The sequence below is a fragment of the Nicotiana tabacum genome, chromosome 16 (genome assembly GCF_000715075.1).
Source record: "Nicotiana tabacum cultivar K326 chromosome 16, ASM71507v2, whole genome shotgun sequence".
Taxonomy (NCBI): Eukaryota; Viridiplantae; Streptophyta; class Magnoliopsida; order Solanales; family Solanaceae; genus Nicotiana; species Nicotiana tabacum.
Window position 1 is genome coordinate 135,096,831 of NC_134095.1, and position 72,089 is coordinate 135,168,919.

The 72,089-nt window shown below is 39.1% G+C and overlaps 1 protein-coding gene across 1 annotated transcript; it reads right to left on the bottom strand.

The window, feature by feature from the left end:
• Positions 1–15,822: 15,822 nt before the first annotated feature.
• On the bottom strand, positions 15,823–18,097 carry LOC107818831 (WAT1-related protein At3g30340-like). Its single transcript, XM_016644885.2, has 6 exons — positions 17,667–18,097; positions 17,507–17,569; positions 17,151–17,267; positions 16,678–17,062; positions 16,294–16,445; positions 15,823–16,205 (listed from the first exon to the last, which is right to left on the bottom strand). Exons 1-6 carry the CDS (start codon positions 17,846–17,848, stop codon positions 16,058–16,060), a joined length of 1,047 nt encoding a protein of 348 aa, XP_016500371.1. The 5' UTR covers positions 17,849–18,097; the 3' UTR covers positions 15,823–16,057.
• Between the last annotated feature and the right edge of the window lie 53,992 nt (positions 18,098–72,089).

Sequence of the window (72,089 nt, forward strand, 5' to 3'; positions counted from 1 at the left end):
TTTACAAATAACCAATGTGATGTTGACTTTGCTAGAGCAACGTGGGTATTTCACGGGCGCTGCAAATCAAAATGCTTACAAACACCTCAAGGGGTTCGTGGATACATGTTGGGGGAGCAAGCAAACAAATGTGTCCGATGATGCACTTCGGTTGAGACTCTTCCCATTCTCACTTAGAGGGAAGGCATTGGATTGGCTCGAGCAACTTCCCAACCATTCCATCACAACTTGGGATGAGTTGGCGAATAAGTTCATTGCAAAAATTTTCTCACCAGGGCATATGGCAGCATTGAGAGATGAGATCTTGGCTTTCAAACAGGAGCTAACCGAACCTTTACATGAGATTTGGGAGCGTTATAGAATAATGGTGAAGGAATGCCCCAACAATGATATGACCGAGGCGATGATCCAACAGACTTTCTACTGGGGTATTAACATAACAAACCAATGCATAGTGAACTAACTTGTTGGGGGCAACTTTATGAAGTTGTCTTACGATGAGGCTTGTGACATACTTGACGAGATTGCTGACACTTCTTCAAGACGAAGAAGATCTCGAAGAGTGGAGGTGGAGTACGATGATACCTTTGTACAAGAACAAGGGTGATATCCAAAATTACAATAATTATAGGGGTATCAAGTTGTTGAGTTATACTATGAAAATTTGGGAGAGGATGGTGGAAGTCAGGGTGAGGAAGAGTGTGTCTATTTCCAAGAATCGGTTTGGGTTTATGCCGGGGCGACTACGGAAGCCATTCATCTGGTGAGGAGATTGGTAGAGCAGTATAGGGAGAGAAAGAAAGACCTACACATGGTGTTTATAGACCTAGAAAAATCATGCGATAAAATTCTGAGGGAGGTTTTGTGGAGTTGTATTAAGGTTAGTAGCGTTATGGTAGCTTACACTAAGGTAATCAAGGACATGTATGATGGTGCTAAGACTCGGGTGACAATGGGAGGTGATTTAGATCACTTCCCATAAGTGATGGGGTTGCACCAGGGATCGGCTCTTAGCCTGTTCTTATTTGCTCTGGCAATGGATGTGCAGATGTGGCACATTCAAGGGGAGGTGCCATGGTGCATGTTATTTGCCAATGACATAGTACTGATTGCTGAGATGAGGAGCGAGTTCAATGCGAGGATGGAGGTCTAAAGACCTAGAGTCTAAAGGTTTCAAGTTGAGCAGGACCAAAACGGAATACTTAAAGTGTAAGTTTAGTGATGAGACTCGTGAAGTGGACGTGGATGTGAAGCTTGATACCCAAGTCATCTCGAGGAGGGGTAGTTTCAAGTATCTTAAATCGTATGTTCCAGGGTAACGGGGAGATTGATGATGAGGTCTCCCATTGTATCGGTGTGGGGTGGATAAAATGGAGGCTTGCATCCGGTGTTTTGTATGATAAGAAGGTGCCACCAAGACTTAAGGGTAAGTTCTACAGAGTGGTGGTTAGACCTACTATTGTATGGAGTTGAGTGTTCGCCAGTCAAGAACTCCCATGTTTAGAGGATAAACGTAGCAGAAATGAGGATGCTGAGATGGATGTATGGGCATACCAAGAGATATAATATTAGGAACGATGTTTTTCAAGACAAAGTGGGAGTAGCCCCCGTGAGAGGACAAGATGCGAGAGTTGAGGCTGAGATGGTTCGGGCACGTGCAGATGAGGAGTACGGATGCTCTTGTTAGGAGGTGTAAGAGGTTGGCCGTGGGGGAAATGAGAAGGGATAGAGGAAGGCCTAAGAAGTATTGGGGAGAGGTGATTAGGCAGGATATGGCACTACTTCATCTCACTGAGGACATGATCCAGGATAGAAGGGTGTGGAGGCCAAAGATTAGGGTAGTTGGCTAGTAGGTAGTCGAGAGTTCCCCGTTCTTTTTTAGTAGTATTAGTAGCTTCCTTGTTTTTTCATTGTGCTCTATGTATCGTATGTTCTAGTTTGTTACTATTTGATGTTATTTTCTATTAATGGTTTCGTTGTTGTTGTTATTGTTGTTACTATAGTTATCTTTCTCCCCTTTTCCTTATCGTCCGTTGTCCCCCTATTCTTTCTTTCTTCTTCTTCTTCTTCTTCTTCTTCTTCTTCCGTTCTCTCTTTTCACCTTTTCTTGAGCCAAAGGCCTATTGGAAATAGCCTCTCTACCTCGCCAGGTAGGGGTAAGGTCTGCGTACATACTACCCTCCCCAAACCCCACTTGTGAGATTATACTAGGTATGTTGTTGTTGTTGTTGTTAGTCAATTCACTAATGTAGATATAAAATTGAGAGATCTATTAATAGAAAGGTGACTGATTAGAACTATATACACAAATTTTTGGAATGATAATTTTTCAAGATACTTTTTTACTACATATTATAGTCAAAATTTGGCGAATGGTGAAGGATAAAAGATGGTTAATTTATTATAGACTTAGATAAAGTATTTTACTTTTGTTGTAAAGTTCACTTTAAACCAAACTTAAGAAATTCTAAAACCTTCAAAATGTCAACTTCCACCATATGCACAGAAATGCTCTCGGACCACCCGATACTCAACCCGAATATACGCCCAACTCTGAGATCATCATACGAACCTTTTGGAACCTTCAAATCCCTATTCCTGGGTCGATAACTCAAAAGTCAAACCTTGCTCAACTCTTCCAACTTAAAGCTTCCGAATTGAGAATTACCCTTCTAAATCAACTCTGAACTTCCTAAACTTCAATTTCGACCATACCTACAAGTCATAAAACATGAAATGAAGCTACTCAAGGCTTCAAACCATCGAACGACGTGCTAGAGCTCAAAACAACCAGTCGGATTGTTACATTTTCCTCCAATTAAACATACGTTTGTCCTCGAACATGCCAAGAACTACTACGGAGTTGCCCAAAATTGCTGTTTAACACCTCGTGCACTTGTTTGTGCCACCACAACCCATGTGAGCATATTTGCTCGAGCCAGATTGATGATCATTCCTGCTACATTAGCCCACAAACCTTAGAACCCAAATTCCAACATCTGGAATTCTCCACGAGACCTGATTTTAACATACGAACACCGTATCAATCTCAACCCACTGTACCAAATATGATCATGCACCAATACAGACACCACACAATGCAACACATAATTTTTATGCCCATAATAACATCCTCTACCCGTAGAAGCTGCAAATTCACTATCCTAATGCCCGTAGTATACCTCATAATGCGCATAAGCCTTGGCCTAACCCTCGTGATACTGCAACGATGAAAACGACTCGTAGAAGCTCGTAACCACCTGCCAAATGAATAAATCATGGATTCACTCCACTTGACAAGAACCCTTACCTCACTGAATAGTGACATTTTCTCTTTAATATACCCTACATAATTATGATCACACTGATCTCAGGTCCAATAACCTCGTCTCACCCAGTACAAGCTGCTCGGGTAAAAATCCACATCAAACACCGTCTAAATCTCATATGATGCCATCAATGCCTAATAAGCTACAACTCGAATATGACCCATAAGGAAGAACGAACTCTGGCAAGGAACTACCTAGCCCGGGTTGCAAATAAAACGGCTGAACAGATGCTATGAACTTATCTCAGAGATGAGAAACAAGACACACAAAATAAGCATAAGGAACCGTACTAAACATCTCACTGTTGTGGCATGCAACCCGATCCAAACATGATACTCGTGGTGGCGTGCCACCCACCCATACATAACCATCAATAAGGAAGTATCTACCAAGCCAAACTGCTCCTACCCGGGAAATGCTAGAATATTAACCACAAACATGCCAAGTGCATAAACACAACCCTGGGGAGACGGATAGTGACATGCGCTACAAGAGCCAATCTCGATTAAGGTGCATCAAATAACCGACATCTCAAAATCCATCTCGCTCATATAATACCACAAGCTACGCCGGATTACCACACACGCGGGAACAACCAAGCCTCCTCATAACACATATGTCATAAAAAGAGTAGCACTTGAAATATAATACGCTAGGAATATCATCAACTACGCCCGAAGAATCATCCATAAGCAATGCTATGTTGCACGATCACCTATGACCTGATGTAGAGCATACATTCATATTAGATCTACAACAAACCTCAAGCTGATTACGACATCCCATATTGGGCCAATACAATTACCCCATTCATGACACATATGAGCACCCGTCTAGCCCGGAACAAACTTCTACCATCCACAACCAAAGGAATAGAGCATCCCTCAGACATAAAGTTTCCAATCAGCGACAATATCGAAATCTTTATACCCGATTTCAGTCTACAACAACAAAAATAAATAACATACCAGTATTATCTCATATTGTGGGGTCTGGGAAGGGTAGTGTGTATGCAGACCTTACCCCTACCTTATGAGGATAGAGAGGAAGTTTTCAATAGACCTGATTTCAGTCTCTAACAATCAAATGACTAACATGTCACACTTATATGATCTTTCCGTGGATACTCCCACAACCTTCCACACCAAGTAGCAAAATTTGAATATCAATGCCCATCAGTTATGCTATTTCTATAGTGCCAATCAAGCATCCGCATTTCAATACCCAACATTTCTTCCACAAAACAGACCACCCCCAGGCTGCCCAAAAATAGTGCTAGCATACTCTAAACATCTGGAATCCTCCCCCGCTCCTCCGAGCTCGTGACATTCTTATCAAAACCAAACCACAACCTTGATCCTCAACTTTCTATTCCCATATTGCTCACTGCACCTATCATGCCGCTATTGAGAGTCCAATAATTTCATCATAACCCCTGAACCACCAGTAGAATAAACACTTCATCGGCTAGAATCCCTTTCACTTAACTCATTTCAGAAGAACAATAGCAACACGCAACCAAATTCCCACAACCACAGAAAATGCAAACCTCCAGTCGTAAGCTAAACCGCTATAACGCTTCCAGGATCCATTTACACATAACAAGACCATCAGAAGCAATTATCTCTAACTCAATCAAATTACGGTAGTTGTCAAGCCCACACGTACAACCACGAATCAACTGTTTAGCCTTAACACATCGAAGGAACTAATCATTTCTATAACCATGTTGATTCAAACCATTACGAACTAACTTGACTTCTTCCAATTTACTCTTGACTTGCCATTGAAATAATAGTTCTACATCGCCTCAACATCCATCAGCCATCTCATACCCTCCTCATGCACTCACTAGTATCTCCAACTCGTACACCCATTTTGAAAGACCTTCTACAAATCTAAAGCTGTCTCCCTAACACTGCACCGTAGACCCAATGATAACATAGAAATTCTCCAAGTATTCTTCACACTCTGCTGCAAAACCCAGTCCTCAACCACATAACAAACCCAAAATCCTTAGACACCGCGTTTTAATTCTTCAACCCACTAGAACCATTGTTGAGAGTCACCCACTCCGACCTGGTCCCAATTACATAACTAACCACTGGTGCTTTGCTAGCACATGAACACTTCCAAGGGAGCAACCGGATGAATTCTTTTCCTTTCACATCACATCCACAAAAAGCATATATTTCGAGTCATCCCTAACATTTGCACATGAATCGATAAGGTTAAATGTAGCACATATACATCAAATTTCTTGCCCAAGATAGCGTATCAATGTTTGTTTTTTCTTGGTTATAACTGATCCACCAATGTACCGATAACAAAAAATTGCACCGTCACACAACCGCATGACCTAATCGTAAACGGCGGGCTACCCCGCTTAGCTTTAAGCTACAATCACCTAAATCTAGAACCCAAAATGACTCTTCTTTCTTAATTACTATGATCTCGCACCATTACCCGCCAATTTCTCGCAAATCTCTTGTTAACTTTGCATAACGTAACTCGAATTATCACTCCAAACACACACTCGACCTTTTAGCCACTACACCATCTTATTTAAGCAATTCCAGTTCACATTATTGTACATACTTCATGTTGGATAGAAAATAAGGTTCCTCGGAGGACCTTACTAGGAATCACGCAACTCCTAACACCTCACACGAGATACCCCACCTATGTAATCCCATATCGACATCTTCCAATGATATTTCCCTAATTACATCTAACACAAAATCAATTAATCCTCCTGAGCTCACGCTTGCCCACCAGTCGAAAACCTCCGTTCATTCCTATCAACATCAAATGAAGGTCCAACGATGTATCCAAAACTCGAAGTCGTATTACATCCCAAGTAAAATCTTTCTGTCATATTCAAACATCTGAAACAAGCCACCATCTCAAATGAAATACACAGACTTAGTCCCATATTCACCATGCCCACAAGCACGCCAAGATTTCTAGAAGCATGTGGCCATCCTACCACGAAATCCATATGATACGCTAATATTCCCACTCTGAGTTAACTAAGTTCCAAAGCGAACCACTCAACTTATAGCAATTCCACCTCCACGAGACACCTCCCACCATGTCCTTTCTCATCCCTTGCTACCCAAATATTGCCTACTATCATAATTCATCTCTGTAGAACCCGAACAAATAAATTTATACCAATTCTAAACCTCCTCAAAGATCATCTCTCTTGAGCCATCAACATTAGAAACACCGATTTGACTCTGAAGCCGCCATACACCGCCACCTTTGAAGCCTCCTAATGATCTTAAGCACGAATTATGCTGAGGTCATTCGACCCGACCCATGAATGCATCCCATATATGTATTTATATATATATATGTATATATATATATATATATATATATATATATATATATATATATATATATATATATATATATATATATATATATATATATAGATATATATATATATAGCCGAGGCGTTCGGCCCGATCCACATGAATAGGGAAACTCTTTGGATTGGCGAATTATGTATTTACAACTTCAAGGTAAGCCCATAAAAGAATGTAAATTCTCATCAATGATTAATAGTCGGCCAAATCTCTAGATAATGAAGCACGATTTACTATAATCTTTAATCAAATTCTTACTTATTAATTCAAGCAATTTAAACTAGCAAATTGAGTTCAAATAGTGCAAGTAATAGCATAATAAAGGCCTACGTCTACCCGGACATAACATGAATCTAGCCACGTATGGACTCTCATCACCTTGTGTGCATGTAGCCCCCACAACAAGTAGCACATATCAAATACATTACCTAGGGGTAGTTTCCCCCTCATAGGGTTATATAGGAGACTTACCTCGTTCCGAAATTTCAATAACTGGCTCCAATACCTCTGTAACTCCTCAATTCAAAGTCAAACGATCTGAAACTAACCAATAAAAGTATACTCTAACACTCATACTTAATTAATTTATAATAATTCCCAACTCCGCTCGAAAAATTAACAAATAAAACCTCGGACCCACGTTTCCGGATTTCAAATATTTTCGAAGATAAACTTTACCCATAATTCCACAAACTCAAATATATTATTTATTCCAAATTTCATGTTTAATTTCGTGGTCAAAATTCAAAAATACAATTTCGAAGTTTTTCTTCAAAAATCCCACAATTTCCGCAAAATTTCGTGCTTAAATCCATATATAATTCATGTATTCAACGTACAACAAGTGGGAATAACTTACCTCACAATAGATGAAGAAAATATCCTCTTCAAGAGCTCAAAAAATCGCCCAACCAAGTGAAAATGTGAGAGGAATAGGCTAAGTTCCGAAATAAAACTCACTTATTCCCAGCGATCGTTGCACTTGTGGTCACTTGACGCATCTACTGTCGTCCAAAGATCGCATATGCAATTTCCCTCTGCCTCCAGCATTTCGCTACTGCGGAAAAAGATATGCTTCTGTGAGTTTGCTTCTGCGGATAACACCTCGCTTCTGCGCTTCTTCATCTCATGGCCCCTTTCTGCTTCTGCGAAAATCACCTCACACCTGCAGAAGTACACCTGCGCTTGAGCCTTCGCATCTGCGGAAGACCATGCCTCCTCACCTTTCGCTTTGGCGCTCCACTGCTCGTATCTGCGAGCTCGTAGGTGCGACAAATTCCTCGCACCTGCAAATCTACCTAGCCTTAGCCCCAACTGCGTTTGCGACCCCTGGGCTGCATCTGCGGTCTCGCAAATACGGACCAAACCTCGCAACTGCGACCATACCAGAAACCTTAAGCTTCATCAATTCTTTAAATCCAAAACTCGATCTAATTCCAATCTGGCTCACACCCGGGACCCTCGAGGCTCAATCTGACCATACCCAAACATCCTAAAACATGATACGAACTTAGTCGAAGCCTCAAATCATGTCAAACAAGATCAAAACTACAAAACGACTATAAAATTATTCTTTCAACTTTCAAACTTCCAAACTTTGCCGAACTTGTCCAATCCCACTTAGACATTCTGGAACGATGCCAAATTTTATGTACAAGATACATATCACAATACGAACCTATTTCAAGGCTTGTAATCCCAAATGGACTTCGATAACACCATATTCCACTTCAAACCAAACTTAAGAAATTCTAAAACCTTCAAAATGCCAACTTCCACCATATGTGTCGAAATGCTCCCGGGCCACCCGATACTCAACCCGAACATACGCTCAAGTCCGAAATCATCATACGAACCTATTGGAACCTTCAAATTTTGATTCTGAGGTTGATTACTCAAAAGTCAAACCTTGGTCAACTCTTCCAACTTAAAGCTTTAGAATTGAGAATTTTCCTTCCGAATCAACTCTGAACTTCCCGAACATTAATTCCGACCACATGTACAACTGATAAAACATGAAATGAAGCTACTCAAGGCTTCAAACCACCGAATGACGCGTTATAGCTCAAAACGATAAATCGGGTCGTTACAAGTCCTTTAGAGTTGATTACTTTTTATTTTTTTTGATAGTTAAAGATTTTATTTACCAAGAAAAAAGATATGTACAAGTAAAACCAATAAAACTCCTAAAGTCGGACATACTCCAACTTTAATAAACTACCTAGCATCTAATCCCCACCTCCCTTATTACAAATGATCAAGTTATATCACTTAAGGGTAATAGTTCATCTTGCTCAGTTGTCCAGCAATCTTCTTGTTGCAGCTCCCTCAGCAATGCAGATCTTGGACTATTAGCTTGCTAATTACTTTTTATACATAGTAGATAAAGCTATTTTCTTTTACTTCAAAATAGATTTGAACAATTCGAAATATATGAGTATTTTTTATTTTCTATTTAGCGGTAAAAAAGTGAGATCACTAGATGATGGAAATTTGAAAAAATAAATATTGCCTTAAAGCATAATAATCAATAGGATATTGTTGTTTTGGATGTATTTTCCGAATTGAAAGTGTTAAGAGAAATATTACAAGTAGAAGATCATAGTTTAATCGATATACTCAATCAAATAAGAAGACTTGATTATTTTCCAAATGCTTATATTGATTATAAAATAATATTAACAACTCTTATTACCGTTGCTTCAGCGAAAAGAAGTGTTTTAAAAGTAAAATTGATAAAATCTTACTTAAGATCGACAATGTCTAAAAAGAGATTAAATGGATTAGCTATATTTATTAATTGAGAAAGACTTATTAAGAGAAATTCTTTTTAAGAAAATTATTAATAACTTTGCATCTAAAAAAACCTAGAATAGTAGACTTCAAATTAAAAAATAATAATTTTAAAAAAAAAACTTCATTAAAGTTTGGCCGCCCCCGGTAAAGGAGAGGAATTGCAGAGAAGAACTACTACATATTATTGATATCAATTATCAAGAGTTATATAGGAGAGGAATTACATAGTAATAAGAGTGTGTTACATCAGATAAAAGATGTATTTGGAGTGGAGTTCAAAATTAGATACTCTACGAATGGTTATCCTTATCAATTGTACTTACTAATGCATGGTCAAGATATATGCATATATGATATGATTAAATTTCCCCTAAAAAGTTGATGTTCTCATCGAAGATAAACTCTCCAAGAAATATGATGATTGTTATCACACGTTATCAGCACAAGACTCTATCGTCTCAAGAAGCTCTTTGAGAAGATTAAGGTGTAACTTTTCTACTCTTTTTAATTATGACTGACATTATGAAAAGAAAGTTCGCTACCCTTGAAATTTCGGGCAAGAACTATATGACATGAGTGTTGGATGCTGAAATCCATTTAGATGCAATGGGTCTTGGAGACGCCATTAAAGACAAAATTAAAGCATCCACCCAAGACTGTGCTAAGGCCTTGATTTTCTTGCGCCATCACCTTGATAAAGGATTGAAAATAGAATACCTCACAGTCAAAGATCCACTTATTTTGTGGAATGACTTAAAGGAAAGATATGACAACTTAAAGTTGGTCACTCTTCCACAAGCACGATATGATTGGGCTCATCTGAGGCTCCAAGACTTTAAATCTGTTTCTGAATATAATTCTGCAATGTTCAGTATTACTTCTAAATTGAAACTTTGTGGAGATACTATCACTGATTATGATATGCTTGAAAAAACGTTCACAACGTTTCATGCCTCCAATATGGTCTTGCAACAGCAATACAGAGAGAAAGGTTTCAAGAAGTACTCTGAGTTGATTTCTCTTCTCCTTGTGGCTAAGCGAAATAACGACTTGCTCATGAGAAATCACGAAAATCGGCCCACTGGGTCTACACCATTGCCTGAAGTGGATTAGGTGTATTCCCATTATGCTAAGCGTGGAAAAGGTCGTGACTCTATTCGTGGTCATGGTCGTGGTCGTGGTCGTAGACAAGGAAGAAATTTTCCTGGTGTTAATCTTAATCACCCCCCAAAGAAAAATAATCACCAAAAGTGGAAAGGAAAAGATGAGAAGCCAAAGGCAAATGGTTCAGAAACTGAATGTTATCGTTACGGTGGAAAAGGGCATTGGGCAAATATTTATCGTGTACAAAGACATTTGGTTGAGCTTTATCAAGCATCTCTAAAAAATAAAGGCCCTGAAGCTAATTTTGTCTCTGACAATGATTTTGACATCACCCACTTGGATATGGCAGACTTCTTTGAGCGCCTTGATGGGAAAATAGACCACTTGATCGGTGATGGATCCGTGGTTAAAGATGATTGAGTAGTTTAATTTTTATTTTTCCTATTCGTAGTAGCTAGTGAATAAATATCATGTAATCATAATTTGTTTTATATGAGTAGTAGTCATTAGTATTATTTATTTTATAAAATAGTGTTAGTTCATTTTGATTAAATATAATTTTATGGGATAGTATCAGTTCGCTTTAAAATAATATTTCGGCTTGCTTAGTCTTCTCAAAACAAAGTATCCAAATTGATCAGTTTGCTTAATATCCGTTTTAAAACGATGTGTGTTACATCTCGTTACATGTAAAACTTACATTATTCATACTTCATTACATAATCTGTTATGATCCCTTGTTACTTTATCCTTACGTGTTCGTACTTCCGAGAACATACAGTTATGGTTTGCGAATGTTTATATTTTATACATTTATTATAACAACAAAATGATACTTCAAGTTACTAGTTTCGTACAAACAAATAAAGAAAAAACGTGTTGTTATTTGTACTAATGTTTATCGTATATTTTTTTTTGTATGTCAAACAATGGGAAGCAAATATGGATATCTCACAAAACAAACTTGGATCAAAGTTCAACTGTAAAAATATTTGTTTAATTGATTCATGTACGACACATACAATATTCAAAGAGAAGAAATATTTCTCTCATTTAAATATGTGTAAGGCATATGTTACTACAATTTCTGGTAGTAGTAAATTAATTGAAGGCTCTGGAAGAGCTACTATAACTCTGCCTAAGGGAACAATACTTATCATAGAGAATGCAATGTTCTTCTCCAAGTCCAAGAGGAACTTGTTGAGTTTTAAAGATATTCGTCGAAATGAATATCATATTGAGACAATAGATGAGAATACTCTTGAATATCTCATCATTACCAAGAATGTCTCTGGCCAAAAGAGGGTTATTGAGAAGTTCTCATCTTTATCTTGTGGCCTGTATTGGACAAGAATTAGTGCAATTAAAGCACATTCTACCGTAAACCAAAAGGTTACTGATTTCAATACTTTTGTACTTTGGCATGATCGATTGGGACACCCTGGATCAATTATGATGAGACGAATTATAGAAAACTCAAATGGGCATCCATTAAAGAATTTAAAGATTCTTTTAAATGATGAATTTTCTTGCACTTCTTGTTATCAAGGCAAGTTAATTATTAGACCATCACCAACAAAGGTTGGAATTGAGCCCCCTGCGTTTTTGGAACGTATACAAGGGGACATTTGTGGACCTATTCACCCACCTAGTGGGTCGTTTAGATATTTTATGGTCTTAATAGACGCATCTTCTAGATGGTCTCATGTGTGCATATTGTCATCTCGCAACCTCGCGTTTGCAAAATTAATGGCACAAATAATTCAATTACGAGCACAATTTTCTGATAATCCAATTAAGTCTATTAGACTTGATAATGCTGCTGAGTTTTCATCTCAAGCATTTAACGATTATTTCTTATCAAATGGGATAAAAGTGGAACATCTTGTAGCTCATGTTCACACTCAAAATGGTCTTGCAGAGTCTCTAATTAAACGTCTGAAATTGATAGCACGTCCGTTACTCATGAAAACGAGACTGCCCACTTCTGTTTGGGGTCACGCCATTTTGCATGCAGCAATGCTAGTTCATCTCAGACCGACAAATTATCATAAATATTCCCCGTTGCAATTAGTTTTGGGTCATGAACCAAATATATCCCATTTAAGAATTTTTGGATGCGCAGTATATGTGCCTGTAGCACCGCCATATCGCACCAAAATGGGTCCGCAAAGAAGGTTAGGAATATATGTTGGGTTTGAATCGCCCTCCATTATTCGTTATCTTGAAATATTAACGGGGGATTTATTCACCGCTCGATTTGCAGACTATCGATTCAATGAGACACTTTTCCCAAATTAGGGGGAGAAGTTGGTGAAACCACACGGGAAATTTTGTGGAAAAATCCATCATTATCTCATCTTGATCCACGTGCCTCTATTTGTGAAAAAGAGGTGCAAAAGATTATCCATTTGCAGAGAATAGCAAATCAAATGCCAGATGCATTTACGGATTTGAAAAGGATAACAAAATCACATATCCCTGCAGAGAATGTTCCAATCCGTATTGATGTCCCTGTTGGACAATCTTCTAGTGTCATAGCTAATGAGTTAAAAGCATGCCTAAAACGTAGTAGACCATTAGGTTCTAAGGATCGAAATCCTAGAAAAAGGAAAACAAATGATCAAAATGACACTACGAAAGAATCTCATGAAGAAATCCACAATTTAATAAATTTTGAGATTCATGAGGAATCCACTGAGCCCGAGACTCAAGAAAATAAGGAATCAATAAATCCAATCGATATTTAGACAAAGTGGAATCGAGTGGATATAATGGTGGATTATGTCTTTGCATATAATATTGCATCTAGTATTATACAAGAAAGTGAGGATCTTGAACCTCAATCTGTTGGAGAATGTCGACAAAGACTTGCTTGTCCAAAATGGCAAGAAGCAATCCAATCAGAGTTGAACTCACTTGCAAAACGTGAAGTTTTTAGGACTGTAGTCCAAACACCTGATGGTGTTAAGCCTGTTGGCTATAAGTGTGTTTTTGTACGCAAGAGAAATGAGAAAAATGAGGTACAAAGATATAAGGCACGCCTTGTTGCACAAGGATTTTCACAAAGGCCTGGTATCGATTATGAAGAGACATATTCACCCGTTATGGATGCTATAACTTTCTGCTATCTCATTAGTTTTGATGTCCATGAAAAGCTTGACATGCATTTAATGGATGTGGTTACCGCCTACCTTTATGGATCACTTGATAATGAGATATATATGAAAATTCCCTATGGATTTAAAATGCCAAACGCAAATAATTCAAAGTCCCGGGAAATGTTTTCAATCAAATTGAAAAGATCGTTGTATGGTCTAAAGCAATCAGGACGAATGTGGTATAATCGTCTTAGTGAGTATTTATTAAAGGAAGGCTATATAAATGATGTCATTTGCCCGTGTGTTTTTATAAAGAAAACAACATCGGAATTTATTGTACTTGCCGTATATGTTGATGACATAAACCTTATTGGAACTCCTATAGAACTCCAAAAGGCAATTGATTATTTAAAGAAGGAATTCGAGATGAAAGATCTCGGAAAGACAAAATTATGCTTTGGTTTGCAAATTAAACATTTGGCAAACGGAATTTTTGTTCATCAATCTGCCTACATAGAAAAGGTATTGAAACGGTTTTATATAGATGGAGCATATCCATTAAGTACTCCGATGGTTGTTCGATCACTTGATGTGAATAAGGATTCCGTTCCGACCTCAAGAAAAGAATGAAGAGCTACTTGGTCCTGAAGTACCATATCTTAGTACAATTGGTGCACTAATGTATCTTGCTAATAGAACAAGGTCTGACATAACTTTTTCAGTTAATGTCTTAGCAAGATATAGCTCTGCTCCTACAAGGAGACATTGGAATGGAATCAAACATATATTGCGGTACCTAAAAGGGACTACCGATATGGGCTTATTTTATGACAATAATTGCAGTCCCGATCTTGTTGGTTATGCTGATGCTGGGTATTTATCTGACCCACACAAGGCTCGATCTCAAACAGGTTATGTGTTTACATGTGGAGGCACTGCCATATCTTGGCGATCGACTAAGCAATCAATTGTGGCTACTTCATCTAATCATGCTGAGATAATTGCTATTCATGAAGCAAATCAAGAGTGTGTGTCGTTGAGGTCTATAATACATCTTATTCGAGACAAATGTGGTTTGAAATGTGACAAGTTACCCACAATTTTGTATGAAGACAATGCAGCATGCATAGCTCAATTGAAGGGAGGATTCATAAAAGGAGATAGGACAAAGCACATTTCACCAAAGTTATTTTTCACACATGATCTTCAAAAGAATGGTGATATCAATGTGCAACAGATTCGTTCAAGTGATAATATGGCTGATTTGTTCACAAAATCTCTACCGATGTCAACCTTCAAGAAACTAGTGCACAAGATTGGGATGCGAAGGCTCAAGGATGTGAATTGATGCTCTCATCAGGGAGAGTTAATGCGCGTTGCACTCTTTTTCCCTTACAAGGTTTTGTCCCACTGGGTTTTCCTTGCAAGGTTTTTAACGAGGCAACCAAAAGGCGTATTATTAGAGATGTGTACTCTTTTTCCTTTACTAGATTTTTTTCCCATTGGGTTTTATTTTATTTAAGGTTTTAACGAGGCACATTACTTATCGAGTAGACATTCAAGGGGGAGTGTTATGAATAGAATTCTATTTAGAGTGAATGTCTATCTTGTAGAGAGTTTTACTTTGTGGCTAAGTCATTTTTCCCCTATAAATAGAGGGGTCTTACCCCATTGTAAACCATCCCAAAATTCAATAAGAATTTCCTCTCTCTTTCTCTGCAATATTGTTTTTCTACTTTTATTGTTTTATCACAATGATTAAGTTTTAGACATTATGTTGATAATGGAAAGGTGCTCTCTTACAAATTAAAACCTGTTACTAAACAGAATATTATTCTTGAATCCTCGAGTGTACTTGGAAGTACAAACATAAAACAAGTCCAAGAGAAAGTTGCATACTATACAATCTAAAGGAAAGTTGTGCCTTATTGATTATGTATATGTTCATACAACAGTTAAAGGCAAAGATGTAGCCTTTTGTAGGTGATCTTTCATACTTAGTTCAAGTCACGTATTATGTGCAACGTCTTTCGAAGACACATGCTTTAGTTATCTGAGGGAAATTAAATCATACAAAAAGATCTTACGTTTATTGAACTAGTAATTTAGTTCCGGTGTAAATTTTCATGCAATGTGTTGTATATTTGACAAAAATCCTACAGAAAGAAGATGAATATCATCGACATGTTAGGAAAAACACATTGCACTAGCGCATTCAGCAACATCAAATTAAACTGGAATATACATTTTTGGCCATTACAATATTGATTCTTTGTTGTTTTGACCCTGGAAATTGCACTACTTAATTAGTGATTTAGGGGGGTTCTGTTGCATCATGCATGTGTTCTTCTTATGTACGAGGTGGACTTGACGTAACTGGTAGTGTAGCCTGTCCATTCTTTTCTGTTGCTGGAGAATCCTTCAAAATTTCTGCTTCTTTGCTTTTACCCCATAGAAGAATATACAATCCAATAATAACCAAAATTGACCCCAATATGCTGTTAAAGAAAAAAATCTGTTTAGTAACAGTAATATCCAACAATTCTTTTTCTAAGTCAAGAAATTGTTGTAGAAAAGAGTTCCAACCTTCCAAGGTGAATTTGTTCATGAAGTATGGAGATGTCAATAACAGCAGCAAATATCTGAATAAAGGGACTAAATGCAGAAGTGAAAACTGCACCCTTTTGCTTTACACACCATGACATGACCACATAGCATAACCCTGATCCCATAATTCCCTGTTACACAAATAGCCGGTCAAATTCGTTGTTTACTTTTTCTAGTCGGTATACATAGATTAAACATTAATTATATATAGGTATACACATATTATACGTAAATTATACATATATTATGCATCCGTAGATTATTTTTAGTTTAAGAGATTAGGTGGACGGCTGTTTCAGTTAATTCTTCGTTTATTGTCTATTCTAACTTCAATATCTTGAATGAAAACAGGAGAATACTCACGGCGTATATGACGCTTGAGATCTCTAAACTTCCTTTCAGAAACCAAGTTGATGTGTTTCTATCAATTACAAGGCTCAGTATAGCAGATTGAATGGCTCCAAGTAATGACATTATTGCTGTGCTAGAATACTGATAAGGATATTCCTTCCCTATCTTAGCTTGTATGAGGAACCACGACGACCAAACGAGGCTTCCAGCAAATAGAAACGACGAACCAACAATCCAATTCCTTGTGCTGTGGTTCACTTCAAGTATTTCGGATGCCGGCTTGCTTATCAGTGGCATTCCTTTGTATAGCGTAAGTATTAAAGCTCCACCAAGACAACATAAGGTTCCTAACGCCTTAGCTCTCCCGCTTTTGCATTTAATTGTTATTTTCTCTTGCCTGCAACAATTTTACAGGTTAATCGTTCATGCATATCGATATGATGATTACATAAAGAACTAACCGAGCAGTAGTTGTTTGTGCTTACCCGAGTAGCAATGCCATAACGAATGTGTTGATAGGAACCATATTGATGAAAGCACAGCTAAATGTTGTTGATGTGTATTTCAGCCCGATTAGGAAGAAATATTGAGTGAGTGTACCCCTGAAAACAACAATCTTTCTCAGAATTTGTTGTCACAGGAAAGTGAATACCAACAACAACAACAAAACCTAGTGTAATCCACAAAGTAGGGTCAGGGGCAGAATGCATGCAGACCTCACTCCTACCTTTGTGAAGGTAGAGAGGCTGTTTCCGATAGAAGGAAAGTGAATACCATAATCTTTGAAAGAGAACAAATGAGATGAAGATACTTTAGCATATATAATGAGCAGAAAACTGACCCAAGAAGTGCACTGAAGAACAAAGAACAAACAACGCGGCCTGTTAAATGTGATATGAAATTCCTGCATAGGTAAGGGAATAAAATCTTCTTGTTATATATTAGCAGATATGGAATTATTGAACTCTTGTAATCAATACACAGAAGTATAAAAGCCAAACCTTTCCAGTAAACATGCGATGGGAGTTAAGAAAATCGCGGCGATTGAGAACCTATATGTAGCTATCACCAATTGACTCATTCCTCCACTGAGTACTTTTTTGAAGAGCGCGTTTACAACAGCCAGAGCAAATTCAACAAATATCATTGCAGCTATTGGCTTCCATTTCTCAAAGAAACTCATTGCTGCAATCTTAATGTATTACTACAAAACTCCTATCCTTCAAGTTTTTAGTTTCTGCTTTGTAAGCCACATTTGGTGCATAGATCTTGAGCTCCAACATATATAGTAAAATATCAGGAAACAAAGTGAATATGAGATTGATTCTCCTAACATCACATCATTGTTTTTTTTGCAAATATGACCATGTTTATAATGTTCTTGAGGCTACTTTCCACAACTTTTTAATTGAATCATTCCCATTGGAGATTGTTCGAATCGCTTTGTTTGTTAATATTCTATATATCATCAGCTCATGACCTCAGATTATATGCAAGTTTCATGTTTTCTATTTCTCACGTTGAGTAATGAGTTTGACTCTTGAAGACTAGAACCACTATTATTTTTCCACCACAAAAGGCATTATAATTTACTAATAAAAACTGTGAGCATATCAGAAAGTGGATGCAGATACAATTAAGCATTACTTTAAGCATCTTATCCTTCTCCTATTGGAAATAAAGACCGGTTTCTCTTGTAATATATTTGGAAAGTGGGAGAAGAACAATATGTCTAATCTTTTAAAGCTAATTCTATTGGTTTGAAGCTGCTAGAGACTTGCAATGGAAATTCTGTATATGTCTGAACCTCTGATATTTTGGGTTAATAATGAACAGTGTTGCTATAGCGAGGCCACAATACAAGTGCTTTTTCCTTCTTTAAAGGGCATGGATAACTACTAACACAAAGCTTTGCAAGATCAAGATTTGTAATATAGGACATGTTCCATTTTGCAATTTGCATGTTGTATGATGGTACATGACCATCTGTAGTCCCATCATTTACTTTAGTTAGAACAGCATATGTATGTATGTTAAGGGTTCGCTTGGCGGGAAGAATGCTCGCTAAGTGCAAGTCACAACCGTCCAATGTTGGTCATGATAAACTTGATTATTTTAGTTAGAATAATATATGTATTGTCATGGGCGGCTTTCCATCCATGCCCCATGGCCCCTTGGGCGCGTCCCGTGGCGTCCTAGCAAGCCTCCCAATGCCTAGCGCCACGGACGGCCCCGTAGTCTTGGCCGCGCCAAGTGACAAGCGCGCATGTGCCTCTGTCGCCACACTGATATCCCTCGCCAACGCCTAACCGCAGGCAGATGCCAACAGCGCTGCGCGCGCAGACCCTGATGCCAAAGACTATGTTGCTGACAACGGACCTGTTTCTGCCTTGTAGAAAACTAAGTCCTTTTCATTGTAAATATAGAGTAGTTTTATTTCATGTACTTCCATTATGTTTCTCTAGCTTAATCAAGTCTAGTCTTGTAGCTTTGGTTTATTGTTTTTAAGCATTATTAGGGGGGATCAAGCATTCAAAACTTTCTAGCAAGCAAACAATTCTCTGTACTGGTGTCTCTCCCCCTCGACACCGCGTTGCCTTTCTGTCATAGCTTTCATTAATGCAATCAAGCTTTCTTTCATTCTCAATTCTCATTTTTGTTCTCTCAATTGCTCTTGACATTGGTTTTCCCATACGGCACTGACAATCTCATCTAGCGTACGGAGGGGACCTCAGTTGGCGGACAGTAACTGCACAGACATCAGTTGCTTAGCCTTACGTCGCCCTTCCAAGGAATCTCAGGAAGGCGCCGCGTAACATTTGGTATCAGAGCCTAGGCTTGACATCGGACAAGGGAACGCATTGCCATTACCACCATTTCTGACCATGGTGAATCATGGGGACCGCATTGCGGCCCTTGAACAGACGGTTGATGGATTACGGCCCATCGTGGATGCGGTTCCCGAACTAAGAACCAGCCTAGTGCAAAGGTTGGACGACCTGGATCATAGGGTGCTCCAGGCCGAAGTTGACATAGAAAACATCAGTCGCGACTCTGAGGGAGACTGGCAAATGGCAGCCACAGAGGAAGTCAAAATATTTTTCAAATTCGAGGGACTCCAACAGGAGCGTGTCAAGGATTTAGCTTATAGGGCGCAAGAGGCAGACAGGGTGACTGCCATGCAACAAACTATTGATGACTTGACAGACAAGCTCAATGTTGTCAATGCTGCATTACAGGGCCTGCTTCGAGGAGGTGGAAACCAAATTGGGGGCGCTGTGAACCCCACTTCCACGACACAAAAACTAAAAATCCCCGAGCTAAAGCCATACAGTGGAGCTAGGAATGCTAAGGAAGTGGAAAACTTCATCTTTGACATCGAACAGTACTTCGATGCTGTTGGGGGCCTAAAAGAAGCTAAGAAGGTAGCAACTGTTGCCATGTAACTTCGAGGTGATGCTAAACTCTGGTGGCGGGTGAAGTACGAAGCTATCAAGGTCAGTGAAGATGCTCTCGAGACATGGGCAGAACTGAAGGCAGCCATACGTCTACAGTTCTTCCCTGAAAATATTGAATACAATGCAAGGAGAAATCTACAGGAGCTCCGCCAGACCAAGTCAGTACGGGACTATGTGCGGGAATTCTCTGCACTCATGCTAAACATACGTGAAATGGGGGACAAATACAAGCTCTTCACCTTCCTAGAAGGGTTGAAACCTTATGCCCGTATGGAACTGCAATGACAAATGGTAGATACCCTACCCAAGGCGATCCAAGCAGCTGAATGCCTTAGGGACTATCCAGTGGAAGCTCGAAAGGATAGGCTTCAGCCGCTTGCCCGAGCGGGAATCAAAGGGTCCAACCTAGCAATGGTGGCCTAGCAAAAGCGGGGGAGATTGAAGTGCAACCAAATCTAAGGCTCCCTCATCGAGCAACAATAGTGTTGCGTCAAACAATAATGATTGGGGGAGAAAGCCTCCTCAGGATGCCATTATTGCGGCGGACTATGTTGGAATAATGAGTGTCCACATGCATAGATGAATGCCCATCAAGCCTTTGATGATGGGACAGATGGCGACACAGACGATACAGATCAGACCAAACCAGTAGGTGCCTTCAATGCAATTGTTGGCTCCATTTTTGAGGCCTTAGCGGGAACCAGTGCTGGCATCCGTAAGAAGAAGAACCCTTGCCCAAGCACCAAGAAAGGGAAAAAGAAGGCGGATGAGAGGAATCCTCCTAAACAAGAGAGGACCTTAATGTTCGTTAAGATGAAGGTAAATGGCAAGCCTATTCGGGCGATGATAGACATGGGTGCTACCCACAACTACTTAGCCTCGACTCAGGTGGAGCGCCTTGGTCTAGTTGTAGGAAAGGGCAGAGGTAGTGTCAAGGTTATCAACTCACCTCCTCAGCTAGTGGGTGGGATAGCCAAAGAGGTACCAGTGAAACTTGGCCCTTACGAAGGAAAATTCAACATGCGCATGGTGATCATAGATGACTTCGAGTTGATAGTTGGATTGGAATTCTTGAGGCAAACCAACACCATGATGTACCGTACGCTAACATGTTACTGATGATGGGAGCAAACGGACCAAGCCCTGCATTATCACGTGCATGCCCTTAGAGATGGCCGTTGAGAACATCTCGGCCTTGCAGTTGAAGAAGGGGGTCAAAAGACATGAACCTACGTTCCTGGAAACCCTCTGCATTAAAGATGTAGAATTCTCTTCGGGTCCCATTCCTGAGTCCATGAAGGAGCTACTATTGGAGTTTGAAGATGTCATGCCATAAGACATGCCAAAGCGACTACTGCCTAGGCACACTGTGGACCATGAAATTAAGCTGGTGCCGGGCGCGAAGCCACCCGCCCGAGCGCCTTACAAAATGTCACAGCCCGAACTCGCTGAGCTTTGGAGACAATTGACGAAAATGCTAGACATAGGGATCATCGTGCCCTCCAAATTCCTATACGGGTCCTGTGTGCTATTCCAAAAGAAACATGATGGCAGCCTGCGATTCTGTGTGGACTATCGGGCTCTAAACAAAATCACTGTGAAGAACAAGTACCCTATTCCGCTAATGGCAGACTTGTTCGATAGACTGGGTGGTGCGATGGTGTTCACCAAGATAAACCTAAAGACAGGTTATTAGCAAGTTCGGAGTGCAGAGGGTGATGAACACAAGACGACCTGTGTGACAAGATATGGGTCGTACGACTTCCTGGTTATGCCATTCGGCTTAACTAACGCCCCAGCTACGTTTTGCACCTTGATGAACCAAGTCTTCCGAGAGTACATTGATGAATTCATGGTGGTCTACTTGAATGACATTGTGGTATATAGTCAAACTTACGGAAGGTCCTAGCTCGATTGCAGGAGCATGAACTATATGCGAAGCTATCTAAGTGCTACTTTGCTCAAAAGAAAATTGACTTCCTCGGACATGTCATCGAGGAAGGGCGGATCAAGATGGACCAATAGAAGATTCAGGCAATCACAGATTGGCTACCGCCTAAGGATATCCACGCCTTGAGGGCGTTCCTTGGTCTATGCAATTTTTATCGGCAATTTGTGAAAAACTACTCCCTCATTGCAGTACCATTGACAAAACTCCTCAAGAAGGTCACACCTTAGGAATGGGTACCCAGGCGAGCGGAGGACTTCAATGCATTGAAAGCGGATATGTCTAGTAACCCCGTCTTGGCCCTCCATGATCTGGCCAAGCCATTCAAGGTACAAACAGATGCATCCGACTATGCCCTCGATGGAGTCTTGCTACAAGAAGGGCATCTTGAGTGTACGAGAGTCGGAAGCTGAAGGATGCAGAGCGGCGCTATGCCGCCCATGAGAAAGAATTATTGGTTGTTGTCCACTGCTTGCGCCTTTGAAGGCACTATCTGCTGGGGACCCCGTTCGTGGTCAAGACAGACAATATATCTATTAGCCATTTCATGAACCAGCCGAAGTTGAATGGTCGACAGGCCAGGTGGCAGGAACTCCTAGCTGAATTCCACTTCAACCTAGAGTACGGCAGTGGGAAGACCAACCATGTTGCTGATGCACTCAGTCGGAGAGCTGATCTAGCATCGGTGTGCCTACTCGCCACCCTAAGGGGGTGCGAAGTAGCCACCTCCATCAAGGACCAGATACAAGATCTACTCATTAAGGATCGTGTTGTACAGTATTTGGTTGATTTGGTAGGACAGAGCAAAACTCGCCAGTTCTACATGGAAGATAGTTTCCTGAAAGTTAAAGGGAACTGACTTTATGTTCCTAAAGGAGGAGATCTACGAAGGACTCTTCTGGCGGAATGTCATGATACTCTCTGGGCTGGCCATCCCGGTGAGGAACGTACCATGGTGGTACTTTGTCATGCATATTATTGGCCTCAAATGGCCGATGACGTTGCTCAGTATGTGAAGACTTGTCTAGTATGCCAGAAGGACAAGTCGGACTGCTTAACACAAGCGGGACTCTTGGAACCACTAGTTGTCCCAAAGAGACCTTGGGAAAGTGTTTCCTTGGATTTCATCACCGGATTGCCCAAGATCGGAGATCTCACAACTATCTTGGTTGGGTAGATCGGTTTTCCAAGTATGCTACTTTTATTGCCACCCCACAATATATATCAGCAGAAGATACAGCTCGACTCTTCTTCTCACATGTCGTCAAATATTGGGGCTTTCCCAAAGACATTGTTAGTGATCGCGACTCATGCTTCACTAGCAACTTTTGGACCCAACTTTTTAAGTGTCTTGGGTCAAAGTTGGGTCAAAGCTCAGTTTTTCATCCGCAATCTGATGGCCAGATGGAGCGGTTCAATAGTATGTTGGAGGAATATCTCTGCCACTTTATAATCGGATCACAGAAGAATTGGGTGAAGCTTCTGGATGCTGCTCAACTGTGTTTCAATTCACAAAAGAGCTCTAGTACAAACAAAAGCGCTTTTGAAATTGTTACTGGACAACAACCGATACTCCCACACACAGTCAATGCACCAAATATGTCTAAATCTTCTCGAGCTGCTAGCTTCTCAAAAGAGAGGAATCGAAATTTAGAGATAATGCGGAGCTATCTTGTCAAGGCTCAAAAGCGGATGAAGAGGCATGCTGATCAGAATCGTCGTTTTGTTGAATACCAAGTAAGAGACAAAGTGATGGTAAAAATTCCATAGCGGTACTTATTTGCAAGGGTCCATGACCCTCGCCTATTGCAAAAATACATTGGACCCTTGTCCATTGAAAGGCGCATTGGGAAAGTTGCATAGCGGGTGGATACCCCAGCTTGGTAGAAAACTCATCATGTCTTCCATGTCAGCCTCCTGAAACCTTTTTGGGAAGACATGGAGGATCCTTCATGGAGCCAGCTCACAATACCCAGTATTTGAGGTCCCAATTCAACCGGTAAAAGGCATGTCAAAGCTATCCTTAATGATAGAGTGATTCATGCCTCAAAGAAAGATCACCAAGAGTTCTCGGTGAAATGGCAGGGTCATGATGCAGAGGAGAATACTTAGGAGAGAAGAACAAACCTCAAAGCCTACAAGAGCCTAATTGAAGATTATCTTGCAAGTAAGGCGACGAGGATGTCGCCAACCCAGGTGGGGAGAATGTCATGGGCGGCTTTCCAGCCATGCCACATGACCCCTTGGGCGCTCCCCGTGGTATCCTAGCAAGCCTCCCAATGCCTAGCGCCACGGACGGCCCCGTGGTCTTGGCCGTGCCAAGTTACAAGCATGTATGTGCCTCTGACGCCACACCGATATCCCTTGCCAGCGCCCAACCGCAGGCAGATGCCAACAGCGCCGCGTGCGCAGACAACGCCGCGTGCGCATACCCTGATGCCAAAGACTCTACTGCTGACAACGGACCTGTTTCTGCCTTGTAGAAAACTAAGTCCTTTTCATTGTAAATATAGAGTAGTTTTATTCCATGTACTTCCATTATGTTTCTCTAGCTTAATTAAGTCTAATCTTGTAGCTTTGGTTTATTTATTTTTCTAAGCATTATTAGGGGGGATCAAGCATTCCAAACTTTCTAGCAAGCAAACAATTCTCTATACTAGTGTCTCTCCCCCTCGACACCGCGTTGTCTTTCTGTAATAGCTTTCATTAATGCAATCAAGCTTTCTTTCATTCTCAATTCTCATTTTTGTTCTATCAATTGCTCTTGACATTGGTTTTCTCGTACGGAACTGACAATCTCGTCTAGAGTACGGAGAGGACCTCAGTTGGCGGACAGTAACCGCACAGACATCAGTTGCTTAGCCTTACGTCGCTCTTCCAAGGAATCTCAGAAAGGCGCCGCGTAACAGTATATATGTTCAGGATTCGCTTGGGGGTGGGGTGGGGGGAATGCTCGCTAAGTGCCAATTACAACCGTACAGTGTTGATCATGACAAACTTGTTTACTTTAGTTAGAATAGCATATGCACGTATGTTCAAGGTTCGCGTGGGAGTAGAATGCTCACTTAGTGTCCGTTACAACCTTTCAATGTTAGTCATCATGACAAACTCAATTATTTTAGTTAGAACAACATTTGTACGTACGTTCAGGATTCACTTTGATGAATAAAATACTCACTAAATGCCTATGACAACCATCTAATTTTGGTCATGACAAACTTGAAAAAGTTATATGCGAACCTTACCTATAGACAGAACAAAACATCACCGGCTAATAGCCAATCTAGATCATTGTAATTACATAGACACTTCATTTAGATTGCTGTGAACTTGTTGTACCATAATTTAAATCTCTACATATTATCTTTGTACTTGTTTTGACATTTCATATGTACTTTGAGTCTTTGAGAAGTTTACCCCAATCAAATTTGAACTAATTTGTTGTTGAAACTTGGTACCAATCAAAATTGTATTTATTTAATTTAATTTCTTATAGTAAGCATATATATATTCTTGACTAGAGGTGGATGCACATTATAGGTAGACGGGTCACCGGCATCTTGAAACATCGGCAAAAACTCCATGTATACTTTCAAATGTCTTCAAAATATAGTCAGATATTAACGTAGGCCCCGTACCAATACTGCGGCCGCCGAATCTTTGGTCTGGTTCTCTTGCCTTATTTAATTGTTTCTTTTATAGTAGTATATGGAAAGAAGTAAAAGTACTTTAATTTGTTCAGCATATTAACTAAGAGACATGTTCGTCCAACGTAGGATGAAACATAAGACCAAATTTTTTAATTGCCACCCGCAAAGTGATTTGACCAATTAATTAAAGAAATTCATGCAAAGACAAAGTTACTTTGCCTAGTCAAATAATTGAATAACAGAAAAGTTGTTTCTTCTATTAGGTTTATTTCCTCTAAAACATATCTTTTGAATTAGAGAACTCATAATATTAATTGCATCTTTTGCTTTTCTTGTTTACTACAACCTGCTTTGTCTGCAATTCTTTTAAAAATATAAAGATATTTGGAGAAGACAATTCCCCCCCCTCCCCCCGCACCCCAAAAAAAAACTAAAAAAGTAAATTATTGTGATGAATCAATATTAAAGACGAATTAATCTAGTTGTACAACAATGGCCACATCATTCTTCATTTCTATGGAGAATATTTTCTTCCACTCATGTGATTACTGAATTTTGAAAGGACGGCACATACATTTTAAATACTTAAATCTTGTTAAAATAAAAAATGAAGACCATTAATTAAGGAACAAAAAGTGAACAGTTGCCAGACAAGATTTTCCAACATAGTATGGTGTAGATTTTACACCCACACTTTTTTTGAGAATATTAAATTAATTAATCTTCAAAATGGTAGCTCCAACTATTATAATAAAGTAGTCAACGCTCATCTGGAATCACTAAAAAGTTTGAAAGTAGAGTATCACAAAGGCACTGGAAATTAGAGAAAGGAAAATATCGTATTTCTGCGTGACAAAAGGAAGTGACGTTGAGTAAAGCAACCAGACACAAGTGTCAATGATTAACTAAAATGAATCAAAATAAATAAAACAATAGATGTGGATAGCAAGATCAGTTTTGGTGTGGATATGCATAGAATTTTTGCATTATCGAAAAATTTTGAAACGATACTCTCTTCACCATATACGTCTTAGATTCGATCTTTGACATGTAAATAAATTTTAAACATAAAAAGATCTGTCTAGAATTGTTATTGTTTTTTACTGCGTGTTACGTAGTAATTGAATCGATTGCTAAAAAGACTTCACCCACTAAGTTACTGTATTACTGCCACAAGCAGCAGTGAGATTAGGCCTGCAAAATTATAATTATGATTATGAGAGTGGAAAATAGAACATCTAATCTTGATAATTACCATCATACAAAGGCAATGTTATCACCTCACAGAGAAGAAGTAAAATCTCATGGCACCTTTCAGTTTTCTGTCTGTTGACGATGTGGTAGGACCATTTGAAAGACATAAACACCTATAACAATGCGCTATGACTTATAGCAATTTGTAGTAATATCCTAAACCAAATTTGACATTTGAATACAATATATATTACTACTCAACTAAGTCTTGGTTATAAATTCGTTACTATCGGTTACATGAATAATTCAGTCTGCTCTGATTAGATTTATTTGATTGGAACTCTTAAAGTATGTGACTATCTCGGGAACATCATACTTTTATTCATTTAATTATTTGATTATTTTTTAACATGTTCTTTTATGTGCTGACTTGATTCTTTTCATGAGATAAGTACATAAATTTCACTCTAGGTAATACTCCTTCCGGTCCACAATAAGTGACCAATTTACTTTTTATTTTGGTCCAAAATAAGTGTTTATTTATATAATCAAGAAAAAATTCAATTTGTTTTTCCAAAATTACGTTTATGCACGTATCCCTAAAAAGTCATTTACTTCTCACATTTGAGAAAAGAAGTAAGTACTACTATAACTATGGTGCAACATTTAATGAATGGTAGTTTAATCACACTAACTATTTTCATCTAGAATTTAATATTTCCTTAATAGGTGTGCCCAACACAAATTGGTCACTTATTGTAGACCGGGGGAGTACCATATTAAAGACTTTAAGTATGTGATTATCTCATCTAAAATCTTAAAATGTTAGATAATGCGTACTTTTATGCATTTAATTATTTAATTATCTTTGCAAGACCTTTTTACTCATTTAACACTACACCTAGGTACTAATGTAACAATTGGTGGCATAAAATCTTATCATCAATTGCTTAACTTGCCAAATATCTAAAATGTCTCGTTTCAAAATCTTCCTGGTTCCAGCAACATTTGGCACCAAAAAAAAACAAATTTGTGCATTTAGTGTGCTACAGTTATTTATTTATTTCGGGATAAAGGTGATGTGCAATTCAGCTTAGATGCACAACATGATAAAGCTTGAATTTGAAGTAAGTCTGCGAAGGAATATCTAGGATTAGAGAGAAGCGAAGAGGGAGAAGAAATAAGCTTCTAGCTTCTGTTTCTTTGAATTATTCAGCTCAAATGAAAATGTTCAATTACACATAGCTATATGGGCCAAAGACTAAACCGACCCAAAAACTAAAATAAAACGAGTGCATAAATACAACTTTGGGCTTCTGGGCCCAATACAAAAGAAAGTAAAGGAAAAGAAAAGGAAGCCCAACTAAGTGATATTTTCCTTATACTCCTTATACAACTTAACACCCCTGGCAAGTTGGAGGGTGATAAAACCCCCAACTTGCGAAGATGAAGATGGTGGAGAGCCCCAACTAAATGCTTGGTAAACATCTCAGCCAAATGAGTTGCGCTTGAAGTGTGAAGCAACTGAAGTAGCCCCTCATTCAGCTTGGTGCGAACAAAATTGTCACGACCCAAAATCTCAACCCGGTCGTAATGGCGCCTTTCGTGAGGTCAAGGCCAGCCAATTAACAAAACAGTACATCTCTTTATAATTGCTTAGCAGGAATAAGTCTAAATCATGGGCAATATAATCTTAAATGCGAAATAAACATGATAGAACAAGGAAAACCCTCCCAACTCAGCCCGAAATCGGGGTGTCACAAGTCATGAGATACTACAGAGTTTACTAATATTTTACAAAGTATGGAATTATCATAAATAACAAAGATAAGGAAGAAAACGGCGCGCTAGTTTGCCCAGTGTTCTATCTTGGGCGCGCATCTGGGCGCGCTAGTGACACATGCCTAGTAAAATGGTCATAACTTTCTGTATACACCTCCAAATGATGAATGATTTATTTAGAAACTAGACTCAAAGGGATTTAATTTGATAGGTTGTATGTCACAAAACTCCTTATATAACGGGAGATATGAGCGTCCAAAGTGAGGTCTTACGTGCACTCATTTACAACTTTCGTCTATTATGAAATTTTTCCAACTTCAAAAGTTTCTGATGCCGAAACCTATCAAATCACGTCCGATTGACTTCAAATTTTGCACACAAGTCCAAAATGACATAACGAAGCTACAGAAATTCTCAAAATTCCATTCCGACTGTCGGATCAAAATTTCACCTATCAACCGGAAATCGCCAAAATACTAACTTCGCCAAAATGAGCTAATTTCTTCACCGGACCTCCAAAATTAATTCCGATTGCGCTCCTAAGCCTTAAATCATCCCCCGAAACTAACCGAATCATTGGAATTAAATTCCGAGCCCTCTAACTCACAAGTCAACGTCCGGTTGACTTTTCCAAACTAATTCTTCCTTAAAGAGACTAATTGTCTCATTTCATACCAAACTCGATCCGAATTGACTCAAATTCACCAAGTACACATATTGAAACATGAATAAGCATTTAACGGGGAATACGGGACGAAAATATAGGAAACGACGGTTCGGGTCGTTACATTCTCCCCAACTAAAACAAACGCTCGTCCTCGAGCGAGTTAAGAAACATACCTGGAGTTTCAAATAGGTGTGGGTACCTGCTCCGCATCTCCTGCTCGGTCTCCCAAGTAGCCTCCTCCACGGGCCGACCTCTCCACTGTACTTTCACTGATGCTATATCTTTTGATCTCAATTTCTGAACCTGTTGACTCAAAATAGCCACTGGCTCCACATTATAAGTCAAATTTTCATCTAACTGTACTGTACTGAAATTTAAAATATGAGATGAGTCCCCAATGTACTTTCGGAGCATGGACACATGGAATACCGGATGAACACCCGACAATCTAGGCGGCAAAGCAAGCTCGTAAGCCATCTCTCCAATCCTCCTAAGTACCTCAAATGGTCCAATAAACTGCAGACTCAACTTTCCTTTCTTTCCGAACCTCATAACACCCTTCATCAGTGAAACCTTCAGCAAAACCTTCTCGCCCTCCATAAATGACATATCTCGGACCTTCCTGTCTACATAACTCTTCTGACGCGACTGAGCTGTGCGAAGTCTTTCCTGAATCACCTTCACCTTTTCTAAGGCATCCTGGACCAAATCTATCCCCAACAACCTAGCCTCACCGGCTCAAACCAATCCACTGGAGTTCTACACCGCCTCCCATATAAGGCCTCATATGGTGCCATCTGAATACTGGACTGATAGTTGTTGTTGTAGGCAAACTCTGCAAGTGGTAAAAATTCAACCCAAGAACCTCCAAAATCAATCACGTAGGCACGCACCATATACTCCAATATCTGAATAGTACGCTCGGATTGTCCGTCCGTCTGAGGATGAAATGCTGAACTCAACTCCACCTGAGTGCCCAACTTGTGCTGAAAAGTCCTCCAAAACTGAGAAGTGAACTGAGTACCTCTATCCGAAATAATAGTAACTGGAACACCATGCAACCGCACAATCTCCTGAATAAAGATCCTAGCCAGCCGCTCCGCAGAATATGTGGTACACACCGGAATGAAATGCGCTGACTTGGTCAGCCTATCCACAATGACCCAAATCGAATCAAAATTCTTCAAAGTCCGAGGAAGGCCACTCACGAAATCCATAGTAACTCTCTCCCATTTCCAGTCAGGAATAATCATCTGCTGAAGCAAACCGCTCGGTCTCTGATGCTCATATTTCACCTGCTGACAGTTGAGACACCGAGCCACATATCCCACAATGTCTTTCCTCATTCTCCTCCACCAGTAATGTTGTCTCAAGTCCTGATACATCTTCGCAGCACCCGGATGGATGGAATATCTCGAACTGTGGGCCTCTTCAAGAATCAAATCTCTAAGCCCATCAACATCGGTCACACAAATACGGCCCTGCATCCTCAATACGTCATCATCACCTATAGTCACATCTTTGGCATTATCATGCTGAACTATGTCCTTAAGGACAAGCAAATGCGGATCATCATACTGGTGCTCTCTGATGCGATCATATAAGGAAGATCGAGAAACCACACTAGCCAATACCCGGCTAGGCTCAGAAATATCTAACCGCACCAACTGATTGGCCAAGGTTTGAACATCAACTGCAAGAGGCCTCTCCCCAACTGGGATGTAGGCCAAACTCCCCATACTGACTGTCTTTCGGCTCAATGTATCGGCCACTACATTGGCCTTTCCCGGATGATATAGAATGGTAATATCATAGTCTTTAAGTAACTCAAGCCATCTCCGCTGCCTCAAATTAAGATCTTTTTGTTTAAATAAATGCTGAAGACTGCGATGATCAGTGAATACCTCACAAGATACGCCATATAAATAGTGCCTCCAAATTTTTAAGGCATGAACTATAGCAGCCAACTCCAAATCATGAACAGGGTAGTTCTTCTCATGGGGCTTCAACTGACGAGAAGCATAAGCAATAACTCTACCCTCCTGCATTAGCACACAACCAATCCCAACTCTGGAAGTATCACAATATACCGCGTATGAACCTATAGCTGATGGTAACACCAACACTGGAGCTGTGGTCAGAAGTGCCTTGAGCTTCTGAAAGCTCTCCTCTCACTCGTCGGACCATACAAATGGGGCACCTTTCTGAGTCAACTTGGTCAAAGGCGATGCAATAGAAGAAAACCCCTGAACAAATCGGCGATAATAGCCTGCTAGCCCAAGGAAACTCCGAATGTCTGTGACTGAGGACGGTCTATACTAACTCTGCACTGCTTCTATCTTCCTTGGATCAACCTGTATACCCTCGCTGAACACTATATGTCCCAAAAATGCCACAGAACTTAGCCAAAATTCATATTTGGAGAATTTTGCATAAAGATTCTCCTCTCTCAATCTCTGCAACACTACACGCAAATGCTGGGCATGCTCCTCCTGGCTACGCGAGTACACCAGGATATCATCAATGAATACAATAACAAATGCATCCAGATAAGGCTGAAATACACTGTTCATCAAATGCATGAACGTTGCTGGGGCATTGGTCAGCCCGAAAGACATAACCAAAAATTCATAGTGACCATATCTAGTCCTGAAAGCAGTCTTGGGAATATCCGACTCCCTGATTTTCAACTGGTGATAGCCCGAACGGAGATCAATCTTAGAAAATACCCTCGCTCCCTGAAGCTGATCAAATAAGTCATCAATGCGAGGCAAAAGATACTTGTTCTTCACTGTTACCTTATTCAACTGCCTATAATCAATGCACATTCTCATTGTGCCATCTTTCTTCTTCACAAATAAAACAGGTGCACCCCACGGGGACACGCTAGGCCGAATGAACCCCTTATCTAGGAGTTCCTGAAGCTGCTCCTTCAATTCTTTCAGCTCTACTGGTGCCATACGATATGGCGGAAATAGAAATGGGCTGAGTGCCCGGCACTAAGTCAATGCCAAAATCAATATCTCTGTCTGGCGGCATGCCCGACAGGTCTGCAGGAAATACATCAGGAAAGTCCCTCACAACTGGGACAGAATCAATACTAGGAGTCTCTGCTCCAACATCCCGCACAAAAGCCAGATATGATAGATAACCCTTCCCAACCATACACTGGGCTTTCAAGAAAGAAATTACTCTGCTAGAGACATAATCAGTCATGTCACGCCACTCGATCATCGGAACACCTGGAATAGCCAAAGTAATTGTCTTAGCATTACAGTCTAGAATAGCATGATATGGAGATAACCAATCCATGCCCAGAATAATATCAAAATCTACCATGCTCAACAGCAGTAGATCAACTCGGGTCTCCAAACCCCCAATAATCACAGCACATGACCGATACACATGGTCTACAACAATAGTATCGCCCACCGGGGTAGACACATGAATAGGTAAAGTAAGAGACTCCCGGGGCATACTCAAATGACGGGCAAAATATGAAGACACATAAGAATAGGTGGATCCCAGATCAAATAAGACAGAGGCATTTGTGTGGCAGACTGAGATAATACCATAGTGAGATTAAAGTCACTCCTTCATAAGCTTGTGGAAACACAATTCATCTGAAATTTTAACTCTTCCGCGTTTTCTTGCATTCACTCACATAATAGTTAAGCCTACTCTCTAGGGGACCAAATTTTTACTAAGTCCCAAATTTTTCAAAAATTTCAGCAGAGTCTCCTTTGTAATTGGGCCTATCCACCTGCGAGAGAATCACCAAAACCATCCTAACAACACATCCACAACTTGACAAAGCATCACAACGTATATCAATTACATTAATATCAATATTACATGTATTATACTATCAAAATTGATACATGGACATGTGTTGCACCTATTTGAATCATAACACATAGAAAATACCTTTCAATCCTCCATTATTGGGCTATTCAACCGAGTAAGAACATATTCTTTCTTTAATGTTTTAGACCTTCAAGGTGGTCTCCTTGACTTAACGATTTCGTCATAATACATTTACAGAAGCGATCTCAGCTCCCAGACTTATCTAACTAGTATGACAAATAGCTTCCCCTCATAAGCCAATTACCCACTAGCTTTACCTTTAGTTAATATTTTTGTATACCTTCCACTGCCATACACATTACACCATCACTTAATCTTCCTGAGTCTAAACTCATACCGTAACATGAAATTTACTTCACTTCAAATAGGAGACATAAAAAGATCATTCACGCACACATAACTTGGGACTACACATCCTATCACAATGGAAATCATACACTTAATAGTTCATCTATCATCCAGTAGACCTTCCTCGTCACTTCCAAGTCATATAGATACATATCACAATACTATCATACTCCTCACGTAGCTATCCAGCCATGATTCCCACTAATAGAGGCAATACCGAACATATAAGTTCAAAATACTTGCTCACACAATAAGCACCTCGGTGCTAAAGCCATTGGCAAAGATCCGGCCTCAAGTCCTCCAGACTGGCCTAACATCAAACTCAAAACGACCACGTCTCACCCTTCGATCGGGGAATTACAAGCCATCAAGGCACATATAATACTGAGCATTCGTTCGCGCATATGAATACGTGGAAGGAATTGTAAAAGTTACTTTTTCAAGCTGAATCAAGGACGCACGATAAGAATTCAAGAATATGATGTTTTTCCTAAAGGTTCTGCAGCCTCTCGAGGATAAATACAGATGTCTCTGTACCGATCCACGAGACTCTACTAAACCAGCTCATGACTCGCAAGACCTAGTAACCTAGGCTCTGATACCAACTTGTCACGACCCAAAATCCCAACCTGGTCGTGATGGCGCCTCTCGTGAGGACAAGGCCAGCCAATCAACAAAACAGTGCATCTCTTTATAATTGCTTAGCAGGAATAAGTCTAAATCATGGGCAATATAATCTTAAATGCGAAATAAACATGATAGAACAAGGAAAACCCTCCCAACTCAGCCCGAAATCGGGGTGTCACAAGTCATGAGCTACTACAGAGTTTACTAATATTTTACAAAGTCTGGAATTATCATAAATAACAAAGATAATGGAGAAAACGGGGCTGCGGACGTCAACAGCTACCTCGTTACTCCTAGTCACCGCCTGGTCTGGAAAGAATCAGCGCTCAGGAGCGAACTCAGCTCTGCTTGTATCTGCACACATGGTGCAGGGAGTAATGTGAGTACTCCGACCCAGTGAGTAATAAAAATAAATAACGACTAAAAACATGAAATCTCATAACGGCACAATATAGCACTATCCCAAGCAGTAAAATCAGTTATACAGTAAAATAGTGAGTATCAGATAATTCTTCTTTTAAAATAGTAAAGACAAATAATTTCCACAGTAGGGATAATCAAAAGCTTGCCCCTCGGGCTCAATATGTAAATCTCAGTATAGTATCAATCCTTCGGGCTCACTCCCAACTCACCAGCACACAACATCAGCCCCCCGGGCTCACTCCCAACTCACCATACACAAGCAACGGCCTCTCGGGCCCACTCCCAACTCACCTGGGTACCCTGCGCTCACTGGGGGTGTGTACAGACTCCGGAGGGGCTCCTACAGCCCAAGCACAATATCAATAGGCCTGAAAGCCTTCACACATCACACACGAGGCCTGAAAGCCTCCTCATATAACACTCGAGGCCTGAAAGCCTACTCATATAACACTCGAGGCCTGAAAGCCTACTCATATAACACTCGAGGCCTGAAAGCCTCCTCATATAACACTCGAGGCCTGAAAGCCTCCTCACATCACTCAACATATCCTCACGTATGGCCCTCGGCCTCAATTAGTCTAGAAAATAATCCTAAGCCTCTTGGGCATCAGTAAAACAATAGTGCTCAGCTCAACAGCATTATGAATATCATTAAATCTCGAGTTGAGTATAAATGTAGCTGAGTTCACAAAATAATATAATTCAATTGGACTAAGTTCAAATAATATTTCAATTCGTGAGGAAAATAGTGATGTAAATTCACAAAAAATTTCAGATAATTGGCACGAAGCCCAAATATGGCAATAAGCCCCAATCATAGTGAAAAACAATAAATCTTTATCAATTACGCGGTAAAAATATCAACTGGGATGGACCAAGACACAATCCCCAATAGTAAATGACGTCGCGCACGTCATACAACGTGTGTCTCATCTCAACATAGCAGAATGTTGTGCAATCCGGGGTTTCAAACCCTCAGTGCATCATTTAAAATCATTACTCACCTCTAGCTCGCTATGCCCTTGCCTCTCTAATTGGCCTCCTTGTGTGACGAATCTGCCAAAAATCACACAAACATCGATGAAGTTCGATTTCTAAAAGACGGGATTTTAACCATACATATCTGAAATTTGCCCCTTAATGATACTATAATGATCCCATACAGTTATGTAACTTCAATCTACAATACAACACTCAATAGGGCCAATATTAGTACTAGATCCCATATATTATGCCATTTAGGCATATTATCAAACATCTTGTAGGCATAAATATTTACACCTCTTAACTATAGCATTGGTTCCTCCAACTATCACCATTAACCAACAATTCATCCCACTATTATTCTTTTATAATTTATACTCCTAACATCACATGTGTGATCAACTATTCACACCCAAACCAACAAAAATTCCATCAAATAAATACCTTTAAATCCCTACCATGTTCATGTATTTAAATTGGGAATTTATGGCTTCCAACCACCATACAATAAGTTGTAATACTTTATTCATACTCATATTTCCATAATATATCCATATATGTGAGTCTAAGGTGTAGGATTTACCTTTTGGAAGAAATCTTGCAAAACCCTTCTTTGAGTTCTTGAAGGAATTTCTTGAAAATCTAAGGATTTTCAAGATCAATCCATGTTAATATAAGTGTTTAGGAGTAGTAATCAACTCAAAGTACTCCAAAAATCTTACCTTGGATCATAGAAATGAAGAGTGGGACGAAATCCCCTTGAGAGAGCAAGCCCTTGCTCCAAAAATGGCTTGGGAACTCTCTATTCCCAGTCTTGGGGTATTTAGGGGCCTGCTACTAGCGCGGCCGCGCATCTGGGTGCGCTAGTTTGCCCAGTGTTCTGTCTTGGGCGCGCATAATTTAGCGCGGGCGCGCATCTGGGCACGCTAGTGACATATGCCCAGTATAATGGCCATAACTTTCTGTATACACCTCCAAATGATGAACGGTTTGTCGAGTTGGAAACTAGACTCAAAGGGATTTAATTTGATAGGTTGTGGGCCACACAACTCCTTATATAACGGGAGATATGAGCATTCAAAGTGAGGTCTTACGTGCACTCATTTACAACTTTCGTCTATTATGAAATTTTTCCAACTTCAAAAGTTTCTGATGCCGAAACCTATCAAATCACGTCCGATTGACTTCAAATTTTGCACACAAGTACAAAATGACATAACGAAGCTACAGAAATTCTCAGAATTCCATTCCGACTGTCGGATCAAAATTTCACCTATCAACCGGAAATCGCCAAAATACTAACTTCGCCAAAATGAGCTAATTTCTTCACCGGACCTCCAAAATTAATTCTGATTGCGCTCCTAGGCCTTAAATCATCCCCCGAAACTAACCGAATCATCGGAATTAAATTCTGAGCCCTCTAACTCACAAGTTAACGTCCGGTTCACTTTTCCAAACTAATTCTTCCTTAAAGAGACTAATTGTCTCATTTCATACCAAACTCGATCCGAATTGACTCAAATTCACCAAGTACACATATTGAAACATGAATAAGCATTTAACGAGGAATACGGGACGAAAATACAGAAAACGACGGTTCGGGTCGTTACAAAAATGGCAGTCCAATTCAATATGCTTGGTGCATTCATGGAAGACAGGATTCTTGGCAATATGAATGGCAGCCTGATTATCACAAAACAAATGAACAGGAGAAGAAAGAAATATGCCAAAGTCAGAAAGAAGTCTACAGATCCAAGTTATTACAGATCCAAGTTATCTCAACAATGGCCTTGCTCATGGACCTATATTCAGCCTCAGCAGAAGACAAGGACACTACAGATTATTTCTTGGATTTCCAACCCACAAGACTGTCACCCAGCAATATGCAAAACCCACCAACAGATTTCCTACTATCCGGGCAAGCACCCCAATCACTATCACAATAAACACTCAGAAATAGATCAGAAGAATTATTATAGAAGACACAAAAATCAGGAGTACCCTTAAGGTACCTGACTAACTGTAATGCAGCTTGCATGTGAGGAATGCAAGGTTTCTGCATAAACTGGCCCAAATGCTGCACAATAAAATAAATGTCAGGCCTGGTATGTGTTAAAAAATTGAGTTTACTCACAAGGCACCTGTAAGTCTCTGGATTAGGCAAGGGATCACCACAATCTACTTTCAATTTCTCATGCATTTCAAGAACAATCAGAAGAGTGAAACTCTGAAAGCAAATCATGGACAATTTTTTTCTGATGAAGTAAAACACAATTCTCAGAATACAAGACCTCAATACCCAAAAAATAATTGATTGTTCCTAGGTCCTTAATCTTGAATTGATCATGGAGAAAGGCTTAGACAGTAGCAATTTCACACAAATCAGTCCTAGTAATGATAATACCATTAACATAGACTACTAAAATGACCAAATTATCACCAGAACCTTTGTGAACATGGAGTAATCATTCAGGAAATGTACATACTCTCTAGAAGACAAAGAGTGAGACAATTTGGCATACCATTGCCTCGATGCTTGCCTTAAACCATATAATGATTTCTTTAGTTTGTAAACCAATGAAGTGGAAGAAGATTGGAATGGGACAACTTATATGGAAGAAGAAACAGATAGACCAGGTGGAATTTTCATAAACACTTCTTTATCTAAATCCCCATGTAGAAAAGCATTATTAACATCTAGTTGAAACAAAGTCCAATGATCACATCCAACTATGACTTATAAAAAGGACTAAGCGGTCATTGCAAATATAATTCGGTTTACAAGTCCGGAGTCGAATCCCACAGAGAACTAAGGCTTAGCTAAAGCTATTCAATATTGCTAAGAAACACAAGTCCAAACAATTTCCAAATTATAAAGATTATACTATTTATTTCTATCTAATTAACTAACATATACGATAAAGCAGTAAAACTATCAATTAACAAGGATAAGGTTTGGAGACAAGATTAAGGAGGTCTAGAGTTATGATTTCCCCTATTGTTGGAATCCTTTCCGCTATGTTTTCTACAAATTGGCCTAAGTCTTCTCTACCAATCATGAGCGCTCTGAGTGTTATAATTCTCTCCCGAGTAACTACCACAATACTAGATATATTCTCCCGAAATACGCTAGATGGCATTAAGTACGGCTCATTCAGATCGCACCAAGGTTTCGTTATCCCTAATCCCACCTTTAAACCTTCCACATTGATTCCTCATATACGTTAGGAGTGATGTTGTTCAAAAACTACCTAAATATACACTCTCTCCCAAGTAATACACATTAAATAGGCACAGCCGATTGAGAGCTCTTCAACCAACCACAATAATAACGTAGTTGAACAAATAGAGAAAATACTACGGCTCAATTATATAAAAACATAACAAGAATTTATCCTACAAAAGGTTCAATCAAAATCCTAGATAACAAATTAGTTATTCATAATAGTATACATAACTACAATACTAGAATTCATAACCCACAATGGAAATAGGAAGAAGGAAGTGAAAAACTCGTAAAAGTATTCTCCGCCTTGCTCCTAGTGTGTTCTTGCCTCCTTAGGTCAAATCCCCGGTCTCCTTAGGTCTAAATTATGTCAAAGGTATGCCCCCCTCTCAAAATAGCATTTTTACATGTATTTATACTAAATAGGTTTGGGCCCAGACGAAACATCCTTTCGTGCGCGAAATAGGACTCTAGCTCTGTAAAATTCGCACAGGCACACCGCATGGGGCGACGCGCTACGCAGTGTGCTTGTGGAAAAGTTTAGAGAGTTGATTCTGACAGGCTGTAGGAATTTTTCACAGGAGCGGCGCGCCCCCCACTGCTCCATGCGCCGTTGTAAGGGAATTCACGAAAATGCAAAATATGAAAGTTGTAGCCCTTTCAATAGCTTTCGAATGATATATTGTGGAGCCCAAACGGAGTTATGAGCAAAATGTTATGTGCATTTTACTCGACAATGCGACGTATGCCCGCTCGATTCTTCATTTCATTCTTAACTATCATCTGTTGATCCCCGAACACTATCTCGACTTAATTCAGTGGGCTTTTACTCAGACTTCAAAGCTCCAAATCACTTCAGTTCATCCCATAATATCTACATAGCATGGAATCACTCATGTAAGGCATAAAATACACAATTAGTGAAAAACACTAGCGATTAAAGCTCAAACTCAATTAAAGTGTAGTACATTAGAGTGTAATAAGCGACTAAAATACGTAATTATAGCCTATCATCAAACCCGCACACTTAAATCATTACTCGTCCTCGAGCAATTAAACTATACTTCATATTGACAATACCTTTTTAAGCAATTTTTCTAACTCATCGCACCAAGAATATTTAAAATAGAATTAGCACAAAAGTTTAACATCTTCACAATCAAGATTTGACTTACAAGTACCACGCATTATTCACAACTCACCCACTTACTCTAATATAGAGGTCACTGACATTACCTTTCCTTCATGAATCAAGTGCCCTTACACAATAAAAGAGAGTAGTTCCACACAATAAAATTTAAGAACACTTGGGAACTCAAGATAGAAAAAATTTACTCACTCTCAGAAATAACATTCATATGCTACAAAAGATGCGTCATAGGCGTGCCCATAGTGTACTATTCTACTAATCGAGATCGTTCAGTCTAGGATCAAGTAGGACTTTATTTGGTTGTAATGTAAGCTGCAGGAAGGGTAGGATACATTTAGATATAAGAGTGACTACACCTTTTTAAGCACTTTAATACATATACTTTAACATTCAAACCCCATACTTATGTCAAACCAAACTTCACCTTCACATCAATGTATATTACCCCATACTTATTTAAGCACAATTACAGCAAGAGTCACCACTTATTAAAGAAATACTTTTTTTCATAGCAATACAACTATTTATTCCTTTTCTTTTTTTTTCAATTCAAGTAGCTCTTACTTTTTCAAAACAGTGCACCTTTCTCCTTATTTCATTAGTTTCACTCAAAAGCCAAACCAACCACCTCATACTTTAACTTTTACAAAGTTCATAAATGTTGAAGTACTCATGAGAGGTTAAAAGGTTCAAATAGATGGTTAATTCAAACAGTTGGGTAAGGCTTGTAATGTGGTTGCCAAAGAAATAAGATTACATGCTCAAAAGGGTTAACTACGTTACATAACAATTAGGTGTTAAAATATATATATATGGCTCAACAAAGAAACACCTATATCACTTCCAAGACTGAACAAAACTACTATTTTGCTTTGCAAACACACGGCGCAAGTTCTAGGCATCAAATGCAATGCACAGAATAACACAAAACCTTACACACACATGGCACATAACTCACTCAGGATTGGACTCATCAAGACACTCTAGTCAAAGCAGTTAAGCAAAGATAAGGTCATACAATTTAAGGTACATATACAAGATTCAAAAACTGAGCCTAAGCGTCACAACCAAAGTACTCACTATTCTCAAGGCATAACAAAGTTAAAAGATATTGCTTCAATTTAATTCATCTCACACTGGCTCCTACTACTAAAAAAATAAAACTAACTATACCCGGTTCAAATAAAATCATTGAAAAAGAACCGCGGCACAAAGAAAAACCAAGGGGGAATTGTTACACTACCTAAAAAGAAAATCTTTTTGTCCTTTTTCTTTAGACTTAAGTCCCTCAAGAAAATTGTCTAGGATATCAATCGTCGGGAAAAGTCCAATCTTTTTTAAAACAAAAGTATTATTCAATTAAACTAACACATCTAAAATAGCGTAGAAAGTCACCCAGACAATCTCCTCAACCCACACTTAAAATTGTGCATTGTCCCCAATGCATACCATAGTAATAAGAGTGTAAAAGAAACTCCATGGTAGGCCAAAGGCTGAAGCACTAGCAGCTCATGGGGTACTCAGACTTCTTCCAGGCTTGGTCCTTCGTGCGGGTACCTAACACCTAATTTCAACCATCTGGTTTGATGTTGCATCCTTCCAATAGCTTTGCTTTCCATGCTCCTAGAAATTCAAAAATCAATACTACAAAAATAATACAATTTAAAAAATAAAATAAAATAAAGCAGTAAAGTTGGGTTGCCTCCCAACAAGCGTTTGATTTAACGTAGTGGCACGATGAGAATCCCTTTCTGCCTCTACTTCGAACTCATGAATCGGACCCCAAGTTTTGATTCTGCTCTATAATGATGCTCTTGGGGCGATACAAATTGTTGCGAGCCAAAAATTAAATGAGACTTTATGAACTTTTTGGCTTTACATCGAGGAATGTCACTTTGCCCAGACGGCCTTGAAAATTAGGGCGCATCTACCTCTTCCTTTGACTCTTGCATTTGTTCATACAGATCAGTTTCCATTTCACCATCTGAACATAATGCAGAAGTATTTGGAATGAGGTCCACCGCGCTCAAATACATGAACTTCAAGATTTTTAACCTCCTCAACACCAATTACACTAGAGTCAACTAAATTTGTTTCCTCAACATCCCTGGTTGACTCTAGTATTACTTCTTCAACATCGACATCCTCAAATTCTAGCTAGTTAGAGTGTTGGGGTTCTACTTTGGACCCCTCCATTGGCACCTCAATTTCCATCTCTAATGCACACTGCTCCTGGCTATATCCATAATATTGGCATATTGATCATTAAAAGCCTCAACTAGTTGACTCACTTGAGCCTCCAAGTTGCGAATAGTTGCATCTTGCCTTTGTACCCGCAATTTTATCTCATCATGTTGTTCCACAAGGCACTTTAGAATATCCTCGATCTTTTTCATGTCATCATCCCTGGGTTCTTCATTCTTATTAACTTCACAAGAAAAAGAAGAACCATCAAAGTAAGGAGTTAGGGGAAAAGATAAAAAAATATAAGCACAACCATGAAAGTGACCATCTTGACCACCACACATATCACACACATTTTAAACATAAGACTGAGTTGGTGCACATAACTCGCACTCAGAAATATTTGGATAATTATGCCCTGGGTAGTTTCCTCCACAATATGCATAAGGAGGATCAAAATTAGAATTACCAACATCAAAACTCTGATAATTCCAAGATGACATGTCTCTCAATTCAAAAATAATAAATAAACAAAAAAATAATCAAATACAAGAAAACAAAAATAAAAGTTCAAACTTGCAACCTAGCAATATATACATCTACAGCTATACTCTTAGTTCCCCGACAACGGCGCCAAAATTTGATCACACCGAACTATGCCTTATAAAAAGGACTAAGCGCTCATTACAAATATAATCCAATTAACAAGTCCGGAGTTGAATCCCACAAAGAACTAAGGCTTAGCTACAACTTTTCAATATTGCTAAGAAACACAAGTCCAAACAATTTCCTAATTATAAATATAATAATGTTTTTTTCTATCTAATTAACTAAAATATACTAGAAAGAAGTAAAACTATCAATTAGCAAGGATAAGGATTGGAGACAAGACTAAGGAGGTCTAGAGTTATGATTTCCCCTATTGTCGGAATCCTTTCTGCAACGTTTTCTATAAATTTGCCTATGTCTTCTCGACCGATCATGAGCGCTTTGAGTGTTTTAATTCTCTCCCGAGTAACTACCACAATTTACTAGACATATTCTCCCGAATTACGCTAGCTGGCATTAAGTACGACTCATTCGGATCTCACCAAGGTATCATTATCCCTAATCCCACCTTTAAACCCTTCGTATTGATCCCTCATATATGTTAGGAGTGATATTGTTCAATAACTACCTAAAACATACACTCTCTCCCGAGTAATACACACTAAATAGGCACAGTCGATTGAGAGCTCTTCAACCAACCATAATAATAACGTAGTTGAACAAATAGAGAAAATACTACGGCTCAATTATATAAAAACATAACAAGAATTTATCCTACAAAAGGTTCAATCAAAACCCTAGATAACAAATTAGCTATTCATAATAGTATGCATAAATACAATACTAGAATTCATAACCAACAATGGAAATAGGAAGAAGGAAGTGAAAAACTCATAGAAGAATTCTCCGTCAAGCACCTAGTGTGTTCTTGCCTCCTTAGGTCAAATCCCCGGTCTCCTTATCCTCCTTAGATCTAAATTATGTCAAAAGCATGTCTCCTCTTTTAAAATAGCATTTTTACATGTATTTATACCAAATAGGTTTGAGACCAGATGAAACATCTTTTCCTGCGCGAAATAGGACTCTAGCTCTGTAAAATTTGCACAGGCGCACTGCATGGGGCGACGCGCCACGCAGTGTGCTTGTGGGAAAGTTTAGAGAGTTGATTCTGATAGGCTGCATGAATTTTTCAAAGGAGCGGCGTGCCCCCCGCTACTCCAAGTGCCGCAGTAAGGGAATTCGCGAAAATACAAAACATGAAAGTTGTAGCCCTTTCAAATAGCTTTCCAATGATATATTGTGTATCCCAAACGCAGTTCTGAGTGAAACGTTATGTGCATTTTACTAGACAATGCATTATATGCCCGCTCGATTCTTCATTTCATTCTTAACTATCATCTGTTGATCCCCGAACACGATCTCGACTTAATTCAGTGGGCTTTTACTCAGACTTCAAAGCTCCAAATCACTTCAGTTCATCCCATAATATCTACATAGCATGGAATCACTCATGTAAGGCATAAAATACACAATTAGTGAAAAACACTAGCGATTAAAGCTCAAACTCAATTAAAGTGTAGTACATTAGAGTGTAATAAGCGACTAAAATACGTAATTATAGCCTATCATCAAACCCGCACACTTAAATCATTACTCGTCCTCGAGCAATTAAACTATACTTCATATTGACAATACCTTTTTAAGCAATTTTTCTAACTCATCGCACCAAGAATATTTAAAATAGAATTAGCACAAAAGTTTAACATCTTCACAATCAAGATTTGACTTACAAGTACCACGCAATATTCACAACTCACCCACTTACTCTAACATAGAGGTCACTGACATTATCTTTCCTTCATGAATCAATGCCCTCACACAACAAAAGAGAGTAGTTCCACACAATAAAATTTAGGAGCACTTAAGAGTTCAAGATAGAACAAATTCACCCACTCTCAGAAATAACATTCATATGCCACAAAAGATACACCATAGGTTTGGCTGTAGTGTACTACTCTACTAATCGAGCTCATTCAGTTTAGGATCAAGTAGGACTTTATTTGGTTATAATGTAGGTTGCGGGGCGGGTAGGATAAATTTAGATATAAGAGTGACTACACCTCCCTAAGCACTTTAATACATATACTTTAACATTCAAATCTCATACTTATGTCAAACCAAACTCCACATTCGCATTAATGTATATTACCATATACTTCTTTAAGTACAATTACATCAAGAGTCACCACTTATCAAGGAATATTTTTTTTCACAGCAATACAACTATTTTTTCCTTTTCTTTTTCTTTCAATTCAAGTGCCTCTTACTTTTTCAAAACAGTACATCTTTCTCCTTATTTCATTTGTTCCACTCAAAAGCCAAACCAACCACCCCACACTTTAACTTTTACATAGTTCATAACTATTGAAGTGCTCATAAGAGGTTAAAAGGTTCAAATAGACGGTTAATTCAAACAATTGGGAAAGGCGCTTAATGTGGTTGCCAAAGAAACAGGATTGCAGGCTCAAAAAGGTTAACTACATTACATAACAATTAGGTGGTTAATATACATACATACATACATACATACATACTACGATACATAACAATTAGGCGGATAAAATATATATATATCTGGCTCAACAAAGAAACGCCTATATCACTTCCAAGACTGAACAAAACTACTATTTTGCTTTGCAAACACACAGGGCAAGTTCTAGGCATCAAATGCAGTGCACAGAATAACACAAAACTTTACACACACATGGCATATAACTCACTCAGGATTGGACTCATCAAGACACTCTAGTCAAAGCAGTTAAGCAAATTTAAGGTCATACAATTTAAGGTACATATACAAGAGTCAAAAATTGAGCCTAAGCGTCACAACTAAAGTACTCACTATTCTCAAGGCATAAAAAAGTTAAGAGATACTGTTTCAATTTAATTCATCTCACACTGGCTCCTACTACTAAAAAAATAAAACTAACTACACCCGGTTCAAATAAAACTCTTGGAAAAGAACCGCAACACAAAAAAAAACCAAGGAAAAATTATTACACTACCTAAAAAGAAAATCTTTTTGTCCGTTTTCTTTAGAATTAAGTCCCTCAAGAAAATTTTCTAAGATATCCATCATCGGGAAAAGTCCAATCTTTTTTTAAAACAAAAGCATTATTCAATTAAACTAACACATCTAAAATAGCATAGAAAGTCACCCAGACAATCTCCTCACCCCACACTTAAAATTGTGCACTGTCCCCAATGCATACCATACTAATAAGAGTGTAAAAGAAAATCTCTGGTAGGCCAAAGGTCGAAGCACTAGCAGCTCATGGGATACTCAGATTTCTCCCAGGCTTGGTCCTTCGTGCGGGTACCTCACACTTAGTTCCAACCATCTAGTTTGTTGTTGCATCCTTCCAATAGCTTTGCTTTCCATGATCCTAGAAAATTAAAAATCGACACTATAAAATTAATACAATTAAAAAAATAAAATAAAATAAAGCAGCAAAGCTGGGTTGCCTCCCAACAAGTGCTTTATTTAACGTCGCGGCACGACGAGAATCACTTTCTGCCTCCACTTTGAACTTATGAATCGGACCCCAAGTTTTGATTCTACTCTATGATCATGCTCTTGGGGCGATACAAATTGTTGCGAGCCAAAAATTAAATGAGACTTTATGAACTTTTTGGCTTTACACCAAGGAGTGTCACTTTGCCCAGACAGCCTTGAACTTTTCAGAACATAGGGCTCATCTACCTTTTCCTTTGACTTTTGCATCGGCTTATACAGATCAGTTTCCATTTCACCATCTGAACATAATGTAGAGAAGTGTTTGGAATGAGGTCCAACGCACTCAAATACATGAACTTTAAGATTTTTAACCTCTTCAACACCAATCACACTAGAGTTAACTAAATTTGCATCTTCAACATCCTTGGTTGACTCTAGTATTACTTCTTCAACATCGGTATCCTCAAATTCTAGTTGGTTAGAGTGTTGGGGTTCTACTTTGGACCCATCCATTGGCACCTCAATTTCCATCTCTAATGCACACTGCTCCTGGATATTATTCATAATATTGGCATATTGAGCATTAAAAGCCTCAACTAGTTGACTCACTTGAGCCTCCAAGTTGCGAATAATTGCATCTTGCCTTTGTACATGTTGTTGTATCTCATTATATTATTCCACAAGGTACTTTAGCATATCCTCGATCCTTTTCAGGTCATCGTCCCTCGGTTCTTTGTTCCAATTAACTTCACAAGACAAAGAAGAACCATCAAAGTAAGGGGTTAGGAGAAGATAAAAAAAATATAAGCACAATCATGAAAGTGACCATCTTGACCACCAGATATATCACACACATTTCACACATAATATTGAGTTGGTGCACATAACTCGCTCTCGGGAATATTTTGATAGTTTTTCCCTGTTTGGCTTCCTCTACAATCTGCATAAGAAGGATCAAAAGTAGAATTACCAACATAAAAACTCTCATAATTCCAAGATTCAATGTCTCTCAAGTCAAAAATAAAAAATAAACAAAAAAAATAATCAAATACAAGAAAACAAAAATAAAAGTTCAAACTTGCAACCTATCAATATGTACACCTATAGCTATACCGTTAGTTCCCCGGCAACGGCGCCAAAATTTAATCATGTCCAACTATGCCTTATAAAAAGGACTAAGTGGTCGTTGCAAATATAATCTGGTTTACAAGTCCGGAGTCGAATCCCACAGAAAACTAAGGCTTAGCTACAACTGTTCAATATTTCTAAGAAACACAAGTCCAAACAATTTCCTAATTATAAAGATTATAGTATTTCTATCTAATTAACTAACATATACTAGAAAGCAGTAAAACTATCAATTAACAAGGATAAGGATTGGAGACAAGATTAAGGAGGTCTAGAGTTATGATTTTCCCTATTGTCGGAATCCTTTCCCCTACATTTTTTATAAATTTGCTAAGTCTTCTCTACCGATCATGAGTTCTCTGAGTGTTATAATTCTCGCCCGAGTAACTACCACAATTTACTAGACATATTCTCCCGAATTATGCTAGCTGCCATTAAGTACGGCTCATTCGGATCGCGCCAAGGTTTCGTTATCCCTAATCCCACCTTTAAACCCTCCATATTGATCCCTCATATACGTTAGGAGTGATGTTGTTCAACAACTACTTAAATAAGAACGCTCTCCCGAGTAATACATACTAAATAGGAACAACTAATTGAGGGCCCTTCAATCAACCACAAGAATAATATAGTTGAACAAATAGAGAAAATACTATGGCTCAATTATATAAAAACATAACAAGAATTTATCCTACAAAAGGTTCCATCAAAACCCTAGATAACAAATTAGCTATTCATAATAGTATGTAAAACTACAATACTAAAAGTCATAACCAACAATGAAAAATAGGAAGAGGAAGGAAAAACTCGTAGAAGAATTCCCCGCTTTGCTCCTATTGTGTCTTTCCTCCTTAGGTCTAATCCCCGATCTCCTTAGCCTCCTTAGGTCTAAATTATGTCAAAAGTATGCCCCCTCCTTAAAATAACGTCCTCAAAATAGCATTTTTACATGTATTTATACCAAATAGGGTTGGACCCAGACGAAACATCTTTTTCTGCGTAAAATAAGGCTCTGGCTCAGTAAAATTTGCAAAGACGCATCGCATGGGGCGATGCGCCATACAGTGTGCTTGTGTGAAAGTTCATAGAGCTGATTCTGACAGGCTGTAGGAATTTTTCACAGGCGTGGTACGCCCCGTGCCGTTCTACGCGATGCGGTAATGGGAATTCATGAAAAAGCAAAACATGAAAGTTCTATTCCTTTCCGATAGCTTTCCAACGATATATTGTGGAGACGAAACAGAGTTCTGAGCGAAACGTTATGTGCATTTTACTAGACAATGCACTGTTTGCCTGCTCGATTCTTCGTTTCGTTCTTAACTATCATCTGTTGATCCCCGAACATGATCCCGGCTTAATTCCTTTGGCTTTTACTCATACTTCAAAGCTCCAAATCACTTGAATTCATCCTATAATATCTACATAGCTCGGAATCACTCCTGTAAGGCATAAAATACATAATTAGTGCAAAATACTAGCGATTAAAGCTCAAACTCAATTAAAGTGCAATACATTAGAGTGTAATAAGCGACTAAATACGTAATTATAGTCTATCATCAGCCAATTTTGTTTAACAGCTACAACAACTAATGTTTTCACAGTGGATATTTTAACAACATGTGAGAAAGTCTCACTAAAATCTATGCCCTCAACTTGTGTGTCACCCCTCACCACAAGTCTAGCCTTATATCTTTCTATACTCCCATCAACTTTGTACTTAATTTTATATACTCATTTGCAACCAATAGGTTTCTTGCCTTTGGTTAATTCATCTATATTCCAAGTTCCATTTGCCTCCAATTCCTCAAACTCTTTTCTCATAGCTTTCTGCCATGCAGGGACAGTTGCTGCCTGAGAATAACTATTTGGCTCAAATACATGAGGTTCACTAAAGACAGTTGTAATAGAGGAATTTGCAGATCCGGAGCAAGTAGATGGGAGTGTGCAGATATAATTCTGCAAGTAAGTAGGAGTATTATGAGGTCTAGATGATCTCCTTAAAGGAGGAAAATCAGATTCAATATTATAAGGAGGAAGGGCAGATTCAGGTTGGGGAGAAGAGACTAAGACAGATTCAGAATTGCAAGGTGGAATGGCAGATTTAGGGTGTGAAGAAGAGGGTAAGTCGGAAGAAGGAGAAGAACCTGGGGAGGAGAGAAAGATATATTCAGGTAGTGTAGAAGCAAGGAAAATACCGGGATTAGGAAAGGGATGAGTTGCTTCAGGTTGTATAGGAGAGAAACAATCATGAGATGAAGTAGAAAGTTGCTTATTTGTGTGATCAAACAGGAAAAAAATAGAAAATTGATCATAGTAGGAGAAACAAAATCACATTTAAGAAAAGGGAATATATATGCTCATAAAATACAATATCTCTAGAAACAAAACGGCTTTCATTTTCCAAGTCATATAACTTGTAGGATTTCTTTCCAAAAGGATATCCTAAAAATACATAAAGAATAGCCCTAGGTTGTAGCTTATCTCTATGAGGTTTTGGGACTTTGGAATAGCACAAGCAACCAAAGTCTCTAAGATAGGAGTAGGTTGGGGGTTTGTTATACAAAACCTCATAAGAGCTTTTATCCTTTAAGACACTAGAAGGAAATCTATTAATCAAGTATGTTGCAGTTAAGACACAATCTCCCCAGAATCTAATGGGGAGGCCAGATTGGAAAAGAAGGGCTCTGGCAGTTCCAGAAGATGTTTGTGCTTCATTTCCACAACTCCATTCTGTTGTGGAGTATGAGTGATCTGATGTAAAATTCCCTTTTCGAAAATGAATTTGGACCCCACAGTGCTGGATCCTAATTCTAAGGCATTATCACTCCTTACAGTTTGAACCTTCAATTGAAATTGGGTTTCAGTCATGGCAATTAAGGCTTTTAGAAGATCAAAGGCATGGCTCCCATAAGATGTGTCCAAGTGGCTCTTGAAAAGTCATCAACAATGGTTATAAAATATCTGGATCTTGTATATGTAGGTGAATGATCGGGTCCCCAGGTATCAATGTGAATTAATTGGAAGGGTTTGGTGGTTTGAATACTGCTATCAGGAAAGGGTAGTCTAGTTTGTCTGCTAGAGGACATATTGGGCAAGAAAAGGATTGTTTAGTAGACAGCAGTAGCCCAAGTTTAGGAATATGTTTCATTCTAGAAAAAGGAACATGCCCAGTCTATAATGCCAAACCACATCCATTTTATTTATGTCATTCAAATTTACATCAGTAGGCACATGTCTCTCATCATAATCAACAACATTTACACTTGTAATAGCTTTTTCAATTTTATTTGTTTTAGGTAAAGCACAGAGAGGAGAAATAAAAGAAGAATTATCAATACAAGAGGAGATGGATGTGGCACTATTAGAAGCAATAGGAGGTAGGAGAAGCTTGTAGAGGTTGTGATCCAGTTTACCAAGAACCAAAGGCATCTTTAGAAAAGGGGCATGTATAGCAGAAGAGTTCTGGTAAACAGAACAATTCCATTGTATTGATCTAGAAATTTATGAGCAGATATGAGATTATATTGAAAAGAAGGAACATAAAGGACATGATGAATTATGAAATTTGGAAATAAAGTCAAAGATCCTACTAAATGAATTTTCACTTTATATCCATTAGGAAGGGAAACTAGACAAGGCACAAGTAGAGTTTGCAAGTCAAATAGTAGGTCCTTATGTGAGGTCATATGGTCAGATGCTTCAGAATCTATAATCCAAATAAAGCTATCTACTTATGAAAACATACATAACTTGAGCAAACTGCTTTTCGATAACAGTTTACCAGCAAAGTTAGCAGAAGCCATAAGAGAGGGAGTAGAGGAAGAATCAGCAAAAACAAGGGAATGTTGTAGTAATATCATCAGTTGGGAGAATGGACCTTGTGTGAGACCAGGAACCATTGAAACAGCACCAGAATCAGAAGATTTGACAGACTTAGAACCCATTTTAGAAACCACACTACCAGGAGGATCAGCAGAATTGACTTCAACATGAGCTGCAGTCTTTCTACTTCCAGACCCTTTTGTAAATTTGAAATTATGAGGATAACTATACAACTTGTAACACTTGTCAATAGTATGACCTGGTTTCTTACAATACTTGCACACATGTGACTTCTGAACATCAAAATTGACTCTGGAGGGAAAACCTTGTTTGGACACACCAACATTGAAAGAAATAGATGTGGGGAGAAACTGAGTGTTACGACCCAAAATCTGACCCGTCGTGATGGCGCCTATTGTGAAACTAGGCCAGCCTCAACTCAACAATCAATGCGAAGAATATAAGTTTGAAAATATTTACGGAAGCTTTTAACAGTTAAAGAACTATTTGAAGCATAAGAAGTTCCATGAATAGATACAACCCAGCCCAAAACTGGGGTGTCACTAAGTGCATGAGCATCTAAGGAAAAATACACAATCTCATATAATACCTAAGGAAACAACTAAAATACAACTGAAAAGTAAGGTGGAGAGCCAAGGCCATCGAACACCGTGTAGGTACCTCAATAATCTTCTAAGTCAGAAGCCTCGATCAAACATCCACCACTGGATCCAAAGTACCTGAATCTGCACACGAGGTGCAGGGGTAACGTGAGTACACCAACTCAGTAAGTAATAAGTCCAACCTTTAGACTGATAGGTAGTGACAAACTCAACCTCCTCAAGGATAACAGAAATAATGTACAGAAACGTAGGCATGCTTTCAATTAGATAAATAGCTCGAACAGTAAAATAGAGCAAGTATGAACTAGGTAAAGAAATGTAACTCTGCTACATCTACATGTCAATGCACATGCTGTATGGAATTCACCATGATGAGTGTCTCGTGTGCCCACAATCTCAAATGCTCGTCCACTCTGTACTGTATATGGCTCATACGGCTCAGGGAAGATCCATCCCAGAATATATACATCTCTGATAGCAATCACTCAGTACTGAGGAAGGTTATTCCAGCCTATGGAAAAGATCAATCTCTAAATAATAATAATAATAACAGCCTCACAACCACTCGGTACTGTATATGGCTCACAAGGCCCAGGGAAGATCCATCCCAGAGTATATACACATCACTGACAACAGTCATCCAATACCAAGGAAACAGGCTAATCCGGCCTCATGGAGAAGATCCATCTCCAGATATAAGTACTTTGTACAAGATCCATGTACAAGGAAGATCCATCCCTCAATATAACCAGTCACTCCCACTGTGGGTGTGCAGACTCCGGAGGGGCTCCTACGTCCCAAGCACCATAACATAGCCAGTGAAGGCATGTATCAATAATCTGCCGCGACATGCAACCCGACCCATAACTGTCACTCATAATCAAGCTTTTGGCCTCACTCAGTCATCACTCTCTAGTATCTCACACACATGGGCTCATAATGTTATGATACTAGCCCGAACAATGATATAATGTGTCAAATAACAATAGTCGAGACTGAGGCATGATATAATATGTATGAACAGGACTGAGTACAAAATATCAATAAAACTAATGACATGACAGCAAGAAGCGACCACTTGAGTCTCGACATTATTGGCGTAAAGCCCTAACATGATAATTGGCATGATTTACAATTCATTAACTTAATCATATAGTTACAACATGGATAGAAGCAAGAAAGAGTCACTAAGCGGGGCCATGGAATGATCCCGGCCACAATTCTCATGGTGCACGCCGACACGCCCGGCACTTGGCATTTGTGTCACCTCAATAGTAATTATAGAACACATAGTTCAGGGTTTCGAACCCTCAGAACCAAGTTTGGAAGCGTTACATACCTCAATCCAAGCCAAACTCTAGCCCGCGATGCCCTATCCTCTTGATTCGGCCTCCAAATGCCCCGAATCTAACTAAAATCAGAACCATAACATCAATATATGCTAAGGGAACAAAACCCATGCGAAAATAATTAAATTATATCATAAATCTCGAAATTGGTCAAACCCAACCCCCGAGCCCACATCTCGAATTCCGATAAAAATCATAAAACTGGAATCCTTACCCCCTCACGAGTTCATACATACCAAATACATCAAAATCTGACCACAAACGGCCCATCAAATCCTCAAATCAAAGTCTCTAATCTCAAGCCCTAATTTTCCAATTTTAGACTTTACATTCAACTAATATCATGTTTAATTGGGTAGAAATCATCATAGAATCGAGTATTGATTTCAAAAATCTTACCTCCAAGTGTTTCCCTTCGATTCCCTCTTCAATCTCTCTCAAAAAGCTCCAAATCCGGCCAACAATGGTGAGAAATGGCCTAAAAATCGCGAAGATGGCTATTTAAACTTATTGGCCAGGTGGTTTTCCTTCATCGCAATCATGGAAACTGCTCCGCGATCATGAAGCACAACAGTGGACTGCCCCTCAACTGACCTTACATGATCACGTAAAACTCCACGCGCTCGCGAACCTTAACCACCTAAACCTACGTGATCGCGACCTGTCTCACGCAGTCGCATAGAGCAATCACCTCCACGCGATCGCATAGAGCAATCATCTCCACAAGCAGGACCATTACAAGCACAACACAGATAAGACGGCCAAGAGGAACCTGGTTTCCCAGAGGAAATTCAAGAGAAAAGATGTCGCTGACAATATTGTGAAATAAAAGCTCTTGCAGCATGAGGAGATTACTCTAGTGAATCTGCGGGTGATGATGAATAAGGTGACACCTCTATGATGGTCGTTGAAAGCAAAGCAGCTAAATATGACTCCATTTTTGCCTTGATGGCAAAATCTGATGAGGATGAAGATGATGATGGCGATGAGGTAAACTTTCAAGACGTTCAAAGAAATTTGAAGTCTTACTCTCAAAAGAAGCTTGTATCTTTAGCTAATATCCTAATTCATGCTTACCATAACTTTATTAATAATAAAATCATTTTAACTGAGGAATTAGGAGAGGTAGAGCATGAGAAAGATGATTTATTGGTCATAGTTGTTAATTTAAAAGAAACCATTCAGGATTTAAAGAATGAAAAGAATGTTCTAACTGAGAAAATTGAAAAGGTAGAACATAAGAGGGATGGATTTTTGGTAGTAGTTGTGCATCCAAAGGAAACAGTAAAGGAATTAAAAAGGGACAATATTTCTATGAAAGCTTCAATAGAAATTGCATGAACTCTTCAAAATGAAATGAAGTGGCGAGTGAGGCACACCTTAAACTTGAAAATGAACTCAAAAAGGTAAAATTGAGTCTTTGTATCAAACTTGAAAGAAATAGACAACTTCAGAAAGATATAAGCAGGTTAAAAATGACTTAGATAAATGTCTGAAGTGGACCTGGTCCTCTGATACAATCACTTCCATGTATAAAGCAATGGGGGGAACATGTAGGGAATTAGGTTCCAAAAGGAAAAGACTCCTTACAACCCACATAGCAAATATGTTATTGTACCTGATAACTGGCTTTGCACTCATTATGGTAACATTAGTCATTCTAAAAATTCTTGTAAAACTAGATTTCAGTCCCAACAGATAAATAAAGATTTTATTGAAAAGGTATCTACTACTAGGGAACCTGGTCCCTACAATAAAAAAACGTGTGACGTCTGCTTAGACAATTTAATTCTCCCTTTTACTCACTACAAGGGACCCAAACTTGTTTGGGTTCCTAAGTCTGATCTCTGATTTCCTTGTGCATGGAGTAGTGAAAGGAAGCAGCCAAAGATGGTACATAGATAGTGGATGTTCTAAACACATGACTAGAAGTATTGACGATTTCCTTTTACTCAAAGCCTTGCAATGTGGGAGTCTGTCCTTTGACAATGGCAAAAAAGGATACATTTTGGGAGTTGGAAAAATTAAGAAGACACTCACTCACTTAATTGATAATGTGTATTATGCGAATGACCTGAAATACAGCCTGCTAAGTGTCTCTCAAATTTGCAGCAAAGGAAACAAAGTGGAGTTCTTACCAAAGTCTTGCACAATCACCAATCTTGTGACTGGTGAAGTGGTTCCGGTGGCGAAAATAATCAAAACATCTATGTTGTTGACTTTGAGTCTCTAAATAGTGAGGATCTTACATGTTTGAGTGTTGTTGATGATGATATAGAATTATGGCACAAAAGGCTGGGACATACAAGCTTCTTCTTGTTAAACAAGCTAGTCAAGAAGGACCTAGTTTGTGGGCTACCAAAGTCAAAGTTCAAGGATCACAAGGTGTGATGCATGTATGAAAGGAAAGCAAGGCAAGTCCTCCTTCAAGACAAAGAAGGAAGTAAGCACTTTAAGGCCACTGGATCTTCGCCATATGGATATGTGTGGACCTATGAGGATCCGCAACAGAGGAGGAAAGAAGTACATCTTTGTCATTGTAGATGACTACTCTAGATTCACATGGAACTTATTCCTCATAACCAAGGATGAAACTTTTTCAGTCTTTGTTGCCTTTGTGAAGCATATTCAAGTGAAAATGAGCCATAATGTTGTAATCATAAGATCTGATCATGGTACTGAGTTCAATAATGCAAAATTTGACGAATTCTGCACTGAAAATGATATAAGTCATAATTTTTCATCTCCCAGAACACCCCAACAAAATGGTATTTTGGAGAGGAAAAATAGGACTCTTGAAGACATAGCAAGGATGATGTTAATTGATAGTGGTGTACCAAAGAGCTTTTAGGCTAAGGTAGTGAACATCGCCTGTTATACGATAAATAGGTGCATGATCAGGTCCCTCCTAGACAAGGCCTTGTATGAATTTCTAAACAGGAGAAAACCCAAGCTGACTTACCTGAGAACATTCGGTTGTAAGCATTTAGTTCCCAATAATAGTAAGGAAGCGCTGGAAAAATTTGATGTCAAAAGGGATAAATGGATTTTTCTTGGATATTCTTCACAAAGCAAAGTATATTGTCTACAACAAAAGAATTCAATGTGTAGAAGAAAGTATACATTTAACCTTTGATGAATCACACCACTTAAGTGGGAAAGACTCACATGATAAGAATGATCAGGATAAAGAGCATTCAGAGGTTCCTGGAGAATTCATTGATATGGAAAATGGGAAGGCAGATCTGATGAGTCAGGTCAATAAGTCTAATGAAGAAGATGCAGCAGAACCTCCAATTGATTAAGAGGAACCTGGTTCCTCCATTACAACAACTGAAGCAGAAAACAGAGTTGTTGATGCGGTGCAAGGCACTCTTGATGCTGAGAAGAGAAATGACACTCACTCTTATATGGATGCTAATGATGGATCCCACGCGGTAGAACCTGGGTCTTCTCACCATGAGACTCAGGTGTCTAACTGGAATCACAAAATCACACATCCTCTCTAGAATGTAATCACCCCTCTGGATTCAGGAATTTAGACTAGATCAAAGACAAGAAGCATGTTTTCTTTCTCAGCTTTCCTGTCTCAAATTGAGCCCAAAAATATCAAGGAAGCATTGAAATATACTGACTAGATTGCTAATATGCAAGATGAACTCCATTAATTTGAGATGAACAATGTGTGGCACCTGGTTCCTCGACCTTCAGATAGAACTATTATTGGAACCAGGTGGGTGTTCAGAAACAAGCTTGATGAGTTTTGAAATACAACAAGAAATAAGACTAGATTGGTGGTTCAAGGCTATAATCAAGAAGAAGGAACTGACTATGATGAGACTTTTGCTCCAGTTGCACAGATGGAAACCATCAGAATTCTCATTGTATTTGCATCTCATATGGAATTCAAATTGTTCCAAGTGGATGTCAAGAGTATATTTCTGAATGGATATTTGAAGGGAGAAGTCTTTGTCAAACAACAACCTGGATTTGAATGCCATGAGCATCCTGAACATGTATTCAAGCTCGACAAGGCACTATATGGTTTAAATCAGGCCTCTTTGCATGGTATGAAAGGTTGTCCAGGTTCCTTCTAGAAAATGGTTTTACTAGGGAGAAAATTGACAACACTCTTTTTCTGAAGAAAAAAGGGAGAAACATGCTAATTGTGGAAGTCTATCTTGACGACGTCATCTATGGTGCAACAAATAATTTCTTATGTGAGTAGTTTGCCAAGATTATGGGGAGAGTATGAGATGAGTATAATGGGGGAACTGAACTTTTTCCTAGGTCTTCAAGTTAAGCAAACCTCTAAGGGAATGATGATAAATCAGCAGAAATACATTAAAGAGCTTCTGAAGAGGTTTGAGATAGAAAGTTCAAAGACCATTGATACTTCTATTGCTATAGCCACTCGTCTGGACATGGACAAACCTAGTTCCCTTATGAATGAAACCATGTATCGGGGCATCAATGGTTCACTTTTGCATTTTACAGCCAGCATACATGACATTGTATTTAATGTAGGGTTATGTGCTAGATTTCAATCAAGTCCAAAAGAATCTCATCTGAAAGCTTCTAAGAGAATTCTGAGGTATCTCAAAGGAACACAAGACCTGGTCCTCAATTATCCCTCAGGAGATAATTTTGACTTAATTGGGTATATAGATGCGAATTATGCTGGTTATTTGGTGGATAGAAAGAGTACATCTAGGATGACACATTTTCTAGGGATAATTGATTTCATAGGGTATAAAAAACAAAACTCTTGAGCCATTTCTAATACAGAAGCTGAATATGTGGCAGTTGCTTTCTGTTGTACCCAATTGCTGAGGATCAAGCAACAAATGGAAGATTTTGGTGCGTTCTTTGATTGTATGACAACACAAGTGCACTCAACATGGAAAAGGACTTGGTTCAGCATAAAAGGACAAAGCACATTGATGTCCGACATCATTTCCTCAGGGACAATATTGAAAAGGGTCTCATCTACATGAAGTTTCATAAAGCAGAGGACCAAGTAGCTGATATCTTCACTACAGTATTGAGCAGAGAGCATTTTGAAAAGAATCGACTGGAGTTTGGACTAATCAAATTGAACTGAGAACTTGGTCCCTCAATGGATGGCTATGAAGGAATAGTAAGGTAAACTGCCAAAAAGTGTTTTCTAGCAACTTTTAACTCAATTATATACCATTATAGGTAAACACGCATGGCAATTACATGGAAAACAAGCAGCTAATGACATTGCAATTTGGTAGGAGGATGATCCTTATATTTGAAAAATCATTTAGGGAACATGGTTCCTTTGACTCAGGTTAGTAGTTCATCTTACACTCATACGCATTTTAAACTGCTAAAGGTGTCGCATCATTAAAATGTGTATGTCCTTTTCCCAAACCTTTTAAGCCCAAACGCCACATACATTACAAACCGACCGACCCGACTACCCAGTACGTCGTATCCAATTATAACTGGTCCCCCATTCCCTCTAAATAACCCCAAAAGACATGTCTCTCTCATAACTATCTATATTAAAGCCATCAAACTTTCTTTCTCTCTCTGAAAACCCTTTTTCTTGTGTCTTTGCTCTCAAACTCACCATGTCTTCGCAGAATACAGAGTCTCCTAAAGCCACCACTGACATTCCTACTGTGTCTTCGTATCATGAAACACAGCAGCCCGAATCTGAGCCTTAACCTTCAGTAGTGAAACCCCCATCTCCGGCCAACCACCACTCACTGTTTCTTCTCTGACTCCTTCAAGATGTGGTTCCCATCGTAGCCGAAAATATTAAAATCTTTCAAAAGTTTGTCGCTTCAACCTCTCCCTCTGCTACGCCGGAATAAATAGCAGAAGACAAACCAGTAGAAGGAGAATAGGTCTCGAGTCAGCAGGTTGAGGAGGCAACTCTAGACAAAGAGATTGCTGCTAATCTTGGTGAAGCATCTGCTGTATCTACTACCCCCTCTGCTCCAACTTTTGATCTAAACAGTGTATCACCAGCAGGTAATGCCTCTCTGCTTCTACTGATATTATATTGTTAGATGTTTAATTAAAAGGAAGCCATAGAAAACATATTGTCTATTGCTATTGAAGGGAGTTTGGTTGGGAAATATGTGTCTGGTGATGTGAGTGCTGAGAGTCAGGGGGGAGAAAAAAGGGATGGGGATAGAAGTGGGGAACTGGTGCCCCAAGGTGACTTGGTACCAGCTAGTACTACAGGGGAGCCAACAGAGGGACGTGCTCCCTCTGCCCAAGAGGAGCACTCTGCTCTCACTTGGGATAAAACTCCATGCTCCACCAAAGAGCCCCTAACCAGTACTGACCCTCTTCCTTCCCCTCATCTTGATGTAGTTCCATTAGATTTTGTGGTTCCTGAGATGAAACCTTTGTTTGAAGAAGAAGAAGATGAAAGTGATGAGGATTATGATGATATGCATGTAGCACAGTTTATCGGTAGTAGAAGTGGTAGGGCAGTCTCCAAAGAGCCCATTCTTAAAAGACCCACTACTAGGCAGTAGAAGAAAGAAGCCCTTGAAAATGCTTTGAAGAGGGATAAGGCAAAAAAGAAGAGAAAAAGACTGGTGAAAAGTGTAAAATTAGGGAATGAAGAGGACTTGCCTCTGGCCAATGTTATGTATGTTGAGGACGAAGAGGTGAATGAGGAACCTACTTCCCTTGTCCATAAATCCTCTAAGAATTTTGTGAGTGAGAAGTCCAAGAAAGGCTCGTCTGTGAAAGGTGTTGAAATTGATTAAGAGAAGAATGTTGAGAAGAAGGAGTCTGGTGAGAAAGTTAAGTCTAGTATGAAGGAGAAAAGTTTTGAGAAGAAGAAATCTCACAAGAGAAAGGCAAGTGATAGTGAGGAACCTGGTTCCTCCAAGAAGGCCAGAGTAGAAGTGTCTGAAGTTGTCAGAAGAGAAAAACCGAAGCAACAAAAAGTGTTGTGGGGAAGAGTGTTTGATGTTTCCATTCTTGACATGTCAGGCATGAGACACCTAGTTGAAATTTGCGGTTTTCAAAAGTGGACTCATCTTTTCACTATTCAGAGTCCAAAAGTATATGAAGAGGAAGTTCGTAGTTTCTACGTCGTGGAGGATGACAGTATCTTCCTGAAGGTCAATGGAGTAGATTTTTTGATGGATGAAGTTGTACTGGGGAATATCCTGGATGTGCCTACTAAGGGGCTCTCGTCTATTGAAGGGACATGTTTTGCCGATTTTAGGAAAGTTATTATAAAACCTCAGGCTGTTCAGAGAGGGGGAACGGGTGCACAAGAAGGCCCTGCTTCCAAAATACCAGCTCATGTTTGAGATGGTGAACAAGGTCCTACTCCTCGCGCGGAAAGACTTTCCATCGCATTAATAGTGGACCTATTCCTCCTGGAGGAATTGGATGGATACATTACTATCAACCTGCCTGGAATCATGATTGAACATTTGAAAAATGTGGCAGACTTCAAGGATGAGAACCATGGTTTGCCTTATGGGTTTCTTCTCACCAGAGTGTTTGAATATTTCAAAGTCCCATTGGAGATAGCAGTTGTGGAAACTCGAAAGCAAAAATTCTCAATGACCACCTTGGAAAAGTACGAGTGTATCGACAAGAAGGGTGAGTTGGTAGAAATTCTACAATTTCTCAGTTGATTGATGCTCAGACTGCTACTAATGAGGAGATAAGGAGGCTAAAGGCTAGGAATGTCATTCTTGAGGGAAATCTCAATCAAGCCAAAAAGGAACCTGGTTCGAGCAGTGCTCAAGGTGCGGAGGTTGCCCGCTTGATAGCTGAAAATGCAAACCTGAGGAAACAGGTTGAGAACCTGAAAGAGCGACTGATCAATGAGCAGCGATCTGCAAATGCTCGAGTCAATGTTCTCCTCAAAGCCCTTGCCCCTTTATCCTTCCATCCCTCTTCCAGTGCCCCTTAAACAATACCCCTATCAATATCCAATTTATCATTGCATGTCTTAGTCCTAGTGTCTCTGATTGTTTTGTTCTTATGGCTATTGTACTTTAGTTTATTTATTTTGTGGATGTTTTTTAACAATGGTACTACTACTTCCTATGTTTTTCTTCTCTCTTTAATTAATGAGCATCTCAGTACTTTGATATGCATGTTATACTCTTGTGTTCTGTTTTTAGCTATGTTGTGTGCACATAAGTGGTATGAGTTAACTTTGCTGGACTTCTTTATTGCGTTTACTTGAACTAATCCTTTTATGATGCCAAACAGGGAAGAAAATTAAAGGGGAGAAATAGGTTCTCAAGGGGAATATGACTAATCTGCAGGGGGAATCATATGGATATCTTGTTATCATGGGGAACTTCAATTCTAAGTTTGTCATCATCAAAAAGGGAAAAATTGATAAGTTATGTGCCTTTGTGATTTGATGATTTAACAAACTTTATATGAGAACCAGATAGGGAACCTGATACAAAGTTTCTCTGTGCTTAGAACAATAAGTCACATGTCTGGCACAAGTTCCAATGATAATCTGTCAAGGAACAGATGGCTATCAGTTCCTCCGATCATAGTACAAGTGAACTCTTTACAGCCCTTGAAGCTAATGCACTGCAAACACAATAATGCAGCAGTCACTGTTGACGCATGTTGCTGGATACTTGCTTGCATCATCCTAGTGACCTCACTTATATATTATCAACATGAGGCAAGGGATTACACACACTTTCAAGTCCTAAAACATTACTTTCTCTCAAGTGTGCAGCGCCCTTCATTTACTCCAACGCTTGAAGAATAAAGCAACGACAGAACAAAGGACCAGATCCTATCATTGAGTCCATCGTGTGTCCTCAGTATTGATATTTATTTGTTAATGTTATTCACTTGTAATTCCTACTCAGCTTACTTAGGAGCATCTTATAGGATATCTTTGTAAACAATAAATCTTATGTTTGTGTTTGACTAGAGTTAGTCAAAGTGGTGAGCTTTGTAATAGAGTTATTACAAATAGGCTTGCAATATAGTTATTACAAATAGGTGAGGGATTAAGAGTGTAATTCCTAGGTTATAATAGGTTGTAATATAAAGTTTCTCGGTTAGTGAAGTTGAAATTCTACGAGTATAGGTTGTGGATTTTAATCCCGTGAGTTGGGAGTTTTCCATGTAAAATATTGATGTGTCATTTACTTACCGTTGTGTGTGTGTGCGTGTATTTCTGTGAGAAGTGATAGAGAATCAAATTCTCTATATAGTTTGGTGGACTCTTAGTTTACATCACAAAGTAAATGCTAAAGTGAAGTGGTTGTAGGTAATTAATTGTCATAAGGTGAATGATGTTCTTCCTAATTGGTGTAAGAGCAATATTCATCTTATAAAATTCATATAAGTTGATAGTTTAGCGTTATTACTAAGTAATTAGATAATTAACCAATGAGAACACGTTATTATCTGCAACTTTATGTTTGTTTTCATGTAGAGAGAGAAAGCATTATTCATTATAACTATGATAATGCACTCTTATTTATTTAAGGGTTTAAGTTTTGTATAGAGATGGTATAAGAAATATTTATTTAAAAGATAAGTACAGGTAATCCAATTTAATAAGCATTGTTTAATAACCTAAAATAGATGATAGGTAACTTACTATAACAGATTAAATTATATTAATAGTGTAAATATTTACTACACCACAAGTATAGTTGTCACGGCCCAAAATTTTCACCATCGAGATCGTGATGGCGTCTAACATTTCCCTTGCTAAGCAAGCCAATGTTAGAACAATATATCCATTTTTAATAGTTTGAATTAAATAATGAGAAAGAAATAGAATAACTGAAATAATCTAAAGCATAAATGCGGAAGCTAAAACTGCCAAACATCTGCCACAAATCTCTGAATTTGGTGTCACAAGTGCACGAGCTACTAGAATAATACATACAGGGTCTGAAATAAATACAAAGTTGTCTACACAGCTAAATAAGAAAAAAGAAGGGGACTCCAAGAGCTGCGGACGCTGAGTAGTTGTACCTCAAGTCTCTGCGGAACTGATCAATCCAACACGCTAATACCCGTCGCTAGGACCGACTCCAAAATCTTCACAAGAAGTGCAGAGTATAGTATGAGTATAACCGACCACATGCACTATGTAAGTACAGAGCCTAACCTCGACGAAGTAGTAACGAGGCTAAGACGGGTCACTTACATTACAACCTATATGTAGTATCTAATAGAGGCAGAAAAAGAAATACGGAACAAGATAAGACAGAAAACTTAAAATAGTAGCTACAACCTCAAGGAATAAACCGGTGTCGATCAGAATTACCAATCCTTAGAATTTAAAATAACAATACCGAAAACAAACACAGCTCGAGGAAATAGAAACACAGAGGTTTTTGCGGCGCACAACCCGATCCCACCGGACAACACAAAATCCTCCATTATTTTACCGTAACAACATCAACAATAGCAAATAATATACAGATATGTTGCGGCGCGCAACCCGATCCCATCATATAATGATATCAATATAATAATTTATCCTTATTTCACTGTAACAATCCATCCTTATTCCACCTGTTGCGATGCGTAACCCGATCCCACCATACAGTACGAATTCACCCTTATTCCACCATATCAATCCACCCTTATTACACATGTTGCGGCGTGCAGCCCGATCCTACCATATTAGTACCAAATACTCAATGTGCACATTCAAATCAACAATTCAAACAACAAAATCTTTACGATCAATAAATACCAAACTGAACAAAAAAGGAAACTTTTTACAACATAAGAATCTACACAAGTAATACTACACAGCGAGACCAATCCAGTAATTGATAATTAGAAGGTGCAAGTAAATCAATTTAAGCAAATAGCAAGGAATCATGAAACAACGAAAAGAGCTAACATCATTAACAAGAGAAGATATTGATTAACACGTAGCGGTTAAGCATGAAAAGCATTTAGAGCATATAACAGTTAAGACATGGAAAGAAATAATTAAGGAAAAGCAAAAAATCAGGGAAAATAGATAATTCGGCGGTGTATAAGCACTCGTCACCTCGCATATATATCGCTCACATGAGAATCATATAGCACATAGTCTGAGGGTTCCTAATTCCCTCAAGTCAAGGATAGACACAATACTTACCTCACTTCGCAGTTAATTCAGAGCTCTACCGGGGCCTTTCTCCTAGAATCCGCCTCCAAACTATTCGTATCTAGCCACAATTTACTCAATAATATCAAATATTGCTAAAGGAATAATTTATGATACATAAATTTAGAATTCCCAAACTTTACCCCAAAAAATCAAAAATCAACCCCGGGCCTGCTTGGTCAAAACTCGAGGTTCTGACCAAAATCCATTCACACATTCACCCCCAAGTCTGGTTATGTAATTTGTTTCGAAATCCATTTCAAATTTTACAAAAAATCCTAATTTTACCCAAACCCCCAATTTTCACCATGAAAATCCTAGATTATAGGTTGAAAACTTATGAAATGTAATGGGTTATTGAAAGAAAGTAGGTTAGAATCACTTACCAACAAATTGGAGAAGAAAAAATCTTTGGAAAATTGCCTCTAGGTTTTCTAGTTTTTGAAAATTGGAAAGAATGGAAAAATCCCATTTTTCTCGTCTATTTTAATCACTGGGGTCAGGCTTTCTTCGCGTTTGCAAAGGGCCTGCCACGATCGAGAAGCAGCGGCTCAAATAGCCTACGCGTTCGTGAAGGCTTATACCCACCAGCCTACGTGTTCACGAGTCCTGTGCCACATTCGCGAAGAGTATAGATCAATTCCCCTCCCCCAGGTCTCATGCGCGTTCGCGAGAGGTTGGTCGCGTTCGCGAAGGGTAATGCCCCCACTATTCTGCGTTCGCAACCCAGCCTTCGTATTCACGAAGAAGAATTTTCACCCAGACCCAGTTCACTCTTCGCGATCGCGAGACTACCTTCGCGAATGCAAAGAAGGAAACCAGAAGACACTTGAAGCTGTAGAAAAACAAGATTTTCTAAGTCCAATTCACTTCGTAGCCTATCCGAAACTCACCCGAGCCCTCGGGGCTCCAAGCCAAACATATACATAAGTCAAAAAATATTATACAAACTTGCTCGCGCAGTCAAATCACCAAAATAACACCGAGAACAATTAATAGAACACCAAATCAAATGAAATTTTCAAGAAAACTTTAAAACTTCTATTTTCACAACCGAACATCCAAATCACGCCAAACCAACTCTATTTCTCACCAAATTTGATAGGCAAGTCACAAATATTATAATGGACCTGTACCGGGCTCCAGAACCAAAATACGAACCCGGTATCAACAAGACCAAATATCAGTCAATTCTTAAAATCATAAAACTACAAACTTTTAATTTTCAACAAAAATTAATATCTCAAGCTAGGGACCTCCGAATTCAATTCTGGGCATGCGCCCAGGTCCCAAATTATGATACGGACCCACCGAGACTGTCAAAATACGGATCTGGGTCTGTTTGCTCAAAATACATACTGAAGTCAACTCAAATAAATTTTTATGGCAAAAATTCTTATTTTATCAGCTTTTAACATATAAGCCTTCCGAAAAAATACCCGGACTGCTCATGCCAATCGAGGAAGGCTAGAATGAGGCTTTTAAGGCTTCAAAATACATAATAAGGTTCTAAAACATAAGATGACCTATCAGGTCATCATATTCTCCACTTCCAAAACAACCATTCGTCCTTGAACGGTCATAGAAAAGTATCTGGGCTGGTGAAAAGGTGTGGATATCTGCTCCGCATGTCCAACTCGGACTCCCAAGTAGCAGCCTCGATGGGCTGACCTCTCTACTTCACTCAAACTGAAGGATAACTCTTTGACCTTAACTGACGAACCTGCCGAGCTAAAATAGCCACCGGCTCCTCCTCATAAGTCAAATCCTTGTCCAACTGGACAGAGATGAAATCTAACACGTGAGACGGATCACCATGATACTTTCGGAGTATGGACACATGGGACACCTGATGAATTGCTGACAAATGAGGTGGCAATGCAAGCTTGTAAGCCACCTTACCCACTCTCTGAAGAATCTCAAAAGGTCTGATATACCTAGGGCTCAACTTGCCATTCTTTCCAAACCTTATTACACCCTTCATGGGTGATACCCGGAGCAACACTCTCTCTCTGACCATGAATGCAGCATCACGAACTCTACTATAGGCATAACTCTTCTGCCTGGACTGAGCTGTACGAAGTCTATCCTGAATAATATTGACCTTATCCAAGGCATCATGTACCAAATCTGTACCCAATAACCGAGCCTCCCCGGGCTCGAACCATCCAACTGACGATCGGTACCGCCTACCATATAATACCTCATAGGGAGCCATCTGAATGCTCGACTGGTAGTCATTGTTGTAGGCAAACTCTACAAGTGGCAAGAACTGATCTCGAGAGTCTCTGGAGTCTATAACACAAGCGCGGAGCATATCCTCCAATATCTGAATAGTGAATATCCGTCCATCTAAGGATGAAATGTGGTGCTCAACTCAACCTACGTTCCCAACTCACGTTGTACTGCCCTCCATAAATGCAAGGTGAATTTCATAACTCGATTAGAAATGATAGACACGGGCACGCCGTAAAGACAAACGATCTCGCAGATATAAATCTCTACCAATCGCTCTGAAGAATAAGCAACTGCCACAAGAATGAAATGTGCTGACTTGGTCAGGCTATCACAATCACCCAAACTGCATCGAATATCCTCTGAGTCCGTGGGAGTCCAACAACAAAATCCATAATGATACGCTCCCATTTCCACTCAGGAATCTCTATCTTCTGAAGCAAACTACCAGATCTCGGATGTTCATACTTTACTTGCTAACAATTTAGATACCGAGCTACATATGCAACTATATCCGTCTTCATCCTCCTCCACCAATAATGCTATCGTAAGTCCTGATATATCTTAGCATCATCCGGATGAATAAAATACTGAAACTGTGGACCTCTTCAAGAATCAACTCACAAAGTCTGTCTACATTAGGCACACAAATACGACCATGCATCCTCAGAACACCATCATCTCCTACAGTAACTTGCTTGGAATCATCGTGCCGCATTGTGTCCCTAAGGACAGGCAAATTAGAGTCATCATATTTCCACTCCCTGATACACTCAAACAATGAAGACCGAGCGACTGTACAAGCTAGAACATGACTGGGCTCAGAAATATCCAACCTCACAAACTGATTGGCCAAGACTGAACATTTAATGCAAGCGGTCTCTCACTGACTGGAATGAATGCAAGGTTGCCCATACTCACTGACTTTCTACTCAAGGCATCGGCCACCATATTGGCCTTCTCGGGATGATACAAAATAGTGATATCATAGTTTTTCAATAGCTCCAACCACCTCCTCTGCCCTCAAATTGAGCTCATTTTGCTTGAATAAATATTGCAAACTCCGATGATCCGTGAATACCTCACACAACACGCCGTAAAGATAGTGCCTCCAAATCTTCAGTGCATGAACAATGGCTGCCAACTCTAAGTCATGAACATGGTAATTCTTCTCGTAAACCTTCACTGCCGCGACACATATGCAATCACCTTGTCGCCCTGCATCAACCGCACCAAGTCCAATACAAGATACATCACAATATACCGTATAAGATCTTGAACTTGTGGGCAACACCAATACTAGCGTCGTAGTCGAAGCAGTCTCTAGCTTCTGAAAGCTCGTCGCTCGTCTGACCATCTAAACGGGGCACCCTTCTGGGTCAACCTGATCAGCGGGGCTGTTATAGATGAAAACCCCTCTATAAATCGATGGTAATAACCCGCCATACTCAAGAAACTCCGGATCTCCATAGCTAATGTTAGTCTAGGCCAGTTTTGAACTGCCTCAAGCTTCTTAGGATCCACTTGAATACCCTCTACTGATACAACGTGCCCCATGAAAGCGACTGAGCTCAACCAAAACTTGCATTTTGAAAACTTAGCATATAACTGACTATCTCTCAAAGTCTGAAGTGACATCCGAAGATTTTGCTCATGCTCCTCCCGACTGAGGGAGTAGATCAAGATATCATCAATAAACACAATCGCAAAAGAATCCAGATAAGGCTTGAACACCCGGTTCATCAAATTTATGAATACTACTGGGGCATTTGTTAGCCCAAATGACATTACTTGAAACTCCTAATTCCTGTACCGAGTCCGAAAAGTTGTCTTAGGGACATCAGATGCCCTAATCCTCAACCGATGGTAGCCAGACCTCATATCAATCTTTGAAAACACATTGGCACCTTGAAGCTAATCAAATAAGTCATCAATCCTTGGCAATGGATACTTGTTCTTGATGGTGACTTTGTTCAACTGCCTGTAATCTATACACATCCTCATTGATCCATCCTTATCCTTTACAAACAATACAGGCGCACCCCAGGGCGAGACACTAGGTCTAATGAAGACCTTATCAAGAAAATCTTGCAACTTCTCTTTCAATTCTTTCAACTCTGGCGGGGCCATACAATATGGCGGAATAGAAAAGGGTTGAGTTCCCGGAGTCAAATCAATACAGAAGGCAATATCTCTGTCGGGTGGCATCCCCAGCAAATATGCAGGAAACACCTCTGAAAACAAACGAACAACTGGTACTGAATCCATGGAAGGAACCTCCGCACTAGAATTATGGACATAATGTCACGCCTCGAACCTGGGGAGGCGTGGCTGGCACCCGGTGATGTGCTAGCCCGAGCGAACCACTCTGTAACTCATGATCGTTCAACCAAAACTAGAACATACATAGGTTGAGTTAGCTGGACTTATTTATTTTGTAACTATCGTGGGCCAATTATGGCCACAACACGTAATGCATAATGATAAGTGGGCAACACTGTATCAATAAACTATCGTTCTTAAAACATGAATACATATAGGCCGGTAAGGCCTCTGACATACTGTACAAAATGAACCTTTGTCTACAAAGCCTCTAAGATTATTTGATATAAAATGGGACAGGGTACCGGCTTACCCATAAATCTATAGCAAAACTCTGACGCAACGACTCATAGACTCGGCTGCACTCCGAATGAGGTGGAGTCTTACCGATCCTTCGTTGAATGCTAATCTCGTCTACTATGAGGGATCATCAAACTGATTATCTATACCTGCAGGCATGAGTGCAGCGTCCCCAACAAAAGGACATTAGTACGAATAATGTACCGAGTATGTAAGGCATGTAAATCAGTATATAAAGGACATGGAAGAAACATGGAGTAAAGGACTCAACCTGTAAGTCTGGATAGCTCTATAAATCATGAAATATTTATAATGTCATGCATATAAATGTCATGTAATGCATAAGTTTGTATGTACTAACATCATCATGCCTCTGAGGGCATCCCATCATATTATCTCGGCGACTGTGGGCAAATCATCAATGTATACCAGCTGATTAGGTGTTAGGTGTTGGTCCATATATAACGTCGTAACATTTTCCCATATCCCATATATATATATATATATATATTTTTCCCATATTCCATATACATATAAGTACATATATATACGCGTATATAACGTCATCTGGTCATGGGTCAATGTACATGTATAAATGCATGAAATGCATAAGAAATATATTAATAAGATTTTCTCGGAATGTCATAAAAATAATATGCTTGTCGGATAAATTTTATCAAATACGTATTTTTTTGAGACCTATGAATAGAAGATATAATAATAATAATAATTTGCATGGGGAATCAAGAATATATATACCCCTAGTATTTCTATGAATAGAGTCATTTATGGAAGTTTTACATCTGCTCGTTTCGTTCGTGTCGTATAGATCATGCCAAAAAGAAAGAAGGGATAGCCTTAACATACCTGAGGGGACTGATGATGGAAGGTGGAGCATTTGAAAACCAGGACAACAAGCTTCGAAACGAGCAATGAAGTGTAGATGTTCAAGAAACCTAACGCTACATTAGTGGACCACAAAGTCACCAGATAAAATGGTCACGAAATTCAGATGGGACTAATTCATATATCCCTTCATGCTCATTATGAGAGTGGTCTTACTATATTTGTGTGTGTTGGGGGCAGGGGGTGTTGCAGTAACATTTTGCTCAAGATTTTGATGGATTCAAAAAAATGGTTTCCATGATTTTATGAACAATCATGATTTCTATGATTTTATGGATGATCATAAAACCTGCGGATAAACAAATTAAATAAACCAGCAAAAATGTGCCATCTTTCAACTCTTTCATTAACATTCAGTTTCAAGAAACCTCTCACATGATATGGAGAACACAATATAAAAGAACATAACGGAGGTCAAGAATGTTCAGCTAGCTTGCTCTAAATCACATCTCTAAGCTTGCCACATAACATAAGGACTTTAAGAGTCACTATTCCCATAAGGTAAGGCTGCCACGTGAAGGGTTTTTTTAATCATTATCCAAACTTATTAGTTTACTAGATAATGTCTCGTTACCCAGTAATTAACCAATTGCCCGCATAATTAAGAATTATCTCAAATTACTTAAAATACTACTCATTTTTAATACACTTTATATAACTTGCTATCATGGTCATGTGGTACCATATAAAATAAATACATACACTATTATTTAAAACATCCATGTAAAAATACATATATTTCTCAACTTCTAATTTTACTAATCTCATATAAAGAGTACAAATTTTCATACGCTTAATTCTTAAAATGGTAAAAAGATAACCTTCTTTTCTTGTGAGAAAATAATTTATATCTTTACAATAAAGAAAATCTCATACACTTTCTCATATTATATATCTGTAAAATTTAAAGCATATTCGAAAGTAGTAATATTAATAACTATATAAAATCATAATTTTCAAACTTTTTACAAAAATACTCCACTCAAAATGTCATATCAAATGTATATGACGGCATCAAGGTTGTTAAACTTACGGTGTCTTACAATAATATAGTCACGAATCCTTTATAATCTCATGAATGGTCTTAATCCCTTTGAGCTCATATGGGTTACTACGACTTATCCTAATATTAAAGTACGGGATGTAACACATAAGCCAAATAAGCTAGACACCGCTTCTCGACCATATGTCGAGCCTTCACATAAGAGATAACCTGCTGGTAGAATGGCCAGGAGTCCCTCTCTACTCTAGTCGAAGCAACCCCGGCAATGCTAAGGTTATCGTCTTGGCATGACAATCCAATATAGCATGATAAGGTGGCAGCTAATCCTTACCCAAAATGACATCAAAATCAACCATATCAAGAAGCAGAAGATCTACGCTAGTCTCAAGACCCCCAATGGTAACCACACACGAATAATAGACACAATCTACAACAATAGAATCTCCTACAGGTATGGACACATACACAGGAGAAGTCCAAGAATCACGAGGCACAACCAGATTTGAAGCAAAACAAGATTCTCGGATCAAATAGAATTAAAGCATCTCTATGGCAAATTGAAACAATACCTGTAATGATATGCTCAAAACCACCACACTCATAACATCCATCCTGGTACACTAATAGGATCTGGCGGTGCACTGTAGGCTGGCTACCCAGAAGGATTCACATAACGACCATGACTCCTTGAAGTACTATGGGATGCTTGAAGCGCTGACTGATATGACCTGGGAGGATGGGCCCTACCAAAAGTATCCTCTAGATGAGGCACCATTAAAACCACCGGAATGACGAGGCCTCTTATCAGACCCCTGACCTCTCTTCTATGAAAGAACATCCTCATTCCACCTGGCGACATTAGTAGTCATTTGAAAAAAAATCTCACTCCCGGTCTCCTTGGCCATCTGCCACTTGATAGGATGAGTGAGTCCCTCAATAAACCTTCTCACCCTCTCTCTCTCTCTCTCTCTCTCTCTCTCTCTCTCTCTCTCTCTCTCTCTCTCTCTCTCTCTCTCAGTAGGAAGCAGAAGAATAGC

Bases quoted from the DNA above. Each gene is read 5' to 3' on its own strand.
- LOC107818831 (XM_016644885.2), bottom strand. From the start codon at position 17,848: ATGAGTTTCTTTGAGAAATGGAAGCCAATAGCTGCAATGATATTTGTT. The intron at 17,570-17,666 runs GTTTGGCTTTTA...TTACCTATGCAG, and splicing joins ATCGCATGTTTACTGGAAAG to GAATTTCATATCACATTTAA. The intron at 16,206-16,293 runs GTTGGAACTCTT...TTTCTTTAACAG, and splicing joins GAACAAATTCACCTTGGAAG to CATATTGGGGTCAATTTTGG.